Source organism: Urocitellus parryii, unplaced genomic scaffold (genome assembly GCF_045843805.1).
Source record: "Urocitellus parryii isolate mUroPar1 unplaced genomic scaffold, mUroPar1.hap1 Scaffold_37, whole genome shotgun sequence".
Classification (NCBI taxonomy): domain Eukaryota; kingdom Metazoa; phylum Chordata; class Mammalia; order Rodentia; family Sciuridae; genus Urocitellus; species Urocitellus parryii.
The window spans coordinates 12,275,638-12,347,726 of NW_027553327.1; the positions used below are offsets into that span (position 1 = coordinate 12,275,638).

The 72,089-nt window shown below is 46.0% G+C and overlaps 1 protein-coding gene across 1 annotated transcript; it reads right to left on the reverse strand.

The window, feature by feature from the left end:
* Positions 1 to 8,812: 8,812 nt before the first annotated feature.
* LOC144252174 (uncharacterized) lies at positions 8,813 to 29,379 on the reverse strand. The gene is made up of 4 exons (XM_077794679.1): positions 29,266 to 29,379; positions 27,460 to 27,509; positions 12,086 to 12,261; positions 8,813 to 8,847 (listed from the first exon to the last, which is right to left on the reverse strand). The coding sequence occupies exons 1-4, from the start codon at positions 29,352 to 29,354 to the stop codon at positions 8,833 to 8,835; spliced, it is 330 nt and encodes a 109-aa protein (XP_077650805.1). The 5' UTR covers positions 29,355 to 29,379; the 3' UTR covers positions 8,813 to 8,832.
* Positions 29,380 to 72,089: the final 42,710 nt, after the last annotated feature.

The window sequence follows — 72,089 nt, forward strand, 5'->3', positions numbered from 1 at the left end:
GTGCTTTGTGCTCTCATTATGGTTATGTGCCTTTTTAAATCTTGTTCATGGCATTGGATGTAATATCAGATTTTTTTTTTTTTTTGGTGGTGGTGCTGGGGATTGAACCCAGAGCCTTGTGCTTGTGAGGCAAGTACTCTTCCAACTAAGCTATATCCCCAACCCCAGTGAATTTCTTTTTTTTTTTTTTTTGGAGGGGAATCTCTTCTCAACACATTTTGTGCCAGATTGTACTTGAGAAAGGGAAGTGATATGTACAGCATGGAACGATATTAGTTTCTGATTTTCCCACTTTTTAAAATCTTTTTTAAAAATGTATTTTATTTATTTATTTATTTATTTATTTATTTTTAATTCTAATTTGTCAGCAGAATGCATTATAATTCATATTACACATATGGTACACAATTTTTCATCTCTCTGGTTGTATACATAGTCACATCAGTTGTGTCTTTTTTAAGAGAGAGAGAGGAGAGAGAGAGATTTTTAAATATTTGTTTTTTAGTTCTAGGCAGACACAACATCTTTTTTTGTATGTGGTGCTGAGCATCGAACCCAGGCTGCATGCCAGGCAAGCGCGCTACTGCTTGAGCCACATCCCCAGCCCCTAGTTGTGTCTTTATATGTGTACTTAGGGTAATGATGGTAATCTCATTCCACTGTCTTTTCTATCTACTATTTAGATGTGTTTGAGAAAGATCAGAAAAACTCTTCCCTATTTTCATGAGAGCATGAATTTTTAGCCATATAAAATCTGTCCTGATGGGTTTTGGTTATATTTTTATACCTCATGAAAAGAGAAGAAATGTTCGCCAGGACAAGCCTCTAAACTGGAAGCTAATAGCCATGTTGTGTGCTCTCTACCTCCACATCATCATTTAGGTTTGAGTGAGGCCAAGAACTAATGACACAAAGAATAGAAGGAACTTTTCTTGTGATTACTGTATATTGTTTAAATACAGCAAAGAATCAACTATTTGTAGCATTTTGAAAAATCCACATATAAATTTTTATTAGACTTTAAAATTTCTTCTTTGATACTCTGGTTATACTCAAATGGTTCACTCTCAGAGGGGAAATTCAGAGAATCCTGGGAGAGTCATTATTCGTGAAGTCATAGTTATGAACAAAATCCTTTCTTGCAAAGACTTTCAAGCTGCCTCCCTTTAGCTTTCACTCATTAGTGCTGGTTGATACCTGATGCTATTAAAAAAAATCTGATCCTTATCTCACACATCCCTCTCATAAATATTGTAGAAGTACATTGTGATCCCACGAATCCTTGTCCACGGCCATCTTTCCCAGGATTCCTCAACTGTCTCTCATTTCACAGGGTTTAATCAACCTCCTTCCATCCTATTTCATATAAAGTAATCAACATTCCTTATAAAAGCTGACAGCACTTGGGTCCCCAGAACAATCCTTGTTGAGAAGAAAAATAGAAATTCATGACCAAATAGTAGAGAAGGCAGCCGAGTCACTTAAAAGCTAAAATTGTAATAAAAGAGAAAAGAATGATCAAGGAACCAATTAAAAGACTATTCATGTATTTTTCTCCTACGAACCATCAGCCATGCTTCCGTTTGCACAGGGCGTCAGAAAGCGAAGCAAAATCCAAAGGACCACCAGGAAAAGTAACATCTTACTCCCCTAGTCCAGCCGCCGTCCCCTCTCCACAATCTCTATTTGCAATGGAAATCTTACACCTTCTGGATGGGACAGAATGATGTAAATCCCTGGCCAAACAAATGGGAAGGCAGCAGCCTATTGTTAGTTCCTGGTTCACTTCCGTTAACCAGTACTGGCCCAAGGGGCTGGCAACTCCATTTCCACCTTCAAAGGAGGAGTTGGGCGGGGATAGGTTTTGTGCATGCTCCCAAGGCAGGTTTTGGGGCATGCTCAGCTTACCATATAACTGTGCTTTTTAAAAAACTTGGCATTAAAGATAAAGCAACCTTACTTTATACTGAATCGTGAATGGGCTGCTCTAACTACTCCTCTTTCATATTCATTTGTTATTTTTAACCATGCTTTATGTCTTCACTCTCTTTGGAAGAGGCAGCTGGAGCCCACAGGTCTAGACCCTCATCTGGGTCCTGCCAGAGGAACCATCTACCACAAAGAGAATCAAGACAGTCATCAAAGACAACATTCCAAATTTTTATCCAAGTAGAGAATCCAACAGTTAAACTGTCTGCAAAAATGTAATTTTTTTTATAGGTAGACTGAGATATATAATTATCTTTCTGAAAACACTGCAATTTTATTTTGTTCTGGTAAATAAAGTCAATCTAGATGAGTACAGAAAAGGGTGGAAACGTGGTACTAAGGTAATCAAATACAACTTAAAAATATGACCACACACATCTATTTTTTCTCTCACCCGAAACAGCTAAAGGACAATACACAGATTTCTAAAAAGATATATGAGGCAATGGTAGATGAAACAGTGCACAAATTCTTTGGAAGATAAAAAGTGGATAAGAAGAGAACAACAGATTCAAAAGAGTTGTGGAACCAAAACACTGGTTTCTAGCTGGGGCTGACTGCAGGAACCGAAACCCTTTCAGTTCTCCAAAAACTCAGACACACAAGCACAGGCACCACAGTATGGAGGAACTGAGAGGATCCGCACACCAAACACCAGGAGTACCACGTGCCCTCAGCTCCCTGTCTTTCCAATTTAAACCACCAATTTCACTGTAATGGTATAGGACTTGTCTTAGGATACAATGAGTTGTCCAGTGAAATCTTCAAATCTGGCTGTCTGAACAGCTCCCCCAGTGCAAAAGCTGGCTTGCCAACCAGTGCTGTTGGCATGAGGCCCAAAGGCCACACACCTGTTCACAACAGAGCTGCCTGTCAGCTTTGGGGAATTTCACCAGCACCCTGATCAGACAGAGGACACCAGATGTTTCAGGTAAACTGCTAACAAGAACGAGACTCCAAAACAAATTTTTTAAAAAGAGGAGAGGAAGGAAAAGCAAATGGAGGAAAAAGAGATAATACAGTAGGCAGGGTAACACTTTCTGAAAAGATATAATAAATATCCTCCCTGAGATATATTTTAAAAAGCTATAATAAATGTCCTCGGGGAGGATATTATATCCTTGAAATGGGAATAGGATACGATTAAAACAACAAGCTGAGAAAAAGAAAGAGTTCTTGAAGAATATAAATGTGATACTATCATAACAAATTTTAAAGATGAAACACAAGAAAAGTCCAAGAACTGTGTTCTGTAAAATAATGCCAATTGCCCAGATTTTGAATTCTCCATATATTCCATAAAAACCATACCAGTCAACAAAGATAATCAAACCACCCCTAATCTAAGCCTACCACAAAATTAGGAGTTGAGAACTACTATAAACTTCCACTTGAAGGTAAACAGAGAATGAACATCCCAAACCAGCTGAGCTCTGAAGCCCTCAGTGGTCTGGGGAGGCAGACAGAGACTGCACAGGAGCAGGACAGTGGGGCTCTAGCAGTGCCAGACAGATGAAGTTCATCCTCCAGAATGAGGTCACCCCAGGAAGGGAGAGCAATGAGGACGTCTGAGATTGGTAGTTCAGAGCAGTGGCTGCTTAGGAATTCAAAGGAAGGGCTGGAAGGAGATGCAGTCAGACAGCTAGGGATGGGACGCTCTGCTCTCAGGGTGAGAAAGGAGTAATGCAGACAGCCTTCGACAGTCTATGGCAGGGAGAAAGAGAGAAGCGATGGGAGAAAATTCAGAAGGACAAAACCAAAAGCCTTGCCCAGCCCATTCCCTACCAGTAAAGGAAGCACCCTACTGAAGCTACTGTGCTTCTCTGTATTGATGAAAGAAAGAACTCTTTTTCTTGGGCGGGGTGGGGTGGGGTGGGGTGGGGAGGGAGTTACTGGGAATTGAACTCAGGGGCATGAACCACTGAGCCACATCCCCAGCCCTATTTTGTATTTAATAGAGACAGGTTCTCACTGAGTACCTCACTTTTGCTGAGGCTGGCTTTGAACTCATGATCCTCAGCTTCTGGAGTCACCGGGATTACAGGTGTGCACCACTGTGCCAGGCTAGAAGGAACTCTTGAATTAAGAAGCTCAGTAAGGGTGAAAGATCTATATAATGAAAATTACAGAACCTTAAAGAAAGAAATCAAAAAAAGACCTTAGAAGATACAAAGATCTACCTTGCTCTTGGATAGGCAGAATTAATATTATCAAAATGACCATATATCCAAAAGCGCTATACAGATTTAATGCAATTCCAATCAAAATCCCAATGACATTCCTCATAGAAATAGAAAAACAATCATGAAATTCATCTGGAAAAATAAGAGACCCAGAATAGCTAAAGTAATCCTTAGCAGGAAGAGTGAAGCAGGGGCATCACTATACCAGACCTTAAACTATACTACAGAGCAACAGTAACAAAAACAGCATGGTATTGGCACCACAACAGACTGGTAGACCAATGGTACAGAACAGAGGATACAGAGACTAACCCACAAAACTACAATTATCTTATATTGACAAAGGTACCAAAAACATGCACTAGAGAAAAGATAGCATCTTCAACAAATGGTGCTGGGAGAACTGGAAATCCATATGCAACAAAATGAAATTAAACCCCTATCTCTCACCATGCATAAAACTCAACTCAAAATGGATCAAGGACCTGGGAATAAAACCAGAGACTCTGCATTTAATAGAAGAAAAAGTAGACCCTAATCTCCATCATGTGGGATTAGGCTCCAACTTCCTTAATAAGACTCTTTTGGTGCCAGAATTAAAATCAAGAATCAATAAATGGGATGGACTCAAACTAAAAAGTTTCTTTCTTCTCAGCAAAAGAAACAAATCTGTGAGGTGAATAGAAAGCCTATATCTTGGGAGCAAATCTTTACCCCTCACACATCAGATATAGCACTAATCTCTAGGGTATATAAAGAACCTCAAAAGCTAAACACCAAAAAAAACCCCCAAATAACCCAATCAATAAATGGGTCAAGGACCTGAACAGACACTTCTCAGAAGATAATATACAATCAGTCAACAAATACATGAAAAAATATTCATCATTACTAGCTATTAGAGAAATGCAAATCAAAACCACTCTAAGATTTCATCTCACTCGTCAGAATGGCAGCTATTATGGATACAAACCACAATAAGTGTTGGCGAGGATGTGGGAGAAAAAGGCACACTCATACACTGCTGATAGGACTGCAAATTGGTGCAGCCAATATGGAAAGCAGTATGGATATTAATTGGAAAATTGAGAATGGAACCACCATCTGACCCAGCTGTCCCTCTCCTCAATCTATACCCAAAGGACTTAAAAACAGCATACTACAGGACACAGCTGCATCAATGTTTACAGCAGCACAATTCACAATAGCTAAACTGTGGGACCAACCTAGATGCCCTTCAATAGATGAATGGATTAAAAACTGTGGTGTGTGTGTGTGTGTGTGTGTGTGTGTGTGTGTGTGTGTGTATGCACACTCACAACGTATCTTTAAGGAACTACCCATTTTTTAAATGAAAACCACTTTATTATAGTAACTAAGAGCATGTAGTTGGAAGTTAAAGAGTGCTCGGATTAGAGTCATGAATCTGATGTTTGGAAAATTTCTTAAGATGGAGGTAAAGACAACGTCTATCTCATTTTTTTGTTATTCTTCTTCTGAAACAACTGGAAAAAGTGCACGTCACACAATGCTTAGCACACAGTAAGCATTCAATAAGTGTTCACCACATCTTTATCTGTTCTCTGTTTCTGCTGTGTTCTCCTTCTAAGACAAGGAACCTGCTTTCCTTTTTCAGGACTTCACTGCTCTATACTGCTTAGATTTATCAAACCAGAACCACGTCTTTTACTATTAGATTCTTTTAATAACTTAAACAAATGTCCTGCTGTATTTTGAGACAAGGCAGTGAGTTATCACCCTTGTTCCTGGCAATCATAAATAACTCACAGTCTGAGGGGAGGAAAGAATCAAGACAGAAACAGAGTGTGATTTCTTGCCATGGCTTGGGCAGAAGTCCCACCGAGGTCCTCTCTACCAGCCCATAGTTTGTACTGGCCCCAGGATCTGGTCCCATGGCAGAGTTTGTGCCTGTGCATTTCACAATGATGTGCTAGCAGCCAATGTCACAGGGAAACCCCTGACTGAATGCCTGGAGCTCCCTCCACTGGGGAAGTGTCTCCTCTAACTCCTGACGCCTGTGCCTTCACAACAGCCCATGATGAGCTCCTCTCCCAAGGTCCTGTGAAGAAGTGTATTTAGACACCTACAGTGTACACGCACCTCTCTCTCAAGCTTTCACCTTCCACTTGAAATTGCCTCTTCAATAGTGTGAAAATAAAATGCACAGCCTGCCCGGCCACCATGACAGATGAGCATGCAGAAGACTCAAAACAGAAAAGGCCAAGGACTCCACAGTTACTCTCTAAGATAAACAAAAGTCAAGCAAACAAACAAAACCTAGGGTTCTTCTTTCAGGTTCTAGTACCCCCCAAATCTGTGACCCTTTCCTGCAGGTCAGTGACTCCCTAAGAAAAACAACACCTTCCCTGTCTGCAATGCTGATGTGTAAAGATACAGATGTGAGAAAACTGCCATTTTTAAACTCATGCTTGGGCTAGTTGTAAATTTGATGATTCTGCTTGTAATACTGTGTAATTTTTTCCCTTTCATATACCTCTTGAATTTTTCGTTTGATAAGCTGATCCTTTTAAAGCCTGGTTTTTCTTGCAAACTTTTCTAATTCCTTTCTTTTCTGAGTCTCCCTCTAACAACAATGTATATTGATTTTTACTACAAACTCTGTTGACTAAAGTGTACATTATCTTCATCTTTCTAATTTCTATCCCTATCTTCCTACTTTCTACTCTCATCTTTCAGGCTTAAAGGCTTAAAGCCATCTTGGAACTTGCTCTCTCTCACTGCCTGCCTCAAAACAAGAGCCAACTCCTGTCATTATTCTGCAGTTTCCTACAGCAGACTTTCCCACAGCTACTACCTTTTCTCAGACATTTATTACTCTCTTCATGCCTGAATCATGCTAGATACTAGGGGTTGATCTCTCTGCATCTAATCCCTCAGAATGACCTGGGGTATATTATAATATAGGTTCAATTTTATCTCAAAGGCTGCTGCTAAGGAAAAACTCTAAACCTCCTACAAAAAGAGAGCTCTCTAGGATATTCTAAGACAGCATTTGACTCCCATCTAATATTTCCTTCTTCAAAAAATTAACTCTAGTGCTTCCATCCCTATATCCTATGGCATAATTTTGAATTCCTAATCTTGTTCACTCATCTCTAAATGAGTACTGTAAGTCACTACTCAAAGGGTCTGGGATTAAGGAGGAGGTATGGAACTAATCATCACTGATTTTAAAAAAAGGAAGAAAAAAAAAAGAACTTAAACAAATTCTCTCTGAGGTAACTCGTGGCACACTCATCTTTAGAAGCTATGAAGAGATTAGATCCATGATGTTCAGTTACATGCTCAACGTCATACATCCAATAAGGGATAAGATGTGAATTTCAATCCAAGTTAGATGGTTCAAAGCTCATTCTCTTTATTCTATTTTCTCCGCCTTTAAATGCCACCCTCATTTTTAGCTTGTATGGCACCTTGCATGTAGTTAGGTACTGAGAGGGTAAGAATTAGGCCAATGAAAAAATGTGTAATTTGCAACAATGGGTGGTTAATGCTGGTCCTTTTTATTTGCATTCTCATCCACAGAGAGTACTGGTTATAAATCATGAGACTCTAAAAAGAACACATTTTACCTGGAGGTCAGGATCAGCCAAAGGTTTCTGGGCTCCTAGAGTAAAATGGTCTCTTTCTATGATCGTGTTGGTGAGCTGCAGTTTGGAGGCTGCTTTCCTATAAACTATTTCTTCCACAGTGTCTTGGCCAATCAGCCGGATCACTTTCCCAGCCCTGTACGGGAGTCAAATGAGAGCAGTGTTAGGAGTCTGCAAAGCTGGGGGAAAAAGCATGCCAGGAAAATACACCCAAAAGGAAGCAGAACCAAATGCCACATTCAGGGAACAATGAAAAGGACACTGCTCATTGGGACCTGAGCATTTGTTAGAGAAATCTGGCCTCAACTTCTTCCTGAACTTTTCCCCAAAAGAGGAAGAGGAAGGAAGATGAAGTGACCACTATTGGGCCTTCATCTGTAGCCAGGATAACCCCTGGCAGGCATGTTACCTCAAGTCAAAGGGTAGCTGAACACAACTTTGTTTCCTCTTTGTGGTACTGGGAACCCAACCCAGGGGAGCTTTACCATGAAGTTATAATCCTAGCCTTAAAAAAAAAAAAAGTTTTGAGAGAGGGTTTAGGTAAGTTGCAAGGTTGGCTTTAAACTTGACCTTCCTGCTTGAGTCTCCCATGCTGATAATGATTACAGGCATGTGCACCCACTGGCTTTAACTTCATTTTAAAACTGAATTAGGATCTAACGTGAGAAACATGAACTAAATAAATTCTAAGTTTCTTCTAATCATTTTGGAATTTAACTGTTCTTTTCAACAAAGTGAGTCTGAACTGATCATGTGACCACTGATCCCCCAACATGACTCTACAAGCCAGCAGCACAACGGGGTTCAAACCCAGTGGTCTCTAACTCCAACGTGGCACTGTTGTCAGGACTACACGGTCCACCTTCCTCCCCAATCCACAGCTGCAAGCCAACAGAGCAGAAAGGTGCCAATGTCTAACTCACTCACTTGTTCTGGCCAATTTGGTGAGCTCTGGCAGCTGCCTGCAAGTCATTTTTAGGATTAAAATCACTGTCAAAAAAAAATAACAGTATCTACTGCTTTTAAGTTCATGCCAACTCCACCTGAAAACCATACAAAAAAGGAGCATGATCAGCAACACACAAATAAGGAACTATAAAACACACAAGGCAGAACTGGGTCCTACTGAAAATCTGAAATCAGTCCAACTGACTGGTTTCATCCTTCAAACTGACATTTCTGCCCCAAACTTCAGGTTTTGACCACCCTACAGTGGTCAAAAGTGCTACCTCACCTTTCATTGCGTGAACTGGGAAAATTTAATTATCAAATATAACAGAATGAGAGATACGCAGAAGAAAAGGATGCTTAAGTTAATTGTGTGAAGACATTTAATATTTGTTTGAAAACCTTGATTGGATTTTGCTTCAAGCAGTCTGTGAATAAGGACACAAGTTCTTTCAGAAAACAGCTCCAAACATGTCTCGGGGCTGCAGTTGTAGCTCAGTGATAGAACACAAGTGATAGAACACGTGAGGCCCTGGGTTCCTTCCTCATCACCACGTAAAAATAAATAAAATAAAGGTATCATCTGTTATGGTTTAGATGTGGTGTCCTCCAAAAGCTCACATGTGGGACAATGCAAGAAGGTTTGGAGGAGAAATGACTGGGATATGGCTTTAACCTAATCAGTGAATGAATCCCTAATGGGATTAACTGAGTGGTAACTGGGGCAGGTGGGTGTGGCTGGAGGAAGGGGTTCATCAGGCACATGGCTAAGGGGTATATATTTTGTATCTGGACAGTGGAGTCTCTCTCTCTCTCTGCTTTCTGATCACGATGTGAGCTGCTACCCTCAGTCACACACTCCTGCCATGATGCTGCCTCCCCTGGAGCTCCAAGGAATGGAGTCGGCCTTCTATGGACTAAGACCTCTGAAACCATGAGCCCTCCAATAAACATTCCTCCTCCACAGTTGGTTCTGGTCACAGAGGTGAAAAAGCTGACTAAAACAGTGCCCATCTACAACTAAAAATGTATCTTAAAACAACGAGAGGTCTGCAGTGGGCAGTAAGAAACACACATGACCACACTTGCAGCTTCAACAAGGTAGGAAGACCTGACGGCTAGCTATGATTAGAGCAGATGATACCTGCCTCTGAGTGGAGAAAACCTGAGTGTCTTCCTGTACTGGTTTCCACACTGATCAAAGAAGATGTCGTAAAATCAGTTCAAGACAAGAACACTCAATGCAACAACTCTCTGGTCTTTCTCCAATGGTGCAGGAAAAGGCCAAAAGAGCACTTTGGGTTCAGGAATTTAGAGTACTAAGAAGCAAACCACAGGCTTCTCTTTGATAAATGTGGAAACTGTACAGAACACACTGTAGCCAGGGTCGTTGGAGCTCATTGGTAAAACAGGCCTAAAAGGGCTTGTTCCAAGAACTGAATGAAGGGTTCCTTTCCACAAGGACTACTAACTCCCGGCTGGATGTAAGACAAGCCAGGCAGGAACATTCTCATTGAAGTCTTCCTATAAAATCAAAGTTGGAATAAAGAAATACTAATGACTGAACACGGAGAAAGGCTAAGTTATACCCAATAATAAGAGCTACACTTCTACTTTACTACTGCCAAGCACTGCTCATGGCAGTTTACATGCATTGACTCTTTTAACCCTCACAACAACCCTGTGTCCTTGCTAGCACTATCCTCATTTTGCAGATGCTGAAATGGAAACAGCTAGATTAAGGGATTTATTTGAAGTTGCACCACTAGAAGATAAAACAGTCAGGATTCCATCCCATATTCCAGAATCTGAGGTCATTACTCATGGGACAGAGACAGGGTCTCACAGTGTTGCCCAGGCCGGCCTTGAACTCCTGGGCTCAAGCCATCCTCCTGCTTCAGCCTCCTGAGTAGCTGGGACTGTAGGCATGCACTACTGTGCCAGGCTCCACAACCTTTTTATCCACTGTGTGCTAACTATCGAGGCAGTCATCTCATTTGAAAATGTGTTTGTGTTCCATAAGAATTATCTTTCTTGGGCTGGGGATGTGGCTCAAGCACAATTCACAATAACTGAACTATGAAGCCAATCTAGATGCTCTTCAGTGGATGAATGGATAAAAGAAATGTGTCACGTATACACAATGGAATTTTACTCATCAATAAAAGAGAATAAAATCATGGCATTTGCAGGTAAATGGATGGCGTTGGAGAACATAATGCTAAGTGAAGTTAGCAAATCCCAAAACAACAAATGCTGAATATTCTCTCTGATATAAGGAGGCTAACTGATAGAGGGGTAGGGAATGGAAACATGGGAGGAATAGATGAAATCTAGATAGGGCAGAGGGGTGGGAGGAAAAAGAAGGGTAAGGGGACTAGCAAGGATGTTGGAATGAGATAGACATTATCCAAAGTAAATATATGAAGACACGAATTGGTGTCAACATAATTTATATACAACCAGAGATATGAAAATATGTGCTGTATATGTGTCATAAAAATTGTAATGCATTCTGCTGTCATTAATTTTTTTTAAAATCAATTTAAAAAACACTGGCAAAAAAGAAACAGAAAATGCAAAAAATAAAAATGAAAGAAAGAAAAAAAGAAATGAGAGAGTATATGCTAAAAACCAAAACCAAAACTAACAATAAAACCCCAGAATGCTTCCAGTAATCATACTGTAGAAGTATTGCAATTTTATTCTTTGACTGATATGTATTATGGGACAAAAGAAATGAGCATTTATGAGACATGAAAATTAAATTATTCCCTCTATGCTTCCAAACCAGAGTTATCAATATGGAAGAAACAGTATGCAAAAAAATAAAGATGATAAATAGAAGCTCTACTCTCAATTAAGTATCAATATACACATGGAAGTATAAAGTTCATAAGCATGTATGTATATACACATATAAAATATATACACACATATAAAGACACGATAAATATGTAAAATATATACATATATACACACATATAAAGATATAATAAGTAAATACTTATATATACACATATTAAAGTATATCCTCAAATCCTCCCATCCCCCTGCTGTCCCTCCCAGGTCCAGTGGAACTGAGGGGTCCCTGAGTGCTGAAAGAAGGATGTAGTAGTCACTGTGACCCAGCATGCCTGGTGCAGTCAGCCAATAACAGCACCTCCTAGCACCCTGGTGAGTGGTGCTGGTAGGTGGGTGAGAGGCCATAGGTCAGAATGGCCACTCCCCCCTGTAGACCTATGCTCCACTTCCAGTGGCTGAGAAAGTGAGTGTTGCATTTGTTAAAAATAATGTGTCTCTGGGCATTGGTCCCTAGATCCTCCCTCTTACCATGGCAGGTGAACTGGTGCTTGTCTTGTATCTTCCTCTGATGTGGCTGGGACAGGAAGCTCCTTGCTTGCCTGCACAGGGTGAGTCAGAGTGCTGTCCGTCCACCCGTCTGTGACATGGGCAGATTACTGGAGAGTGACCAGGATGCAATATTTCTCTTTGTGTATTTATATAATCTAATATAGAAGAGTATTTTAAAGCCACAATTAAATATCAAACTTTTTTCACTAAAATATATTTCTTCTTATACACATCAAATTTTGTCTCTTGTTATTATTGTCCCATAGATTTCTTGTGTGCTATATAAGCATTATGAACCTTCGTAGATTATTTTCACTTATATATCTTTTGCTAGTATATGCAAACAATTCATGCTAAGGTTTTATTAACATTGAAGTGAATTATATCTGATCAATATATTAGTTTTCTTTGGGGATGCACTTAAGTAATTTTAAATGATACAGAAAATTAAACTCACACTACCCTTAACATAACACTTTCTCTTCTGCTATTTAGTAAAAATGGATCACAAAACTGTTAAATTTGTGCTGTTCTGCTGACAGTAAAACTTAATGAATGCCTGTATGCTATCAAGTGCAAGTTAAAAGAGTAGAGCTAAAGAAATTTTTTTATTGTATGTGAAATGTGAGTATTTTAGAAAGCGAATTGGCTAAAAGCAATTTAATGAGGTACCTTCTAAATTGAGGTGATAAGAAGGCTTTGTAGTGCCGCAGTCCGGCTGGGTAAAATAACCGGGAGGTGATAAGCAACTTGAAGGTTGAAGAGGGAACTGCTTTATTGAGGAGAAACTCAGAGGGAACTGAGCACGAACTCAAGGTAGTGGGTACCCAAGGTAGCAGGCACCACTTTATTGCGGAACAGCAGAGGTATATATACCTAACTGATTACACACAGCTTGACTCAATTAGCATTATCTAGATACAGCAGTCAGCCAATAAGGAATCCTTATCATCTTAATGGCTCAGTGGCCTTGCCTCACAAACCACTCCTCCTGGCAAACTGCCAGATGCCATCTTGACTTGATTTGTGGTCCCCAACATTGTAGAAGTTGTGAGAAAGCAATTTAGATGTTCCTGATGATGTCTAAGAGGCCTGGGTGCCTAGAATCAATCTAAATCTGAAACTACTTCAAGGATATTGAATAGGAACACTGTGTCCTGTAACATTTTTGTATTTATCTTTGCTTGTTGATCTGCAATCACTCTTAAGACATTAACTATTTATTGTACTGTTCCATTTAAAGAGTCAGAGAATGAAGACATAAATCTCCAAAGACCAAAGTGATGTTCCTGAACAGGAAGTTTCTCTATGTGTCCTATATCCATGACTAATTTTTAATTTTTCATTATATTTCAACTATAATTGGAAAAACTCTCATATTACTTTCAGGTCTATATTCATTAAGTTTTGACTTATCTTTTGAATGTCCCAACTTCAAGAGATAAGTCAAAACTAATAAAAATAATTTATTATTTACCAAAGACATATTTAGCCTAAACTTCTACGATAAATATGTATTTGGTAAATAATAAATTAAAACACCTCATTATGTATAAAGCCATAAATAACTTTCTGCATCATTTATTATTTACTACCAGCAAGACATCTGTTAAGAGTTTACACACATTATCTAATTTAACCCCTATGGTTCCTAATAGGCTCCATTTAAAGATGCTCAAAGATCCCTGACTTTTCCAAGTTTTGAAATATTAATGGAGAAAATGGGCATTTTAACCCAGTTCTTCTCAGGCTGAAAACCAAATATATTATTGTTTAAAATATTAAATACAAAATCATAACTGTGTGAAAAATTTAATGAGACAATTTTTAATTTTACATTGAATTGGCTTTATGTAGAAAAGGCTAACGTAAGAAAAGGCAATGAGAGATTTGACTGCAAAATTATTTTAAATGACTTCACAAAAGAAGAATCCATAAATTGCAGATAAAATTAGTATTATATCTATCAAATAGTAAAAATTTACATGAAAAAGTGATATTATCAATTGAAAAAAAAATAATGCTTGTACAATTAGGAAGAGACAGGGCACATACCTTACTAAATAAGAAATACAGAGGCAGCATTAACGTATAAGAAATGCTGAAATACATACTAAATAATATGTAAAATTTTTAAGGTGAAAAATCATTTTAGAATTTGGAGATGGGCAAGATTTTTCTAAAAAATCTAAAAATATTTGTAAAAAAAAAATTGCTTTGAAAGAAAGAAAAGGGAATTCCAGGTTTTAAATATGTTGAAAGGAAGAGAGAAAAAAAGGAAAAGGAAGAGTAATCAATATGAAAATCACTCAAATCAGTCAATGCAATGAAAAACCAAAAAAAAAAATAACCCCAAATAAAAAACACCAATGTGCAACAGAATGATCAAATTTACTGGATTTAAAGTCCACTACTTATGGTGAAAAAAGATAAATTTATTACCACCAAATATTACAAAGGTAATATATTACCTTAGATTAGAAAAATGAAGAACAGTGTTACTTTATTAGATAATTAACAACTTATGCAAATGCCTGGAATTTTATTGAGTTTGAAGAAGCTGAGAATTAAAGCAAGTGTCACAAAGATTTATAGATTATCTCTTAGTGATAACATTTTTTTAAAATTTTTTGCCTACTAAGAGTTGTTTCAGAGTAATGTCTTTATTGTTTCCACAATTAAATAGCTGAAAACAACTATGTTGTAAAAGATGGAGGACAATGGGAAAAGTTTAAGCTGCATTTGGACTAATCAAAGAGCAAATTAATGTATTTTCTGATTTTAAAAAATACTAAAAAATATGAACACCTTTTAGCTCATGAATATTCTTCCAAAATATAACAAGTATCATATATATATATATATATATATATATATATATATATATATATATATATATATATATAACTACTTATATATGAAGATTACTGTGACATTTTTTATAGCATCTGAAAATTGGGTGTAGATTCTACAAGTCTATATAAAAGAATGGATTTAATTTTAGCATATCCATTATGTGAAAAAAATTATTAACTTAAAATTATGATGCCAATTTATTTACTCTAATAATAGGTATAAAAAGGTTAAAGTTGAAAAAAAACATGTTTGATCCTGGTTTTGAAAAATGCTAATCCAGTAGTAATGATTCATAAGATTATACAGAAAATATTAGCCATAATCAAGAGGATAATTCTTTTTTATTTTACACTGAACTTTATGAACATAAAAAATTGACATCCTATTCCTAAAGTATTGTTAGATGTTTGACAATAGGTAGAAATAACACAAAATCAGAGAATGAGTACTAATGCTAAAATTTAAGCTACAACTTTATTTCCACCTATGTGAATAATGAAACACATTATTTTTAAGTGTTCCTCATTCTTTGGTCATTTGAAAATGTAAGGCTGTATATGAATATACTTTGAACATGAAATAATATTTATAAAATTACTTTTTTTCAGAATAAAGTTTTAGAACCCCTAAATTTTCTTATGCTTCATAAAAGCACTATTGTGGTTCTTACCAGGCCAATAATAATAACACTAATAATAAAAAATTTTTCAAGGCTGAGATTTCCCTTTCATGCTCAGAAGATAAACAGACAATTGGCACCAAATTATAGATTTGGGACAAACAAAACCTTGATCTGTCAGTACAAGTAGAGAAAGTGAAGCTCAAGTGCTGCAAAAGGATTTGATAGTACAACAGTTTGTTTCTTTGTTTGTTTTGGTACCAGTGATTGAACTCAGAGGCCCTGGACTACTGAGCCACATCCCAGCTCTATTTTGCATTTTTTAGATATTTTTTAGTTGTTGATGGGCCTTTATTTATTATTTATTTATATGTGGTGCTGAGAATAAAACACAGTGCCTCACACATGCTAGGCAAACACTATATTATGAGCCACAACCCCAGCCCTCATATTTTGTATTCTTATTTAGAGATGGTCTCACTGAGTTGCCTAGCGCCTTGCTGTTGCTAAGGCTGGCTTTGAACTCATGAGCCTCTAAGCCACTGGGATTACAGTTGTGCACCACCGTGCCTGGCTGATAGCACAACAATTTATTAAAGCAGAAGCATCTTCTGTGAATTTATTGGACAGCTTCTGCTAACACCCTTTCAAGTGCAATCATGGGTTTCTTTCATTCTAACTGATGACTGATTCCTTTCTCTTCTTCTGTCCAGATAACTTTAAGCTCCTTATCTTTATTGAATCTAACTTAGAAAACAAATGTGTTGTATTCTAACATCAAATATGAAACACATTTTTGTAATAGAATATTGTTGTCTTTGATTTTCCATATTATATCCCTAAAATCACAGACACTTCGAAAAGACATTACATTGTGTTTTATGAACATTCCAAATAATAAGTAGCTAAGATAAATATTTTCTGAACTCTGAATGTTAAAATCTGGTACTTCTTTATATTCTCATATTCTAAAATAGCTACTATTACTTCTTTGTATTTTTATATTCTAAAATAGCTAATATGATGGGCATAGGTGTTCAAACTGGAGAGATTGAGTAGGGGTTGAAAATTGTTCGCCTTGGTTTCTTCTACTTTAATTATCATTTTTAGTTGAGTTCCCCTTAATTTTATGTTGGAATACTATAATAATATCCTGACTCTCCTGTGTGTGTGTGTGTGTGTGTGTGTGTATTTTTCAATTTACTCTTTAAGCTCATATGTCTGATATCAGCACCTCCCTATATAAGCACCGTAACTGTTCCCAGTAAAAAGCAAAAGCAGACACACTTTAAATTTTGCATCTACAATTTACCCCTTTCCCTCAAATGTTACTTTCAATACATCATCATTTTGTTGTTAACAAGTTAAATATTCTCCAATTCTCCTTCTTCTATCCTCTTTGTTATTACCACAAATCAGTGTTCTGGGGTGGGAGACTCCCCTGAGAACATCTGAAAATGCCTAAAGATATTGAGATATTGTTATACTGGAGGTGAGGGAAATATTACTGACATCTAGTGAGTAGAAGCCTTGGTTACTGATAAACTACTACATTTTTACAGCAAAACCCCCAATAGCACAGAATTCTGCAATGCAGAACCATCATAATGCTGAGGTCCAGAAACTGCCTGAGATCAAGACATCATTAACTGGTAAGTAGATACCTGAAACAACAGGATGAATGAATGATCTCTCACTGTTGCTCTGGCTCCCATCCAAGACAAATTTCCACACTATAGCAGAGCCAGTCTGTCCAAAATGTAAAAAGAGCCTGTATTTTATACTTAAAACTTCAATTACTTAGTACAAGGGATGTAAGGCATTATAAAATTCTTCATAAATTATTTCCTCATTAACTCTTTAGTTTCTTCTCACCTCCCTTTTTCTTTCTTTACCAAACTTCAGCACTACTGAAGAGTTTTCTATTATTTAAACGTTCATCTTCTCTCTCTGTTGTCTGATTTCTGACATTTTGATATGCTGAAGCTTCTGCATGATTGCTATGACACTCAATTGATAGGACTTGTTCCCTTTGGACATAGGTCCCCCTCTGAGGAAAAAATAGAATATAATCAGGAAAATGCAAATAACCACTGCATCACTGTAATTTCTGAGAGAGATTATTAGACTATTTTGGAAAATTAACTTAGTACATTTTATAATTGAGTTGGATTCTAAAAAACAAACACCCACCTCAGTTTGTTATTTTTGCCATTTTAACACACAATAAAATACTTCTGAGACAAAGTTTTTCTCCTGATTTGTTTTGGCACTGGAACCTGGAGTCATCCCCCAGGACAGAGTGGCTAAGGAAGATGGACTTCCCTTCATTTTCAGATGCCCCAGTTGTGTGAGCATTAAATATTATTCCATCTACTTAATAGCCAGGAAGTCACAAAATAATTGAGAAAAAATAGCAGGTTTTGAGACAGTGAGGAATTTTTCCTGCTTATACTTTAAGAAAGGCAAATCAATATGAACAAAATTTATAGTGATGTTAATTGGCTTAGGTAAGGTAGGGGATAGCCATTTGAACAAGTCACTGACATATGAAATGTTACCTTTTGGAATTTTAAGCAATTTTATGACAAAGGAAACTGATTTTGCCAATCTGAGAGATAGTGGAGACTTTTCTCTTTGAATAAAATCATCCTATTGACTTAGATAGATCTCAAATTTTTGTATCATGCTGCTTGATTTTGCAAATGCCACTGTCCAATTTCCCTTAGATTTTTTAAAGTTCTCCTGTGTAATATGTTGGAGTAGTTTCTTGGCCTGATGCGCCCAATTTCCCCTTTGTGACACAGTGAAAAAAAGGATACTGGTAATAGACATCAATAAGTTCCATTCCAATTTTAAAGAATTAGCATTTACATATTTAGCTTTCAAAAAATAAAAATCAAACAAATGTTATTCCTCATAAAAGACTTGTGACACAAAATATTTAATTTTTATATTTTTGCTGTTTCCTTCACTTATCCACAATAACATACTCTTTTTTAGAATGGAAGAGATAAAAGCTTTTGTGTTGATGACATATTAAAGAGAGAAAGTGAAATGAGCTTAAGTTTGATTTAAAAAATGTATTTTTCAGAATATGCATAAGTTCAATTTTTATAAGCATTAAAACCAAGCATTTCTAAGTGATCAAACTTAACTCTTAAATTTATTCCATAGGTAATAGCAGGCAATTAAAAACTACTCCCCACATCCACAGAAGCATTATTTTACACTTGATAAACACAAGTACCTTTGTTTCATTATCTATTAGAGGATAGAGAAATAGTAGGCCTGACAAAAATATATGTATATATAATATATATGTATAATAGATGGGCATATTTAAGTATGTAAATTGTATCTCTGCCTGTCTTAAAAATTGCTAATTAATAAAGTGAATGCCATTCTAATTTTATTCTGTTTAAGAGGTAATTTATTCAAGAATATTCAGAAATCATCTATCTAATGGTAGGTTAGATTTTATTAGCATAATCCAAAAGTAGCATTTATTACTGGGGAAAGTAAGTGGTGTGGGTCTTTCATTTGGGCTTTAAACTTTATGTCCACCTGCACTATAGAATTATTACAAGAAGTTCCTTGTCACAAAATATAGAATTAATATTATAGCTCTGAATATTGGATATAATACACAGTAACTAGAAACTTTAGATATATTTTATATTTAGATTATTCTTTCATTCTTCCTTTTATATACTAGATGTTGATGATATAAAAAATGATACAATATAATACCAATCCTGAAAGAATTTGCATCATAATGGAGAAGATATCTATTTGTAAAAACAGACAAAGCACACTTAATGTTATGATTAAAGCTTTTGAAAAAGTATATGGAAATTAGATTAATAAGCTCTCATTTCTATTAGGATGGGAAAGTAATGATGGTGCAGCAGAAATTCTTTGGGGCATGAAAAAAAGAGAATTCAATGTGGAACTTAAAGAGCTAGAGGCAATGGAGGCTATGTTGGCAAATGTTAAGCATAAATAGAGACAGAGAAGCAATAAAAATCAGAAGAGGTAGGAATTGTGTGAAGCGAAGGAATGATATGAACAAGTATTAGTGGGGCTGAGTTTGTTCCTACAGGGAATTTGGAAGACTATTTGTGATCATGCTTGGAAGAGCTGGGGGACATATGAATAAATATTGAGTTTATTGCATAAATAATAGAATACTTTCTTACTTTTGTGGGTATGGCATGGTTAAATGTTTATTTTAGAAACTAATGCTTGTGAGAGGGGAGAATGGCACACTTGAGAGAGGCTCATGACAGGAAGAGTAACTAGGGGCAGGTCACTGTTCTCTAGGCTAGAGATAAGAGAAAGGAGGGTTGTAAGCACTGGCAATAATGACAAAATGAAAACTTATTTAGAAAGCAGAATAAACAAAACATAATAGTAAGGATTTGATTTTTATTTGGTTTGTTGTAGCTAAAATCACAAAATTTAGAGATTTAAAATTGCCTATAGTTATGTCTCAATTATGGTAAAAACTGCATTAAAATAATTGAATACTTGGTGTGTCACAGCAACTCATGTGGTGGGAACAGCAGCAGTGGCCAGGCAGCACAGTTTCAGAAGGTTCCTGAGAGCCACTGCCTGCAGCACCTGCATGAGCCTTGTGCTCTCAGCCAGGAAGCTCCAAAAGGAAGGTCAGCTCTGAAGAATGTGAGGCTAAGAAGAAGCCTAAGAGGAGGTCTTCCAGGCTGTCTTCTCCGACTGCTGCTGCCAAAGCAGATGCCAAAACCAGAAAGGTTTTCTTTCATAGTCAGCAAATGGAAATAGTGATGTGAATGAATAACTGTGATATGAAGTAATAAATGCAGTTTTGCAAATATTTCCAAAATAGAACTGACGGGAAGCAGCAAGTCATCAAGGAGACTGTATAAAGTGTATGTTCACAAAAGGGAGATTTTATAAGGATCCCAAAGAGGAGTTGGATATTTCCAGATGGAGCAGAGTGAGACTGAGAGGTCTGTGAAAAGAAAATAGGATTTCAGGAGGTGCATCATCATCTGCCTAACTAGAAATATATTACACAGTTAAGGGAACTGAAAGACTTTAATTTGATTGAAATGCACAATATAATTCTACAACGAAGGGAAAATAGGCAAAAGAGAAATTAGAGAGTACATTGCTTGGTCCTTTAATAAGCAAAGACAAGAATAACATGGGGACATTTATATTTTAGAATAATCTCATTGGCTTTATTGCTGACGATGGGATAACAGATGTAAGACCTATGAATGAGGGGCTCAGAGTAGAGTTTACTATATTTTAGCAGAGAGATGATACAAATTTTAATGTCATTATCAGTTACCAGACGATGTTATTTAGAGTCAACAAAATATGATTACATAGAGAAGTAAATTGAGAAGTAAAGTTGATATATGTTTGATTTGATATATTTTGACCTGGAATTTATATATTTTAAAAAACCTTTTATAATTTACACTAAGTGTTTACTGCGCTTCTATAGATGAAATATTTGAAGGATTTACTGAGTCTGACAATTTTAGTGTTTTAGCCTCCTGATTCATTAATATAAAATGTTACATTTTAAGTAAGGGAAGTATTTTTTGTTTGAATTACTGCTGTCTAAAAAAGATATTTAAATGATTATATCAAACAAGAATTTATTATGTCTGTTTTTATTATTTAATTTTCCTTTTAATGTGTTATGGAAAACAAAAGTTTAATAATGGAAAATTACATTTATTTTACATAATTTTGGAATAATTTTTAGCTAAGTTATCTAAGGCAAAAAATAAAAAGTAAAGTTTTACAAAGCCAGATATGTGGTAGGAGGTGGGAGAACTAGAGGTGTGCAAAATTTGTGGTTAGAGACTGATCCTTCCCATCTCTTCCAGATGCTTCCCTTATTCTTAACATTTCTCAAAATTTGATATTGATACTCTCTTCTCACATTTTTCCGAAGAGGCAATTACATTACTTTCTATGATTGCAGAAAGTTATGATTACATTATATTAGTTTTGACACTAAATTACACACTGGTGAGAAAGCCATGCTCTTCATTTGGTTTTTATTTTCATCACTAAGACAATACAAAGGTGACTCCCATTCCGTAGTCACAAGTTACTTCAATATTCCTAGTAAAACATAACAGAAACATATATATGTTTTATTTCATTAAGATCTCCTGAAGGGAGACAATTCTTTGTTGTATGCTAGAGCCTTTTTCCCCAAGTTTTGAAAAGCAAAATGTCTCCAGGTATTGTCAACTATCTCCTAGACTATGAATATGGGGAAGAGGCAAAAACTTCCGTGATCCAGATGCAAAAGAAACATTAAATGTTTAAAGATATTTCATCTTTTAAATTCTAATGAAATGCCCAAACAGAATTCTTTTTTTAAAATTTAATTTTTAGTTGTAGTTGGACACATACCTTTATTTTAGTTATTTATTTTTATGTGGTGCTTAGGATTGAACACAGGGTGTCGAACTATCTAAGCAAACACTGTATCACTGAGCCACAAGCCCAGCCGCTCCCAAATATAATTACTGTCTAAAGAAATATGGAAAGAAAAAAATCATCACTTTATATGCTTGTAGATATAATAGATCTACAAGTGGTTTTGTTATATCATATTTGTAGAAAAGAGGAGAATGGAAGATAAAGTTTTCCCATTCAGTTTTCTCAATCTGAATGCTCTTGTACTCTAAGCAAGACTTGTTGATTTTCCTCATAATTAAACATAATCTACATTTTGTTACAGCAACACATTCAAGGAGAGAATAAGGTACCAATCATTTACTTGCAGAAAGAAAATTAACAATTTGCTTCATGTTGCTATGAAGAAACCATTTAGGTTTTTAAAAAGTACCCAAGGTTTCCACCCACTTTCTCCTTACATTATCGTCATTGAACATAATAGACAGCTAATAAAAATGTGACCTTATGTGGGGGAGATATTATTTTCAATCAATCACTCCTTTGGATAAATGTTTTGAGTCATTCAATGGTAACTGAGTCCTTCTGGTCCACTGGCATATATGGGAGACACAATTAGAATTACTGTAATTATCAACTACTTCCTATAAGCAAATAGAAATGATAGCTAAATAATCTTTAAGTGAATAATATTAAATATCACAATTATGAAAAAAGTAAAGAATATGAGTTATTTAATATTTTCTTTCGAATTCCAACTCACTGTTTTGCCTGGAATTACACTACATTATGTTGAAGTAATTGGTAAACTATACTATTATGAGTGTAAATTTTACAAATATTGAAATTACTGCATTCTGAATAAAATCACAAACTCTTAAAATGGGATATTTAAAGAGGGGAAAATAGTAACTAATACAACTATCTAAAAAATTTATTATACTTTACTGGGCAGTCATAGTCATGGCATTCTTATAAATATTTTTTAAAACATTTTTTGTAGTTGTAGATGGACAGAATGCATATATTATATGTTTTTTTAATATGGTGCTCAGGATCAAACCCAGTGCCTCACACATGTTAGGCAAGCATTCTGCCAGTAGCTTCAGCCCCAATCCCAGGCATTCTTTTTAAGTATCATTAAGTTTACACATATTTTTTGGAAGGGATTGAGTATTTGTTCATCTATGATCAACACTTTTAGGCTAATTTTCTGTTTTAACTCAAGTTTTAAAAAAAAACCTGCTTTTATTCACATTAAAAACAAACTGCTTGATATGTACTCAATAATTAGATGATGAATTAAGATGTAATTTTTCCAATAAGTAGGATGTGGATGCACTGGAGCAAACACCAGCAAGAGTGAGGGCATGCTGCTAAACTGTCTCACCTACTTTTATCATGCTGTATCCACTTTAGGGATCCAATTTATGTGGTAAACAAAACTTTCAACAAATTCATTTCATCCTCACAATAATTATACAATGGGGAGATCAACTTAATCTTCATTTTACAACTTGGAAAACTGAAGAACAAAAATATCCCATAACTTATATAAAGTGGCATGCCAATAGTGGCACAGCATGGATCTGAACAGTTTGGCTTCAGTAGCAGGATTTTTCCAACCTCAATAGACACACAATTCAGTTAGCAATCTTATTAAATTCAGATTCGGACTCAGTACTTCTGGTTAGGGGAAAACAACATTCTGATTTTTAACAATCACACCTGTGATACAGATGTTGCTAGTCTGAAGATCACCCTTTAATTAGCAAAGTTCTAATCTACACTGGACAATAGTGAGAGATATGGCAACCATCAGAAACACAGTTTATACTCAGAAAATTACTCTTATGTGCAAATTGCCAACTTCTGATTTAGAACTTATGCTACTTCTTTTTCTTTCTTTTAAAAAGGGAAGTTAAGGGCTGGGGATGTGGCTCAAGTGGTAGTGCGCTCGCCTGGCATGCGTGCGGCCCGGGTTCGATCCTCAGCACCACATACAAACAAAGATGTTGTGTCCGCCGATAACTAAAAAATAAATATTAAAAAATTCTCTCTCTCTCTCTCTCTCTCTCTCTCTCTTTAAAAAAAGGGAAGTTAACAAAATTTGCAAGTATTATAGTAGCTAATTTCAGGTTTTGATAGTCAACATATGATTAATATAAACTTGAAACTGTAATATCTACCCCCCATAAGGCCTTCCATTCATCCAAAAAGGATTTACAATTACTCTTAAATATCTTCTTTAACATAGATTCAGTCCAAACCCATTAATATTTAGGAGTACATGTTTGTACCCCCTATACAGGAAAAGAAATTCAAGGTTAACTTAGAAATCCAGCACCTTTCCAAAATTTTGCTGTTTACACAAGTGCTGACTCTAAGTGGAAAAGGAAGCACATCCTTTGATAAACAGAACGTAAATGTCAACACATTACTAAACAACTCTCGTCCATAACTTTCTGTAAAACAAAGGGATGTTCATAATAATTTCCCTTCATGCTCACTGGTGAATTGATTTTTATACCGTAATCTAAAATATAGAATGTAAAAAGTATAAAAGTAAACCAAAAAACATATATTATTTCCCTGTGTTTAAAATGCATTGGCCCACAGGCCTTCAATACTTAAAACCTAAAATACCATCAAATCATTAGAAATTAAATCTTTATCAACCTTGTTTACTAAAAGAAAAATAAGTATTCCTATTGACATATAATCAAACACTTTTAAAGTCATGCATTTAATTTGACAATGATATCTTTCAAAGGCCCTCCTGGATGTGTATATTAGACCTAATTATGTAACTAAATAATAACTTATTAATTAAAACAAAAGATGGGATTTAAGACAAATCTCCCTAGTACAAGTAATTCTGGTTTTCCTATATCTCATTCAACATTTTCCTGAATGTACCCAGATACACTTAACATTTCTTCCCTGAGGGATAATTAACTGCCACATACTTTGACAAGTTTACACACACACACACACACACACACACACACACACCTTACCAAAAGCCATAATTAAATAATTGCACCTGGAAGTAGCAAGCATAAGGTTTCAAAGGTCTCATGCAATATTAACACACAAATTCTAAATATACTTATGATTGTGGAATCCCATTTTTAATTACAACATAAATTAACAAATCTAAATAATACAATTACCATAAAGCTAAAATTCTCATTTATGCAGCTATGAGTTAAAAGAAATATAATACCACAATCTATTGCATTTTCTGGCATGAAAGCAAAAACACAATACAAATGTAGGCTTTTCTATCAAAATTACAAGAACTAACCTTCTACCCAGAAGAATCCAAAGACACACAAAAGCATCTGCATTATTTTACATATGAGGTGTATGGAAAAAAGTCTCTCCCCAAAGTAGTAAGAAACAACTTCTAATTTCCTAAGAAACTTGTATTTTACATTTGTTTTTTTTTCCTGAATCACTTACACAGCCACAAAGAAACTCAGATATTAAAGAACTAGAGAAGTTAAAAGATGTCCTTTTCAATAGTCAACAGTCACCAAAGACTGTGACAAAAGAAAATAGATATAAGTATTCCATGTTACTGTGCACAAGCAAGCCCAAAGTTTTACTGCTTCAATAGTTAAATCACTAAATGTTAAGCATTATTTCATGAACCTAAATGAAATCTGGTATATAAAGAGAAAAAAATATGCGATAAGTGAAACTTACTTTCTATTTCACAGAAATATTATTATTATTTTAGATTATTTTACTTCATCTAAAATAATCCTGTGACCTTGTGGAAACAGTCCTGGGTTAAACACTTAAAGTACATTCCTTTACCAAATGTACTAGTATATTACTGCTCTGAAAGTATTCAATATGTCTACTATGTTCTCTAGATGTAAATTCATACACTGGTTTAAGCCATTTGCAGAAAATCAACAGAAATTATCAGAATATATTCTGAAAGTTAAGTGATTCTTCCACAGAGCAAATTTAACTTGACCTCCTAAATGGTACAGATTTGACACACCATTTAGAAGGGTAAAAGAAATACTGATTTACTTCTTCTCTAAAGCAATACTGTTCAACAAAATTATAATACAAGTTACACATGTAATTTTGAATTTTCTAATAACTATGCGAAGATGATAAAAATACAATTTTTAAAACACTTACTAAATATGCCAAATATTATTTCAAGATGTAAAAATCCAGTATGCATTTCACACTTACAGCATATCACATTTTCAACTAACCACAACAACCTGGTCCATAGTCAGAATGTGGCTAGTGGCTACACTATTGAGCAGTATACTTTTTAAGTAATATTTTGAGATCTGACATACCACTCTGTTTATAATTAGTTCACATTCATGTCTGCTTTTTAAACTGAAATGGCTGTGACTACAAATATAAGCAAAACTGTTAATTCACTGGATAAATCAGGATCAGATCCCCCTTATCTGGGAATCTGGTTAACACACACAATAAGTAGCAAATGGATTTTTCTTTATTATGTCTCAAGTAGACTTCAGAGATGGTGCTGATCAACATGAGCAAACACAATTTGTAGCAAAAACACAGGTTAAACACCAAAACATTTTTATATCAAATCATAACACTGCCTTAATTCTAGCATCCCTTCCCCTCTCATTCTTGAGCACATACTTCTATGCAATTTATTTATAATATTGCTCTCTAAATTTGATAAATTTTGTAAACCATACAGTCACCATTCAAAAATAAACAGAACACTATATAAGACACAAATGAAAAAAATCAACCAGCTACTTTTAATACAATTTGTCAACCAATCTTAAATTCTGAGTTCCACTGAATTTGATTCTTCTCACAATTCCAATTAATTTACTTCTAAGAATTTTCCCAAGTCATTAGGATATTTGTTTAAAATGTAAATAATTCCAACAATGTGTTTTCTAGAAAATAACAACTACAACCATAGCTTAGCACATAAAATTTGTCCTTAGGCAAGTTACTGAATAAATCAAACAAAAACAACTATACTCCTGTTTAATGCTTTCACATTTTGTAACACCATATTCAACAATTTCTAAATTTGGAAAATCAGTTCAGATTGCACACAAGCACTAACTTTAAAACTTAAAACCTTACAGGTTTCTACAAAATACTTGTGAATAAATGTATTCCACAGAAAAACAACAGAAAAATCAACACCACTCAAACAAATCTCAGCAAGAAGCACAAGATCAGTATATTCATAAGTACAGAATATATGATACATGCTAAACAGTATTTTTCCCCTAATTTAATTTAATTCACCTAGGAAATTTTTGTTTAAAGCACTTGCAAAGTTTTAAGGAAGCAAACATAGCTAGCTAGCCTCTTCTGCTGCACATACATACAAGGATAATACATTCATCTCCTGATATAATTCCACAATTTAGAAATCAAAATAACAAAATTTGTTTCTTACCTGTAGTTAGGAGAGGGTTAAGGGTTATTTCAGCTAGCTCCTTCTGAATTCTATTAGTGAAATGGGAACAGACAAAAAGGATTTGAGACAGTCTACAGAATAACCAGAAAAACAGAATGCCCTCTACCATCATGCAGGTAACTGCAAGGCTGGTTTTGCCTTCAGTAATGCTAACATGGCTGCTTCTTCTTTGTTCTCAGAGGCATAACCCAAACTCCTTAACAGAAAATTGCAGCTTTTTTCTCACTTGGTACTGTAAATAGGTAAGTCATTTACACCTGATTTGAGAAAGTCCTCCACTACTACTCAACAAAACGATGTAAAATCTATTTTAAAACTCGTTTTACCAAAGAAATTCTCTTTTCAAGCTTATATGCAAATGAGACAAAACAGAAGGAGGAAAAGCACTAGAATATTTTTGACAATGACTTCAATCCACTTTTACTGTGGTAAAAATTAGAAAGCTATTGCAAGAGCACATTAATAGTTTTGTCAATATTTTATCTGTTTAAAAAAAGTTTAAAATTTACAAATACCTTTACCAATGAAAAACTTCCAAGGACTATTTTAGCAATCTTACTTAACCATTTCTTTTCTCTGATCTTAGGTACAGCACGTAAATTTAAATTTCATACTCTTGGAGGAAAGAGGGCCTTAAGGTAAGGGGAAAAAGAGCATTTCTCTGATTTTCTTGAAATTTAAAATGTTTTCAAAAGTTGTTTAATGTTCTCTCCACAAGATTACAACATACTGAGAAGAATTTTAAATTATTTCAAAGACTGCTGCTATTCAATACAATATTCTCAAGTTCATTAGTGTTTGATTAATGGTGCAATGACTGTGAAAATGTATAGAAAAATAAGAACATGAATCACTATAAAATGCAATAATTGATCAGTTTTTATATTTCCTTTTTCTTTTAGTTGTGATCAATGAAAAACCACAAAACATCAACATTAGGTAATGCTATAGGTACACTTTATGTTTGATACAAGAGTTCTACTCAACACAACCACTATCACTGATGGAGTCCCATTGATGGATTTTTTTTGCCATAATAGAAAATAAAAGTCAGCAGGAAACAAATAATCTTTCACTTATAACCAACAAAATGTTTTTTTTTCCTGCTGTTGATTTTCACTACTATGTCAAGAACATCCAGGAGTTTTAAAGATGTGCAAAGTTTTAACAGCAAAGTGACACCTGAGATTGTTAATGGCTACTTTTCCATTTTATTTGTTCTCACAAGAACAAAGAGGGATAACTATAACTACAAAAAAAAAATTATACCTATTACGCAGGATTTAAAGACTTGTTTGTAAAACTAAGCAAATTTAAAATCTGCTTTCAAAAAACGCCAAGGCCTGACATTCAACATTTTTTAGCAAATATAAACTTTTTTGATCATTTCCTTTCATGAAAAGTGACATATTTCCTTTTATGAAGTTGCCACCACAGATGCCTGGACTGACACCCACATGGACACAAGCTAATTTCACTCAAGAGTATAACTCACAAAAGGAAACATCCCCAATGTACCATCTAATTCAGTTTCACAAATTTTCCTTGCCAACTCCTTAAACTCTCAGGATGAGAATTCAGTCTCTAGGACTCTTGCTGAAATTACCAAAGTACAGAATAAGTTTGCTTAGAAGCATAATTTTAGTGAGGATATTTTCATGCTCCCTAAAGGATGACAATTCATTCAAGTACAAATGAAATTGGTCATGAAGTATTTCTGGAGTATTGTTCTTGATGTAAAAATAAAAGCATCCAATTGCTTGAAAGACAACCTGACAATGTTACCTTTTAGCACTAGTGGATAACTTAGCAGTGGTTTTGCGAGAGAGTTTGGTGCTCTTCTTCCGCTGGGTGGCAGAAGGTTCTTTCTTCATGATCTTCAGGCTCTGGAGCAGCAGGGTCTTGCTGGTCGAATCTGAACTGCCACTGCTGGTGCTGGGGCTGTCATCATCGGACATTTGCTTATCACTGGCCATCTTCATGAAGTTATCACTTGGAAAACTTTTTAAAGAGGAAAGAGAAGAGGGAAGAAATGTTAATCTAAGAAATCAATCAACAGCTTTTCCTTATCTTAATATCATTCCCAAATTGTATCTATAAAAAGGCTTCAAAAGTGTTCACATTTATTGTATGAAAATGTTACTGGGGATAGGATGAATCTTACAATGCCAGCTCTCAAGGATTGTCCGAAATCACCCTCTCACATTTTTTTCCATTCCTTGGATAATCTATGAATTGTCTACTTTCTCAGAAGGCATGAAAAAGATTTGCCGGGGAACTTAAGGCAAGGAGTATTAACAACATAACTGTAAATAACAGATTTTTATGAAAAATGTTCAAAAGTCACTACACGTCTAAATATACACAGACTGACATGTGTCAGAGCTACCAAATTCCCTTCCCCAGAGTAAAACATTCCCTGTTAACCGCTCATATGCTTATTTAAGGTGAACATTCCTCTTCTATGCAGGTAAAACCTTTAAACACAACACTGGGAAATTTAAAACTCAACTAACAAGGTTCCCTAGCCTTTTCCACAGCCAGCAGTGAAGATTCATCCAGGCGCCACCATGGGAAAAGCAGAATCCAAACTGCACTTTCTGCAAAGCTCCCCACGTCACCAAGGTTCCTTGCTCAATCTTTACATCACGGGGGACATTTTATCCAAAATTAACGAAAAGAAGGGTAAAAGCCCAAGAAAAAACAAAAAAGCCCCAAGAACTGCAACAAATGTCTGCGCCCTCATAGGCGAGCCGCTGCCGCTGCTGCTGCCAACGTCCACGCAGCTCCGCGGCCCTTTGTGGGGAAGGCAGCCCCAGCGGGCAAGTAATAGGAGCAGCCAAAAGGCCCCGCAGCTCGGGGACACCGGTGGCGTGTACGCCTGGCGTGAACCTAGCTGCTGCAGCCGCCCTAACTGCCCAGCCCCCAGGACCCCAGCCCCGCCGCCCTACCTTGCACCCTGAAGGAAGCTGCCGCCGCCCCTACTGCCCCGATGCGGACCCCAGGACCCTGCCTTACCTCGCGGCTGGGAATGAAGCTGCCGCCGCCACCACCCCAGCCAAAGCCCACGGGGACACCATCCCCGCTGCCCTACTTCCTGGTGTCAACGTAACTGCCGCTGCCGCCCTAACTGCCCACCCCCCAGGACCCCAGCCCCGCCGCCCTACCTTGCTGCCTGAAGGAAGCTGCCTCCGCCCCTACTGCCCCCCACGTGGACCCCAGCCCCGCCGCCTTACCTGCAGTTGGAAAGAAGCTGCCGCCGCCACTGCCCTGGCTGAAGTTCACAAGGTTCCCATCCCCGCTGCCCTACTTCCCGGCGGGAAGGAAGCTGCCCCCAAAGCCGGTAGCGGTGGCAGGAACGGGAACGAGGCGTCGGCGGCGGCAGGAAGGCGAGGCCGCTGAAGTCGTCCCCTCCCCGCCCCCCTGGCTGCCACCCCCACGCTGACCCCCACGCCGACCCCCACCCTCCCTCTTCCTTACCTGCGGCAAGAAGGAAGCAGCCGCCGCCACCCAGGCGGACACCCACAGGAGCCCAGACCCGCTGCCTTACCTCAAGGCTGGAAGGAAGCTGCCCCTGCCCCTGCCCCTGCCCCCTCCCATGCAGACCCCAGCCTGGTGCCTTACCTCGCCGCCTGAAGGAAGCCAACGCGGCTCCCCTCCACTGCCCCCACACGGACTCCAGCCCGGCTTACACTGAGGTGGGAAGGAAGCTGCCTCCGCCACTCCCCGGCTGATCCCCACGCGGACCCCAGCCCCTACGCCTTACCTCGCGGCCAGAAAATGAAGCTGTAGCTGCCGCCCTGGCTGATGCCCTTGGGACCCAAGCCCCGCCAACTTACCTTGCTGTGGGAAGGAAGATTCCGCTGCCGCAGCCCTGGCTGACCACCAAGGGGACTCCAGGCTCCTCCCCGCCCCTTACCTCAGAGCAGGAAGGAAACTGCCACCGCCTGGTGCCGCCGGGCCCCCCTGCCTCTGGCTGCCCTCCACGCGGACCCCAGCCTTGCTACCTTACCTTTCCGCTTCAAGGAGGCTGCCTCTGCTGCCCAGGCTGCCCCTCACGCGGACCTCAGCCTTCCGCCTTACCTTGCCACGTGAACTATGCTGCCACTGCCACAGTCGCCTTCGCTGTCGCTGCTCCAGCTGCCCTCTACATGTACCCCAGCCCTGCTTCCTTACCTCGCCGCGTGAGTAGTTTTGCTTGTTTGTGTATAAGGACCCCACAATTGACTTTTGTTATTTAAGATAGTGGGGGCAGGGCGGGGATCGCGCGGGGGGGGGTCCGAGGGCGAGGACGGGAGCGGAGGGCGAGGACAGTGGAGGGGAGGAGGGCGAGGACGGCCCCGCCCCAGGGCGAGGACCGGGGTGGACCGCGAAGGCGAGGACCGAGGGGGGGGCGGAGGGCGAGGACCCCGCAGGGAGGGGAGGGGGCCGAGGGCGAGGACAGGGGGGGGCTGAGGGCGAGGACGGGGGGCAGAGGGCGAGGACGGGGGGTGGGCGAGGGCGAGGACCCAGCGGGAGGGGGGGGCCAAGTGCGAGGACCGCGCGGGGGGGGCCGAGGGCGAGGACCGAGGGGGGGGGCGAGGGCGAGGACCCCGCAGGGAGGGGAGGGGGCCGAGGGCGAGGACCGCGCGGGGGTGGGGGGGGGACACTCACCGCCAGGCCTAAGAAGTCCAAACCGAGCAGCCAGCAGAGGCCTGGCTGGGCAGCGGCTAACAGGATCCGGAGCCCAGGGCATGCGCACTGGAGCGGCCGGGCCTGGGTACTGGGGATAGCGGGGGCAGGGCGGGGATCGCGCGGGGGGGGGGCCGAGGGCGAGGACAGGGGGGGGCTGAGGGCGAGGACGGGGGGGTGGGCGAGGGCGAGGACCCAGCGGGAGGGGGGGGCCAAGGGCGAGGACGGGGGGGGCCGAGGGCGAGGACGGGGGGGCCGAGGGCGAGGACGGGGACCCCGAGGGCGAGGAGGGGGGGGAGGAGAGCGAGGAGGGGGGGCGGAGGGCGAGGACGGGGCTGGACCGCGAAGGCGAGGACGGGCGCAAGGCGAGGACGGGGGGCGAGGGCGAGGACCCAGCGGGAGGGGCGGGCCGAGGACGAGGGTGAGGACTGCGCATGGGGGGTGGGGGCCGAGGGCGAGGACCGTGCAGGGGGGGGGGGACACTCACCGCAGGGCCTTAGAAGTCCAAGCCGAGCAGCCAGCAGAGGCCGGGCTGGGCAGCGGCTAACAGGATCCGGAGCCCAGGGCATGCGCACTGGAGCGGCCGGGCCTGCGTACTGGGGATAGCGGGGGCAGGGCGGGGATCGCGCGGGGGGGGGCCGAGGGCGAGGACGGGGGGGGGCCGAGGGCGAGGACTGGGGGCCGAGGGCGAGGAGGGGGGGGTGGGCGAGGGCGAGGACCCAGCGGGAGGGGGGGGCCGAGGACGAGGGTGAGGACTGCGCATGAGGGGTGGGGGCCGAGGGCGAGGACCGCGCAGGGGGGGGGGGACACTCACCGCAGGGCCTTAGAAATCCAAGCCGAGCAGCCAGCAGAGGCCGGGCTGGGCAGCGGCTAACAGGATCCGGAGCCCAGGGCCTGGTACTGGGGATAGCGGGGGCAGGGCAGGGATCGCGTGGGGGGTGGGGGGGCCGAGGGCGGGGGGGGGGTGGGCCGAGGGCGAGGGGGGGGTGGGCCGAGGGCGAGGACCGAGGGCGATGACGGGGGTGGACCGCTTAGGCGAGGAATGGGGGGGCGGGGGGGGGCCGAGGGCGAGGACCCAGGGGGAGGGGGGCCAAGGGCGAGGACGGGGCCCCCCGAGGGCGAGGAGGGGGGGGAGGAGAGCGAGGAGGGGGGGCGGAGGGCGAGGACGGGGGTGGACCGCGAAGGCGAGGACGGGCGCAAGGCGAGGACGGGGGGCGAGGGCGAGGACCCAGCGGGAGGGGGGGGCCGAGGACGAGGGTGAGGACTGCGCATGGGGGGTGGGGGCCGAGGGCGAGGACCGCGCAGGGGGGGGGGACACTCACCGCAGGGCCTTAGAAATCCAAGCCGAGCAGCCAGCAGAGGCCGGGCTGGGCAGCGGCTAACAGGATCCGGAGCCCAGGGCATGCGCACTGGAGCGGCCGGGCCTGCGTACTGGGGATAGCGGGGGCAGGGCGGGGATCGCGCGGGGGGGGGGGCCGAGGGCGAGGACAGGGGGGGCTGAGGGCGAGGACGGGGGGCCGAGGGCGAGGAGGGGGGGGGTGGGCGAGGGCGAGGACCCAGCGGGAGGGGGGGGCCGAGGACGAGGGTGAGGACTGCGCATGGGGGGTGGGGGCCGAGGGCGAGGACCGCGCAGGGGGGGGGGACACTCACCGCAGGGCCTTAGAAGTCCAAGCCGAGCAGCCAGCAGAGGCCGGGCTGGGCAGCGGCTAACAGGATCCGGAGCCCAGGGCCTGCGTACTGGGGATAGCGGGGGCAGGGCGGGGATCGCGCGGGGGGTGGGGGGGGGCCGAGGGCGGGGGGGGGGGGTGGGCCGAGGGCGAGGGGGGGTGGGCCGAGGGCGAGGACGGGGGGGGGCCGAGGGCGAGGACGGGGGTGGACCGCGAAGGCGAGGAATGGGGGGGCGGGGGGGGGCCGAGGGCGAGGACCCAGGGGGAGGGGTGGCCAAGGGCGAGGAGGGGGGGGGGCGAGGGCGAGGACGGCCCCCCCGAGGGCGAGGACAGGGGGGGGAGGAGAGCGAGAACGGGGGGGCGTGGGGGGGCAGAGGGCGAGGACGGGGGTGGGGCGAGGACGGGGGGGGGCCGAGGGCGAGGACGGCCCCCCCGCGAGGGCGAGGGCGGAGGGCGAGGACGGGGGGGTCGAGGGCGAGGGGGGGGCGAGGGCGAGGACGGGGGGGGGGCGAGGACCGCGCAGGGGGGGGCAGGGGGCCGAGGGCGAGGACCGCGCGGGGGGGGGGCGAGGGCGAGGACCGCGCGGGGGGGGGTGCCAGCGCGAGAACCCAGCAGGGGGGGCGAGGGCGAGGACTGAGGGTGGGGGCGAAGGCGAGGACTGAGGGGGGGTGGGCGAGGGCGAGGACTGAGGGGGGGGCGGGGGCGAGAGCGAGGACGGGGGGGGGGTGAGGGCGAGAAGGAGGACCGTGCTGGGGGAGGGGGCGAGGACCGCGCGGGGGTGGGGGGGCGAGGTCCGCGCGGGGGCTGCCCTCCAGAGCGCCCCGCCGGGCGCCCTGGACCCTCCTCGCTCACCTTGCGTCTTCCTTTGACACTTGCTCCTAGACCCGCCGGAGGAGCCTCAAGGCGTTTCCCCCAGGAGACCCTTGGGGTTGGAGGAGGAGGCTCTGGGCAGGGACGCCGCGGGGCGCTCAGGCCTGGGCTTGACCAGGCGCCGCCGAGGGAGCTGGCATCAGGTCGCGCGAGGCCCTGCAGCGCTCCTGCAAACTTTTCCGCATGTAGCACCACCGCGCGAGGCTGAGCCTCCCCGCGCCAGAGGCCTCCAGTACGGCCAGGGGCGCGGGAGGCCGCAAACTTGACCCATGGGAGCCGCTGCCGCTGCGGGCTTTCACTGCCTCCTTGTGTAGGAAAGCAGCTCGTGCTTGTGGAGAGTTGTCCTGAGGAGCCCAGGGATGCAGGGCCACCACCTTCCAATGGGTTGGGATCCCGCGGGCCATCACCAGCCCCTTGGCACCTCATTGTCCGTGGGAGCAGAACCCAACCGCCTGTCACCCTATCGCCCTGGAGAGCCCACTCGGGGAGGAAGGGAAGGGAAGTGACCAGGTCCACAGGCCCTGTATCTTCAGGTATAATAATAGGAAAAATATGCCTCCTACATTACATGAGGGTAATTCTTTGCATTATTCAAAAAATTTAGCAAAAATGGTTTTAATCAAAGGTCAGAATAAACACACACACACACACACACACACACACACGCACCCACACACATACACACACGGAGAGAGAGAGAGATTTGAATTTGGACCCAACAAATTAACAGCAAAATAATCCCCAATTATTTCTATTACACCTTATATAGCCTATAATTTTGCTTTCCAGATACAATAAATTGAGTTAAAATACTACTTTGAAAATTGTATCAAAATAAAACATTGTTGGGAAAGGTAATATATTCCTTGTAGCTTTAAAATTCCTTACAGTCTCTATTGTTCATCTTTGCATTGCTCAACAGAGCATGGGACAACCCAGTATGAACCATTAAATTAAAAATAGCTAAAAATGCACAAGAGAGCACTGTTTGGGAAAAAACAAAAAGATTTAGAAGTAGTTAATCATTTCTTTAGATTTATTTGATTTTGGAAATTTCATCTGACTTTCCTAAACCTTAGATTTTAATTTGTAAAAACAGCCATCATAATGTGAGGCTCATGCCTTTGTTCCAAATATGGAGGGAAAAGTGGCACAGAACTATTAATTGAGGCAATATTCTGTCATTAATTTTGCAACATGAATGGAACATCATTAGCAGTATGCCAAGTGACTGGTAACAGAGATAAAATGCATGAGATAAAGCTACACTGAGAGACACCATCCAAACAAAATTTGCCTGCCACATAATAATACCTAAGTTAATGTAAACTAAGGTGGCATTTAGTACTGTCCCATTCAGTCAAAATTAATATTTTGATGCAGTTTAACCCTTATAAGAACTGGATGAGTTTATCCAGGGTAAGCAGGCAAGGATTTTTTCCAGAGGAATTTATATATTAGTTTACTGATTAAGAAGCAATGACGAAGCTTCAGCCTAGAATCTCACAATGATCTTCCTCAGCGTGAAACTGATACATTAGAACAATTATCCTCAATTTTATTGGCCATTTTTCAGGAACCACCTGTCTCTAGAGACTTCCATCTCACATGTGTCAGTTATTTTTTCTTGGTCACTACCAGAATTTTTTGAATTTGAAGACCACCATTAAATTAATCACATTAAGAATGGCTAGTATTTAAAATATCTTATAATTGCAATATGCACATAAAGCTTTATTTGAAGTTTGTTTCTGTCAGGGAAATAAGGTATTTCAAATAAAAATATTTGCATTTCAAATAGATGCTCATAATGCTTGAACTACATTTAGTCATTTATAATTTAATCATTTTGATATGAAATGCTGATGATGAAATGCAGAAGGAGAAATTTATCATTCTCTCAGCTTCAAAAATATCTAAATTAAATCTGGCCCTGGTCAGTTATGGATGTACCAACACTCAGAATTCTGCCCTGAATTAAAGGAAAGTTTTTAAAAATGGTTTGAAGCTTAAAACAAAACTCCTTTCCACTAAAACAAAAGGAAACAACCTCACTTCTGAAATATCATGTAGTGGGTTTACAATTAATTCACAGTGAAGATAATGAAGGGTAGGGAGAAAGAGAATGTAAATAATATGGCCACCATAATGTGTATAGCATAGCATATGAAGAGTGAGGTGGCAGCCACTGTTTGTGCCCTGCAATTAAATACTAAGTTCATTTAGAAGTGTATGCATTATATGTGATGTTCCCATCTTTATATATCATGATATTTAATAGCTCTGTGCTATTTAGTGCTATAATATATGCATATATAAATATATATATATATATATATATATATGTTATATATTATACACACATATAGACACAAGTTTTTTTTTTGAAAAAAAAAAACAGGATTAAATCTTTCTTCTGAACTGGATTAACTCTTTCACTTCTAAGAGTGATTTTTTTCTATTCTCTTCAATTCCTATAATTTATTTGTTTAATAATCATTGTGTATTTCATAAGTATTTATTGAATAAATGCTCCTTACTGTTTTAAGTGGTTCTAAAATAATAGGGCAATTATCTTTTCTGATAGGTGGTGTGGTATTCCTATTCACTGATACTTGTAATTTGGAGTAGATGACAAAAGAAAGAGAAATGGAATGGTGCACAGAGGTAAAAATAACTTGACTGCATTTAAAAAATAAACCAAAAGAACAAATGTAACACTTAGATAATGAACAGCATCTTAGGGCCTTTTTTCTTCATGTTAATCATAAAAAATAAATAAACAAAAATTAAAAAAAAAGAAGAAGAAGAAAGTGATATATTTGGGAGAAATCAGGCAGAACAAATTCTGTGAGAAATGTCATCAGTTCTGCAAGATAAAACGAGCCAATAAAACTAATCTATGAGGGGCTTTTAGATTTTTATTAGATTGTAGATTGCAAGCATTTTGTGAAGTTTTTGTAAAAATAGCAATTGATTTCCCCTCTAACCAAGCAATTTAATCTACTATACAAGTCGCAAAACCAGCTGTGGGATAGTGGGTTTCCCTGTAGGATCAGTGAGCTAGAAGCAGTACACCTGCCTCTAGGCTTCTAAAATAATCATTTGGCAAAGATAATTTTATTGGGCAGAAATAAAGGTTAACAACCTTTGTAAAGCTCTTTAGAGCCAGAATGATTCAAGTGGTACATTCATCTCCACATTCCTTCTTCTTTCAGTCTTGTTCCTTTCTGTAGTAAGCAGAAATTGAGACTCGTAGGTTTCAGTTATGCAGTTCAGCATACTGGCAGAAATGAATATATTCATACAAAATATATTAAATGTATGGCATGCTCTGAGCACTATGCAAAAGAATGGAAGGTAAATGTGAAAGGAAAGAATTTCATACTAGAGGCTATGCAAGAATTGAGGGGCAGAAAAACCACACTGAATTTGATTACATGGCTAGACTACCTGAAGGAGCATTGATTTACAGATTTTCCCTTTTACCTGGGAAAGTGAAAATATTGAATGCTTAGGAAGTACACTGAGCTAGTCTTCAAAGATGTTCATTTTAGTGAGAAATTTTCCTAATCATTACTATGAAGATATTTCCTTCCTAGGACTGGATTCTTGGCAGAGGGACATTTAGTAATAGGTCCTAGAGACTGTTCAGGAGGGAGGAAAAAATGGAGTGGGGAAGAATTACTGGTCTAATTATTAGAGGAGGAGAAAGATGTGGCATCCAATATGAACAGTTAATAGGACAGTTTGGTCCACAGTAGCCATAACACCCATGGATGACTTCTACCATTGCTTCTTCAGAAGATGTATAAACCCACATTCCTGGATTCTTTCTGGTTACCTGCACTACTTTATGACAAAAAAGGTTCCATGTGGTTCATCAAAGCCATAGCTACTGGATGAACTACTATTAATGTCATGAGCTTTTTTTTTTTTTTTTGTAAATTTGGAAATGTAGAATGAATGGAGTATTCCTGCTCAGAATGTTTTATGGATGTTACTTTATGGTGATTATTTTAAAATAATAGAGAAATCAGTATCATTATTATGCAAATATATCCCTTATTGAATACTTAAAATGTTTTAGACATTGTTTTAATCATTTTATCTTAATGTATCATAACCCCAAAAAATTCCTGCATTGCAGAAAATAAAAAAGAAGTCTGTTATGAAAATCAATCAAAATCTCTCTCTCTCTCCCTCCATCAAGTTTTCTCTATTATTAAACAAAGAAAATACTCACTATAAACTTGAAAAATATAAGTATTAAAAGAAAAGTAGCTCATCTTCCCACCATCCCAACATATTGTTTTATGTTTAGTTATCCAAATATGCACAGCTATTCCAATTCTTTGTGCCCTGAGTTCAGGTAATATATTTGAGAGGTAAATTCAAATATTGAGATATAGTATATTATTCAGATATTGAGTATTTGATATTAGTGAATGAGATAGTAAGAAATTAACATGAATGTTGTCTAAAGTTTTTAGATTCCTAAATTCTGATATGGAGAAGTTGTAGTGTTTGTGTTCTCTTATTTGTACTTTTTTATTATTTTGAAATATGAACATAAAGGTATAAAAATATGATTCTACTATGTAATTATAAATCTACATGCATTATAGTATTTTAAAGTATATATTGGTTTCCCACTTTATAAAGTTATTATACAATAATTACATGCCCAACTGAATCATGTAAAAAATTCCATAGCAAATAATTTTTATAGTTTACTTGGATATTTGCTATTGATAATAGTGTTATGATTTCTGCAAAAACTAATCTATAATGTTGCAATAAATATTTGTTTCAGATTTTTGTTTTCTTTATATCTTTTGCATTATTTTAAGAATAGATCCCAGACATGGAACCATAAAATCAAGTAATGCCAACTGTGTTTTATTCCCTTTAAAATTTGCTAAAGAAGTTCTTGAATGATGGACTGATTTACATTCACATGTTCAGTTAGGATAGTGATTTCTTTCAGCATAGCCAGGTCTTTGTAATAGTTCAAACTCTCTTTTATAAGGCACACATGCTTCCTTATATTCATTTACTTTGATTTCTGATCAGGTAGGTTTTTACCATCCTCCCACATATACTTGTCAACCATACATTCTTACCTTTTATCTTTTTAAGTGATGTCTGATGTTTCCCATACTCATTATTATGGCAGTCATCAACTTCAAAGTTGTTTAGCAAGGATTATTAAAAAATTTAAAGTCAGAATCAATGAGCAGAATTCCTTCTGTTCTTGAGTTTTAATGAAGCTTAGATATTTGTCATTGAGTAGTATGGATTATTGTCTTTCTTAAATTATTTACCTAATACCCATGTCTTTTTGCACAACTGAAGATTTTTTTTTTTTACTTTGTATAACCTTTTATATAACTCGGTGATATAGTATCCTGTACACTCAAATAATTTTAGTGGATCCATTATTTTATAGCTTACATAAAAAGTACAGGGTATAGCAAGACAGAAGAAGTTATTTTGTTGTGTTAAAAAGAGCAATGCCCAGAGTAAATCTCATTTCTTTTATTCATGTGTGTTTATTAATAACATACCTCATTATTTTATGTCTCACTGGAATTTTAAGTATTTTCAAAGATTCTTGATAAAATAAGTTTAGTTTATAGTCTAGTGAAAATACATTTCTAGAACTCTATAAGTTATTTCTTAAAATACCATATGAAATTTCAATATTATGAATTATATAACACTGATTTTAATTACAGATGAATGACCAAAAGTAATTTCAGATATTACGTTATTATTAAGATAATATATATTATCTTGAGTTTTGCTTTATCATTGAGAGACATTCATTCTCTATAAAATTCTCAGTTATGTTTCTTGAATAAATTACTTTATTAACATTTATATCCCAAAAGTTTAATATTTTATGAAATAGTCCAAGTTTTCCCAAACACACTTAAAAATATATGTTTATTTCCCTGTATTACTCAGATTTGATTTACTTTAATAAAGACCTTGGTGCTTCTTTTAATTATGGCTCAAATTATCACTTGACAATACATCTTTCAAACCATCTTTCCTTGACACTGATTGGTGAACAATGTTGGATTTATAAGCCATTAAGAAGTCATTCCATGACATGCTCTGTAATTAATTAGAAGCCAAGTAATAATAAAATGCAATTAACTCCATGTCTAAAAGTTTAAAAAAATTAGTTCATGAAGAAGAAAAAAAATGCATATAGTTCAATAGAGAAATAATTTCACTTTAGAAAGGAATGTTACCAAAAAAGCAATTCTCTGCCTCCTTCAGTCCATCAATTCTTATCTTCTTCAGCTATTTTGGCCCCGGTCTTGCCAGCACACAGCAGCCAGAGGGTCAGCTCACGCCCTTCCTCAGCCCAGGCCCTTGCAGCACAGTCTGCCGTCACCTTCCCAGCACCTTCACCTGTTGTTCTGCTGCAGCCATACTCCTTCCGGAAGGTCCCTCCCCAGGCCTGGGGACTGGCTGTGGCCTCCACGGAGCACAGCTTCCCAGTCCTCCTGCCCTGCCACCCCTGCCTCTCCATCTGTGGAGAAGGGCAGTGCTGACCCCCACCCGCACTGTCCTGGCCGCGGTCTTCCTGGGCATATCCCCCTCCCCCTGCTGTCTGCCCCCTCACCTGCTCATCATCCGTCTCTCCCCCTGCGGTGGAAGCTTTGAGGCACTGCACGGCCAAAAGGAAGCTTGGGCTTGAGGATGGAGGCCCCCGCTTTGGCCTGGGCCCCCGCACCCCACCAACAGAGCAGACCTCGGTTTTCAAGTCACTGTTGCTTTGGGTTCCTGACAGGGCAGCCAGCGATGACCCCCAGCCATGACCGTCTCCGTTCTACACAGGGGAAACCGAAGTCATGCACTCAAGGCCACAAAACTCCTAAAGGTATGGCCAGGTGTTGAGCAGGTCACAGGTCACTGTGACTTCAACACCACTGGGCCACTTTCACCTAACCCCCACACTTAGGGGAGGGTGGGATCGACGAGGGTTGGCCCTTCGGCGGAGTCGATCCTACACTGCCCTGTGGAGGCCAGGGCTTTAGGACACACTGAACACACTGCTGAGCCCCAGTGTGCTAAACTGAAGCCTCGAGGCCAAGCCTCTGCAGACCTCCAAGAGAAAGGGCAGCTGGGCCCCACGCCAGGGCTCCCTTTGCGCAGGTCTCAGGATGTGAGCCCTTGCCGGGCCCAGCAGGGGTGGGCAAGGGGGGTGCAGTGGTCCCGCAGCAAATGTGTGTCCCCAGGCCCTCCAGGGTGGGGTCTGAGGGTGGTGGGCCCCACCTGGCCCCAGACAGCAGCACGGGGAGCGGGGCTGGCCAGACAGTATGACCTTCACAGATGTCTGCTGCTCAGATAAGAGCTGCAGGTTATCATGTCGGCCACCTGGAGGGGACTTCCCATGAGCCTTCAGTCAAGAATTCCACAAGATGAGAACCTGCTTTCCTCCATAATTTTGTCCCTTTTCTCAAATTTCTGTGCCTGGACACAGGTGGAGGGCATACAAGGAGACACACACACAGCGGCCAGCCAGGACGCACAGGCCTCTACCGGGCTCTGGCAGGTTCCCCTGCAGGCCCCTGGGAAATTCACACATGGTCACCCTACATGTTTGGGCAGGAGGCAGGTCATGGAGGCACAAGAACAGAAGCGGTCATTTCTGAGCACGTTCTCCATGTCATTTCCTTCTCCTGGTGTCCTCGCACCAGAGCCCAGCTGACCCCACCCAGGCTGGCGCTGACCACCAAGGGCCACAGGGTCTCTGTAGGGTACAGCCCTCAGTCTTCTCTGGGCCAGGCAGCACCATGGCCACCTTCTGCCCAGCCTCAGCCTTGGGCAGATCCAGGCTGAGACCAGCACACACTCAGCCTGCCCTGCCCTGTCCAGGGATCCTGTGTCCAGGAAGGCCAGTGAGGGGAGCACAAGGCCTCACCCAGGACAAGAGCTGAGACCTCAGGCTGCTCAGGCCACATCACAGGCAGAGGGTAGAGGGTAGGATATGTGCACCCCGGCTGGCCAGCATGAGACACCCCAAAGACTTTCAATTTCTCACTGCGAAAGGGAGAGGCAGCAATGACCCCAACCGCGCACTTGCCCACACCCTGGCCTCGCTCGGGAAGCCTGTGGTGTGGGTGGGGAGGGCCTGGGGTCCTCACCTGTGTCCTCCGCAGGCAGACTCGGGAGTTGCTGATACTAAAGACAGGGAGACCACTCTAGGGCTGGCTACTCCCAGCAGCAGATCAAGAGGAATGTTACCGGTCTCCCCAAAAAGGTGCACCCAAGTGGGGCTTAACTCCAGGAAAGACTGTGACCCACGAGGTCAGAAGTGACTGGACCTCAGAGAGCCCTGCCTTGCGTGGGGATTCTCGGGCCTCTTTGCTGATTAGAACTCAGCTCCTTCAAGGGCCTGGATCCTGGAGACAGAAATCCCTGTTTTCCCTCTGTGAGGCTGTGGGATAAGCTATAATGGGGAGGGGGTAGAGAATCAAAGGGACACAGCTGGGAGTCCTGGGGCACAGTTGGGCTGTGTCCAGATCCTCCTTCCAGCAGCTGCAGCCCCCCACCCCGTCCCTGTGCCCTTGGCTACCCTGCAGCTGGGCAGGACAGTGGCCCCAAGGAGATATGCAGGTATGCAGCATGCCTGGGCTCCAGAGAGCCTTCCCAGCTGTGCAGAGGCCCAGGCAGATCAGATGCTGCCTGGTGATGAAGGCCCCTGACAGCTGAGGAGTGATGGGGCAGTGAGCAGGGGGAGGGAGGCAGGCAGGTTCTCCCTGGGGGCAGAGTGGAGCCGGCAGGGAGAGAAGGCTGAGGCGGTGGGTGCCCAGTGGGCAAGAGAGACTGGTTCTAGGACCAGGCCGGGCCAGGACCTCCAGGTCACAACCGCAGGCCACGGCTGGGACACCCGGTGCGTAGGCTTTGCACTCCGAGGAAGACAGACAGGCCTGGGGAACAGGAAGTTTGCAGCCAAAGGCTGGGGAGCGCCGGTGCCGACTGCCTTCATCCCAGAGGCCAGGCCAGGGCGGCCCTGGGCCCAGGCTCTGCCGCCTGCCCAGTGTGAGCCCCCAGGCCTGCTGCCCTTGATGCTGCCAGCTGGGGTGCTGCCCCAGAGAGATGGCCTTCTCCGCCTCCATGCTGGGTAGGGAGAGGCTTAGGAGTCAGAGATCATCCTGCCCTGGTCCGCCTCTTTGTCCAGCCCCAGTGCCAGGCCCCCTTCTCTTCCTTCCCTATGGCCCTGCAGACAAATGTCCTGTGCTTAGCAGCAGCAGAGGCCGAGGAAAGGTGGGAATGCCTGTCGGCATTGGCATCCCCAACTCCTGGGGAAGGACAGAGCCTCAGGAGCTGCCCCCAGCAGGAGGTCTTGAAAGGGACTTCTGGCCCTGGGAACCGAGCCATAAGGTCACTATCAACTGACAGAGTCCTAAACTGGCCATTTCAAGGCCATGTGGTGGGAGTTGCCCCAAGAGGTGATTCCCAAGAGGTACCAGGCCTGGCTTTCCTAGCTCGGCACTGCAAACCCCCGGAAGGAGGAGTCTGCTCGGCCACCTGCCGGGCCTGCTGTGTCGTCTGTAGGGCCAGTGCAAGATGAGAATTTGGGGTGCCTTGTTCAAAAGGCAGAAAAAAATGCCATCAAAAGTGTTTAAGTCTAAAGCTTTTCCCTTCTTTCCACCGTCTCTCCACTTGCCTGTTTTGTTTTTTGTATTGGGGGTTGGACCCAGGGCTACTCTACCACTGAGCCGCTTCCCCAGCTCCCCACCGCCTCTTATTTACTTTTTTAAAATTTGAGACAGGGCTTCGTAAGTTACTGAGGCTGGCCTTGAAATTGCAATCCTGCATCAGCCTCCTGAGTCGCTGTGGTAACAGGCGTCCACCACCAGGACGGCCCCACAGTTCTTTTTATTTGCCAAATACATCATTATAAAATGAAGAAGGGCTGGGGGCAGCTCAGTGGCAGAGCACTTGCCCAGCACGCACAAGGGTGTGGGTTCCGTCTCCAGCACCACAAAAAAAAAAAAGAAAGAAACATTTAAATGATCAGCATGACTTTCGCTGTTCATCTCTGTGTTGTACAACGCCCGCTCAGAACGCAAACAGGGGCCAAACCTGGGACAACACCCACCAGCATTTTGTAGTCAGCGTAAGCACAGCGTCCTCATTACCAACACGGTACATGAACTGCACCAGAGGAACCGACTCCTTTGCTTCTTTGTCTCTGATGGGACCAAGGGTGTGCTCCCCTAGCCCCCGGCCACCCCCTCCCAGAGCCGACTGTTTTTACTTGGCTTCTCCATGTGTGTGCATTCCACAGAGCTGCTCTTCCCTGCTTCCCAGTGAGGACAGCAGGACATGAAAGGAGCCTGGGGCTGCCCTCTCCTCCCCTCCTATCCTCTCACCCCAGGGCAGGGGGCAGGTGGTCAGTCGGCTGACCCAGGAAGGGACACGGGCACCTGCCGGCCTCTGTGCTTCCATTAGGGCAATTTCCATTTCCAACAGGAAGTGTGGCCCCTGGGGCCCTTGATGACCCAACCTCGCATGGTGACCACCTTGCAGCTGGTTCCTGAGGTCCAGGCACTGAGGACTCTGCAGGCAGACGTGGCCTCGAGGGACCCTGTGAGGCGCATGGCAGCTCTGAAGGGCCTGCTCCAGCACCCCCCAGACCTCTCTGACAAAGCAAGTGCAGAGATGAATCTGTTAAGAATTCCACAGCAGCATTCACGCCAAGGGCACTTTCTCAGTCTGCACCTTCTGCAACTGTCATGGGCACCACCCAGGAAGCCAGACTTGTTTCTTGGCCAGGAGTCGGCCTACAAATGTCAGATACGGCTCAGGGGTGAGGAGAGCGGCTGGGAGAAGGCAGGGTCATGGAGGGACACGTGCAGGGCTGGGAAGCTCCCTTAGGGCCCGGGATTAGGGGTGCCACACTGGTGGCCCTGCCCTCTTCATCACAAACCTCCTCCCAACCCTCCTGCCCTGGTGAAGCAGCAACAGCCCCACAAGGAGCCCCGCCACCCCTCTCCCTTCTTGCCACCTAGGAGTGAGCTCCAGCTGCCGCCCACTGCCCCGCCCAGTTCCTGCCAGGCTCCAGGCCCAGGCTGTCCTCTGGCCCTCTGGAGCCCGGCACCTTGAAGAAACCAGGGCCCGCTTCCCTCTAACCCTAACCTGACCCTCCACCTAACGGGCTCTTCACTCTTATCCCTCTCTAAACACCTCCTGGAAGACTCCCTGGACGGCTCGTCCCCCGCCTGGGTCACAGGTGCCCTGCCCAGGTGCCCAGAGTTCTGGCAGTTATAGGACATCTGTCTCTTCCACCATGACAGACAGGAGGTCAGTGAGCTCAGGACAGAACGTGTCAGTACTCCAAAAAGAAGGTGGGCAGGTGGTAGGGAGGTGGTGGACAGAAAGGGGAACGGACGGGTAGGTGAATGGGTGAGTGAACAGGTGAGTGAATGGACAGGAGGGTGAATAAAGAATGGATGGGTGTATGGAGAGGTAGAATTATGGAAGAGAGGATGGATGGGTGTGTGGGTGGGTGGATGGATGCATGACTAGAGAGCAGGATGGATAGGTAAGTGGGTGATGGATAGGTAGGTAAATAAATGAAGGAATGGATGGATAGATGGGTGGATGGAAGGGGGCAGCGGTGGGTAGGGTACAGATGGGTGTGTTGGTGGGTAAGTGTGCAACTATGTAGATGTATGTATGGGTGGGTGGATGCGTGCACAGATGTTATGTAGACAGGTGGATGGAGGCACGGGTGAATACAGGGGTTGGTGGGTGGAAGGATGGAGGGATAGATAAATGGGTGAATTGGTGGGTGTGATCATGACTGAATTCTTTTCTAGGTAGAACCCCGAGTTCAACCCTGTCAACTTCATTCTGCTGGAACTTACATCAACCACAGCTTCCAGCCAGTCTTTGACAACAGAAAGCAATCCTGCTCTCTTCATCAAAAAGATTGAAGCCTGCACAGGGCCCTGGGTTCAATTGCCAGCACCACCACAAAAATAAAAAGTGGGTTGGGCAAGGTGGCCCATGCCTGTGATGCAGCAGCTTGGGAAGCTGAGGCAGGAGGATCACAAATTCAAAGTCAGCCTCAGTAATTTAGGGAGTCCCTGTCTCAAAAAAGTTGAGGAGTGGGCTGGGGCTGTGACTCAGTGGTTAAGTGTCCCTGGGTTCAGTCCCAGTACCAAAAAATAAATAAATAAATAAAAAATAAAACAAACCCTGAGATTGGGTCCTGGGGCGTAGTTCATTGGTAGAGAACTTGCCTAGCATGCAAGGGCCTGGGGTCCCAGGGTCCCACCCCCAGCTCCTTGAGGGAAAGAAGAAAGAGAGGAAATGAAAAGGTTGAGATTAAAAGAGGGTCGAGGCCACGCCTGTCATCCCGGCAGCTCCAGGGGCTGAGTTCAAAGCCAGCCTCAGCAAGAGGGAGGCGCTAAGCAACTCGGAGAGACCCTGTCTCTAAATAAAATATGAAACAGGGCTGGGGATGTGGCTCAGGGGTCGAGTGCCCCCGAGTTCAATCCTGGTACCAAAAAAACAAAAGACCCTTATTTCTCGAGCTGAGAAGCAGCTGAAGGTGGAGCTCAGGAAAAGAACCTTCTGAAGGGGCAGAGCATCAGCCATCTTTTGGCGGCACAGCCTGGCCAGTGCTCCCAGAGCCACACCACCAGGACTCTGCCAACCCCTCACCCGGGGACCTGGTGTCTGCCAGCCAAGGTCTGGGTCACACAGCATCCTGGCTGCAGGAGAGCAGAGCCCAGCTTCTGGGCAGCAGGGGCTACAGAGCTGAGGGGTCCTCCTCCAGCCAAGATCAGGTTGTGGCTCCTGCCAGGCTCCAGGGCAGAGCCCAGTGCCCCAGCGTGGGGTCTCTCCTGGCAGGCAGACTTCCCCACGTGGCCCCACACACGTTGCGGGGATCCTTGCTGGGGCCAGGACTCGGCCTCTCTCAGGGTGGCTCCCAGCCCCTGGGCTGTGGTACATTTGCTCCAGTGGGAACCCAGGCTCCAGGGAAAGGGTGCTGCAGTGAGTGTCACCTGTCTGGTGGCTGCAGTATGACCCTGGTTAGCACCTGAGTCTGTGACAGCGCCCACCGCCTGCTGGGGGAGGTCCAGGGGACCGCCGCCCAGGTTCCCAGAATCCTGAAAGGGGTTGGGGGCAGCACCTGGCAGAAGAGGGACAGAGCTGGGGCTGTGCGGAGCCCAGCTGTCGCACTAGGACGGTCTGTGGGAAGTTTTCTGAACATGCTCTTTGCCACTCCCCAAAAGCTTAGAGCCACCAGCTACAAAGAAGAGGGTCCTCTCTGGGGAGGTAGCCCCAGGAAGTGGAGGCTAGGGCCTCTAGCCATTCCTTCCTCCAGACGAAAGGGGGTGCAAGTGTCTCCCCGTGACCCCTCCACCCCTGTCCGCAGAGGTAATAAAAGGACTTGGTACAACATCAGACAAGAACTCTGAGCTCAAAAGGAAAAGTCGTCCTGGGCAATCAGTTCCTTCCTCAGGCAAGGCTGGTTCCTGGGCCCCGGGCCTCAGCCTCAGGTGGGGCCTTTGTAGCCAGGAACCCCTACCAGCCTGGGCACCCCCACCTGCCTGGGCACCTCCACCAGCCTGAGCAACCCCACCAGCCTGGGCACCCCCACCTGCCTGGGCACCCCCACCAGCCTGGGCACCCCCACCTGCCTGGGCACCCCCACCAGCCAGGGACCCCCACCTGCCTGGGCACCCCCACCAGCCAGGGACCCCCACCAGCCAGGGACCCCCACCAGCCTGGGCACCCCCACCAGCCTGGGTACCCCCACCAGCCTGGGCACCCCCACCAGCCTGGGCACCCCCACCTGCCTGGGCACCCCCACCAGCCAGGGACCCCCACCTGCCTGGGCACCCCCACCTGCCTGAGCACCCCCACCAGCCTGGGCACCCCCACCTGCCTGGGCACCCCCACCAGCCTGAGCACCCCCACCTGCCTGGGCACCCCTACCAGCCAGGGACCCCCACCAGCCTGGGCACCCCCACCAGCCTGGGCACCCCCACCTGCCTGGGCACCCCCACCTGCCTGAGCACACCCACCAGCCTGGGCACCCTTCATACAAAACACGGGGATGATGCCTTCAAGGATGTCCCCATCTCCGAGGGGCCAGCTCGAGTTCTGGTGGTCAGCGGTTGCTGGAGGAGGCGTGAGGTGGGACTCCCCTCAGGAGATGTCCTCTGGCCCTGCAGCAGTGTGGGGGGCTGGAGCAAAGGCTGGTGAACAAAGACCAGGTGAGGACATAAATCAGCTGCCCGATCACTTTTCCTGCCCTGAAAGCTCCTGTAAAACACGAGAGAAAATTGACCTGTCAGGGGGATAGATGGGCAGCGATAGTGGCCGCCCGCGGGGGCAGCTCCCCCTCCACCCGGGGGTCTCACCTGCACTGAGCACCCGCCCTGCGTGAGGCTGGGCTCCTGCTGCCTGGGCAGCCCCTGGGGAAGCCGGGGAGAGGTCCTGATGGCCGGGCCGCCCGGGGGCTTGGCTCCTCGAGCCGCCCTCCGCACACAGACAGACGGGGCCCAGCTGCCCGATCCCGTCAGGCTGTAAAACGGATGGAGACCAGGGATGGTGTCAGCTGACAGCTAGAGTACCTTTTAAAAAATGTAATCTCTTTTTATTTCCCCTCCTCTGCCTCCCTCCTCCCTCAGACATAACGGCCCAGCCACCCTCCCCCTTCCTGGGCAGCACCCCAGCTGGCGGTGACATTGGTGCCCAGACCTGGGTGTGGGGCGGCTGGAGCCTTCAAGGACACCCTCCCCACCTTGAGGAGCTTGCTGAGCCAGCCCGTGGGGCAGGAGCAGGCGGGAAGCAGAGTCCACTGGGCAGGCTGTGGCTCCCTGGCCAAGAGCCACCTCCTCCAAGGTGACCCTGCATCTCCCCAGTACTAGGAGGCCCTGGAAACCCCCGAGGGCCCCCTGAGGCTGCCCACTGTGGACAAGAGACAGGAGGCCTCCTGCAGTCCACTCCTCAGGACAGTGGAGGGGAAGTGGGGCCTGTGTCTTCCTGTCTCCCACCCGAGCCCAACTGTTCTCTTGTCAGTCCATGTTACGGCCAAGAAAAGGAGGACTGGAGATCCAGAGATGGCCCAGTGTCATGATGGTGGACGGCCAAGCTGGTGGCACCTCTCCTCTGTCTGCTCACCCCACCCAGGCCATGCCCAGAGGCCTAGGCCATGTTCTCTGGGGCCTTGGAAAGGCCCAGAGCTCCTGGTCTCCTGGCCTCTCCTGCCTCCCCCTGGCAACTCCCTCTCCTGGGATGGCCCAGCCTTTCCTGCGGGCCCAGCCACTTGGCTCCTGCTCTGCTGCCCCAGCACTCTCCCCCGAGGCTGTCCACACCCGTGCTGGCAGCCACAGCCTACAGGGGGTGATGGCCATTCCCAGAAGCCTCATGGTCCACCTGAGGCTCCCGAGGGGCTGAGTGGGCCGCGGGAGGTTCTGTGCATCCTGGTCTCGAACCCTGTGGTCTTCTTCGTCCACCCCACCCGTCCCCTGCCCCAAGCTCCCAATCCAGGGCTGGGCCAGATCTCGTCCTGCAGCTGCCTGGGCTCAGCAAGCTCAGGTACTCGTGGGGCCACGGGACTGGGAGGGCGAAGCTCACAGGCAGCCCAAGAGGCCATTATCTGGGTGCCGGGCAGAGGGGATTCCTCTTGGCATCTCTTTTTTAATATTTGTTTTTAGTTGTGGTTGGACACAATACCTTTATTTCATTTTTTTAATGTGGAGCTGAGGATGGAACCCAGGGCCTCGCAGGTGCTGGGCAAGCGCTCTACCGCTGAGCCACAGTCTCAGCTTTTTTCTTGGCATTTCTTCTCTCCCACAGCCTCTGGCCAGTGGAGGGACCCTCTGGACGCTGAGGGGACCTCCCAGAACGCATCGGCACCCCCACCAGGTCAGCCTGTCTGAGTGGGTCCTTTTGCTGCCTCTGTGATGCCTTTCCACCTTTCCCGTCCTCTGTCTTGTGGTTTGACCCTGCAGCCTGCCAGTCCTGGTTCTCCACGCCTGAGCCCTTGGGGGGGCTCTGGCTGGTGCCCCGGGTCACCTCCAACCCACTGCCTGCCCAGGTCTCCACTCCTCCATTTGTCCACCACTAGCAGACCTGCGTCCCCTGACTGACCACCCAGTGCTCTTTGTCTGCCCATCCCCCTCTCCCCACTTCCTCCACTCCGCCTGGGCTCTGTGACATTAAGCACTGGCTCCCCTGTGACCCGGGGCGCAGGCTTATGTAGGGCAGGCCTCTGGCTCCCAGGGAACAGCTGACCTGGAAAGCAGGTCCCAGCCGCCCCCCGCAGGCCAGGCACACCACACAAGACAGTCGGGACAGTTCAGGGCCTGCCCTGCGCGTAGAGAGGGCTGAAGGGCCGTCATGTCCAATGTGTACAGGATCCTGCAGGAAGAAAGGCATGAAGCGTGTCCCCGTTTGGTCCCCAATTTTGGTGTCTCTTATTTTAAATATGTTTATTTTCTTGTTTCTCAGAAAACTGAGCTTTCTAACTCCAATGAGACAAAGAAAGACCTCAGGACACCAGCAAGATCAGGGACTCCAGTGTGGGCCAGCATTTGCAGGGCCGTGGGCATGGGGGGTTGGGGAGAGAAGGACTGGCCCACAGCAGCTTGCAGTCCCTAGCGCCCTGGGACCCTCAGGACTGGACGAGAGAGCCTGTCCCCGGGACCACACCACGGGCCAGGCCCTCCTGCCTGCACCTGCCTTGTTCCCTGGGGGGCTGGACAAGGATGCCTGGAGCGTTCTCTTCCCAAACATACCTCTCTCTCCCACAAAATAATTTAATGCAACTTAATGGCTTGAAGTTGATGTAAAAATTACAGGCGTGTGCGGGTGGGGTGGGGTGGGGGCCTCGTAAGAAATCCTTTTGAAAATATAATTAAGTTAATGGAGCCATAACTGCGTCTCGTTTTGGGGGTAATTGGTCCGCTTTTTGTCACCCCGTCCATTTACATACTCCTGTTTTCTTTTTGCCATTGATTTTTTCTTTATAAACTGGGCCACTTTACTGCAATTTTTAAAGCCCCAGTGATGAATAAAACCTCATCTTCCCGCTCATTAAGACACTGGAATTAGCTGGGCTCAGGGCCCCACCAGTCAATTTGCTTAACAATCCCAGGCTGCCAGGGATTGGGTAGAGGCGCTGCCTGCAGCAAGAGGGGCCAGCGTCCTCCCGAAAGTGGGTCCTGGACAAGGTCTGCCTCCCGGGGAGGAAAGCCCGAGTGGAGGCCGCCAGAAATCCCCTACCTCCACCTGCCCCAGCATCGGGGTCCCCAGGCCCTTGAGCGTGGGACCCCTTCCCCTCCCAGCCTTCCCTTGCTGGAGGCTGGACTGTGCCCCCCCACCCCCCCGCCTGCCTGACCGGGGCTGCGATTTAGAGGCCGCACCCACCTGCCTTTGACTGAAGATCAAGGTCACACCTCCTTCAGAAAATATTTTTATAATTATAAAATCCAAGGTCACACAGAGGCAACCAGTCCAAGAGCACAGAGGGACGGGAGCGAGAGCAGCTCTGCAGGGCGCTGGCCACCCCCCAGGCACTCCAGAGCCCTGGAAACCCACTAACCCAGCTCTGCCTGCTCCTCCCAGCTTGGCTCTCTTCTGCTTCCTTGTACCTGGCATCACCTGCCCGTCTTCCACAGTGATACAGTGACACATGGAGCCCAGGGCCTCCCTGGTTTGTGCTAGGCAGGTGCTCTTTCACTGAGAGCTTTTTTTTTTTTTTTTTTTTTTTGGTACCAGGGATTGAACTCAGGGGCTCTTGACTACTGGGCCACCTCCCCAGCCCTATTTTGTATTTTATTAGAGACAGGGTCTCCCTGAGCTGCTTAGCGCCTCACCATTGCTGAGGCTGACTTTGAGCTCACCATCCTCCTGTCTCAGCCTCCTGAGCTGCTGGGATTACAGGTGTGGGCCACTGCGCCTGGCCCCAGTCCTTTTTATTTCTTATTTCGACACAGGGTCTTCCTAAGTAGTCCAGGCTATCTGTAAACTTTCCATCCTCCTGCCTCAGCCTCCGGAGCTGCTGGGATCACAGGTGTGTGCCGCTGTGCCTGGCTGAGCTTTTTGTTTTTATTTTGAGGCAGGATTTTGCCTGTGTAGGCTGGCCTTGAACTTCCATCTTCCTGCTTCTGCCTCCAGAGGTGCTGGGATCTGGGCATGTGCCACCCACACTGGCCCATGGTAGGCACGGAGGTTCCTGGGGCACCTTTCTGACTTACGGGTGCTCCCTGGCACGTCTGTGCCATGCTGTGTTCCGTAGGCAGCAGCCTAGCATTGAGGACAGGGGGCGTCCCAGAACCAGGTTCTCAGGGCTGCAGTCCCCAGCAACCTGGGACAAGGCCTGGGCTCTAGGTTGGGTCCAAACGTCCACCGTCCCGTGAAGACCATGCTGTGGAGCTACTGGGAGGTGGTGGATCTGTGGGTGGTGGGGCCTAGTGGGAGGGATTTAGGTCAGGACCCCGGTTCTTTCCTGTCTCTCCCTTTCACTCCCCAGCTGCCATAAGGTGAGTATCCTCCTCCACCATGCACTCCTGCTATGATGGACTGCGGTGCCACAGGCCCAGAGCAAAGCAGAGACCATGAACTGAGCCAAAATAAAACTTTCCTCTTTGTAAGTCCATTATCTCAGGGATTTTGTCACAGAGACAGGGGGCTGACCAACATGGTTGGCTTATGCATACTTAGCCAGTGTCTTACTGTTGGACATTGAGTTGCTTCTGATTTTTAAAAAATATTTCTTTATTTGTTGATAGACCTTATTTTTATTTTATTTATATGCAGTGCTGAGAATCGAACCCAGTGCCTCACACACGCCAGGCAAGTGTGCTACCACTGAGCCCCAACCCCGCCTGGAGCTTCTGATTTTTCAACAAAGCAAATACTGTTGCAAAGAATGTTTCCATATCACTTCTTCAATTGAGGTGCAGGGGGTGGAACCCAGGGTCTTGCACACACTAGTTCATCTCTGTGCTTTTACACACATGTCTGGAAGATAAAATCCCTAGGAGAGGAAGCACCGGTTAAAAGGTATGCTGGCTTGGAAGGCAGGGCAGAGAGAGCTGCGGACCCAGGGTAGGGACAGCAGCTGACCAGGGGACCCTGAACCAGGGGACAGCAAGCAGGTCTCCAGGAAGAGTCCAAGCACTGGAGGCATCCAGTGCCCAGGAAGCACCAGGGACGGGCAGCTCTAAGGAGCACCCAGAGTCAGGCCAGAGACCCAGGCGCTGGGGCCTTGCCCCGGGGGTCCTCCAGGGGGTCCTCCAGGGCGTCTTCCAGGGCATCCTCCAGGCACCGCGTTCCCCAGGCCCGGCCCGGCCTCCCCTGGCAGGCCCGAGGGGTCCTGGGTGCCTGGGGAAGGGGTCTGGCTGGCGAGGGGAGCCGGCCCTCAGGGACGCCCCTGAGGGGGACTAAGAAGTAGAGCCCAGAGCAGCCGGGACCCCAGGGGGCCTGCCTGCAGGAGCCTGGCCCTCACCCCACCAGGGCCTGTCCCAGAAAGGCCAGGCCAGGGCTGGTGGCCTTCCGTGACCTGAGCTCTGGGAAGGAAGGGCAGGGTGTGAGTCCCTGAGCCCCCTGCCCCTCATGCTGTGCCCTGCCCCACACTAGGCCATAGGCTCAGAGTGGGCTCGTGGGACTCCTGTCCAGGCTGCTGCAGGGCCCTGAGGACAGTCCCGGGTTCCACTCTGCCCTGTGCTCAGGTGCCCTGAGCTACCCACTCCCAGCACATTCCTCCCCGAGCCAGGCCTGGCTCCAGGGCCTCCTCCCTCAGGGGACAGATGGACTCTGTGCCCCAACCTCTCCTACAGGGGTGGGGAAGCGGGTCACTCTCCAGGCCTCTCTGCCATGGCATGTGCTGGGCTCAGGGAGTGGACCCGGCCTTCCCTGCCCTCTCAGGTCCCGGGGTGCAGACGCCTAGCGGAGGCAGTGGAGTGAAGGGGCTGCTGCTGGGGAGGGGGCTCAGGGACTCTTCTGGGAGTGGACAGGAGACAAGCTGGAGGACGCTGGGGCTGACCTCCGAGCCCGGAGCCCGTGGGAGCCGCAGGCCCTCCCCACCTGCCCTGGGAACTCTCCCTGCAGCTGCCTTCCACAGCAACTGGAGGCTCGGGTCAGCAGGAGGCCAGGAAGGGGCTGGGGGTGTGAGGATGGGGCCCTGGGGTGGGGTGGCCGGGCCAGCCAGGAGCCGCAGAGGGCAGGGGGAGTGCAGGGAGCGGCCAGCCGCCAGCAGGCCGCCAGCAATGTGGTTTCAATCTGATTGTCCCAAAATATTGTTACAACACAAACCACGTGGCATCCACTCACCTGCAACTAATCAGCACAAAGCTACCGAATAAATCGGTTCCACACCCCGGGCCAGGCAGCCCTGCACGAACCGGGCGCCCCGGCCGGCCGAGGCCAGGCTGCCGCCGCCAGGGCCTGTTTCCTGTTGGGGCAAGAACTGCAGGATTAAGAGGAGGGACAGAGGAAGGGCAACCCTCTCTGGACCCCCTACCCCACTCTGGGGACAGAGCAGGAAGGGACAGCCCTCATGTCACAGCAGGCCCAGGCCTGGGAGAGTTCGCCAGGAGTGGAGCTGCACAGGCTGAGGTGCCTCTGTCCTCTCCCCGCAGTTCCACCCCATCCCAACATGGTGTGTTGGTCTGCAGCCCTCCCTGGGATATTGTCATGTCCACCATGGCCACAGCCAAACGGGCCTCTTGGTAGAGTGATTCCTCTAATACTCCAGTGAGCTAAGGATGTTCCCCACTCAGCCAAAGAGGAAACCAAGGCTCACAGAGGACCCCAGATGCTGTAGGTCCACTGCAAGTCTCGGCCTGTACCTGCACATGGAAGGCCTGTTGTGCTGGACACGGGCCCGCACAGTGCTGGCCACAGGCACAGGGACAGCAGGACACAGCTGTGGACTGCTGGAGCAGCTGGTGGCCCTGACCCCTCCCCTTGGAGTGAGGGAGGCCCTGCAGTGACCCAGGAACTTGGCCTGGAAGTCCAGTGGTGTGTCCAGGGGCCGGAAGGGGGCCAACCATCAGTACTACCTCTGTAGGCCTCGTGTGCGGTCGGCAGCCCCTCACTGGGTTTTAGGGATGGCCTAGCATCGCGCCATGACTGGGGCAGCTGAGGTGGCCAGGCTGTCCAAGAGCCCAGCACCTAGCCACCCAGGGTGGGCAGCACTCCCACCAGCTATGGAAGGAAGCCGGAGCCCCAGACCTCGGGGGTGCATGGCCTCCACCACAGCCCCCCAGTGGCACCGAGTCCCTGATCTGAGCTGTGGTCGGGGCTGGTGCCGACAGTGATGGCCGTGCAAGGGACCCGGCCATAGCACCTGACCACAGAGTTGGTGGCTTAAAATGCAGACGTTCATTCTCTCACAGTTGTGGGGACGGGAGATTAGCCCCACGGTGTGGCAAGGCTGGTTCTCCTGGGCTCCTAGGAGGGTCAAGTCCTGCCTATCCCACTCCTGTGGTTGCTGGCCACTCTTGGTGCTCACAGTTTCTGGCATTGTGACTCCGATCCTTGCCCCCTCTCCCATGGCCTTCCTCCCTGCAGGCGCCTCCTCCTTTGTCTTCTATAAGGACACCTGTGGTTGGATTAGGGCCCTTGCTAATCCAGGATGATCTCAAGACCCTTAAGTGAGTCTCAGCGATGTTAGCTGTCTGTCCCAAGGCAGCACAGCGGGGGGACGGCTGGTCCCTGGAGGAGGTCTGTGCTCTGCTGTAGAATAAAGCCGGTGGGGTAACGACCGATCGCCAGTGCTGGATCCACAGGCACGTGGCGCGTGGCAGGGAGAAGAACCAGGTCTCCGGGCGCCTTGCGAGTCGGTGGGCCTCACCTCCACATCTGGAGATTGGTTCCTCGCACAGACTCTGGGGAAACTCAGGCAGACTCAGGGCCCAGGAAGATGGCAGCAGCGCTACAACAGGCAGAGACTGAGGAGAAGACGCCCTTCCAGGGCAGGAGGAGCCTTCAGGCTTGGCCACGGTGGAGGTCCTCATCAGCCTGGAGAAGACCCCAGCTCCTCCAGGGGGCCCAGGAGGCCCTGCTCGCCCCGGGGGTCTGCCTGTTCAGTTGGCTTTTCGATTAAATGACAGAGACCTTCACCAGAAAGTGACATGGCCTCATGGGGGGCAGGGTCCACGTCCAGCTCCAGACCTGGACCTCCAGTCTTCTGTGCGGCCTTGGCCTGCCCTGAGTTCCAGCCAATCCACCTGATCCCTCTCTGCCAGAGTCAAAGCAGGTGGGGCACCTGCTCCTCAGGGCCCCAGGCTGGGGCTGCCCCAGGGCCTGCTGGCCTCCCCTCCGGGGCCTCTCCTGGTCCACTCCTGGGCACATCCACCCACAGCATGGGGCCCTGGGCAGTCCCCAAGTCCACAAGCACCCCTCCATCTGTGTGTCCATGAGCAGTGGCCATGGGCCCAGGGCAAGGGCTGGTGTTCCTCTGGAAACAATGGCTGAGCTGGAGTCGGGAGCACTTCCCCTGCCAGACCAGAAGAGCCACAGGATGGCCGTGCTGAACCCTGGCCGGGCGGGCTCCGAGTGCACCTGCTGGCGGGACCTGGGCAGGCTTTCTGGGCCCCGTGGGGTGGAAATGTCTAACTCCACTCCCTGTCAGCTGGACCTCGCCTTCCTCCCATCAGGGACGATGACCCCTGGTCACCATGTGCCCAGAGAACAGGAGCTGGGCTCCTGGAGGGAGCAGGCCAGCACCCTTGGCCCTGGACACTAGCCGGCTGACACCCCTGACCTGTTGGCTGTGGTGGCCTTGTTCCCGGGGCTGGGAGACTTTGCTCTTTTCTCTGCTGGAACATGCTCCTGTCCTCCTCCTCTCCCTGCAGGCCCGCTGGCCCCCAGGATGCTGGCTGTCCTCCTGCGGGGTGCTCCTGGGCAGGTCCTCCCCACTGCTGCCAGGACCCTGACCTCACCTCCCCAAGGTTATCCTGAAAAGGTAGACTGTGGGGGTGGCAGTGGCCACCAGGCACTGCCCCACACTGGACTCCAGAGGAGGGTCCCCAAGGACAAGGGGGACCTCCCCCTCCCGCTGGCCCCTCCACCAGGGAGGCCAAGAGAGAACTGCTCAGGTGATCCAGGTAGGCAGGAGGAGGGAGCCGGGTCTTGGGAGCCCACAGTGGCTTGTGGGGGTGTGGATGAACCGTCTAGAGGTAAGAACCTGAGACTCAGAGAGCTGCTGCCAGGGCCGGAAGCCACGCAGCCAACAGGCAGCAGAGGCAGGTGGCAATGTTGAGCCTCAGCCACTCAGGTGCGCCAGTGTGAGGTGGAGCCCAAAAAGAGCACCTGAATTCCAGGTTCCCCCCGGGAGAGGTGGTTGCTGCTTCAGAGCCAGGGAGAGCACCCAAGGGCCCAGACACTGGGCCTGGAGGCCTGTGTGGGTGTGGGAGGAGGGCTGCCACCAGACACCTGCCCGCCCCAGGCCTGGGCGGGGCTTCCCATCCCGGGTCTCACTTCTCCTGGGGCCCAACCAGGTGAGTCACCCAGCCTGCCACCTGACAGACAGGAATTACCAGTGGGAAGGACCAAGTAGGATCTCCAGGGCCTAGAGGGCTCCTTCCCCTGAGCCGGGCCAGACCCCTCGCCCCCATCCCTCTCCCTGCTCCAGCCAGGTACCTGCATGGTGGGAAATGGGGGACACCCCAAGCCCTCCCTGTCCAGGCCTGATTTCTGCAAACCCACCTAGTACCCACCCGACAGCCCCCGGTGACCTCACGGGCTTTTTAACCTGCTCTCGTTCAGACTGGTCGCCGGAGCCGCAGGCTGGTGCCGGAGTTTGGGTCTCCTGCTGCACCCGGCAGCGTGAATCACGGGTTCTGGGGTTTCTTGGGGCTGTGTGAGGATCATGTCAGGCACATCCAGCCTGGAGAACGTCTTTCAGGAACTGCGGACCTCAGAGAGGGCCTCGGGTCCCCCGGGAATACTGGGGATGCGACTGCCCCAAGGTCAGCCCCAGAGCAGGAGGCCAGGACCTGGCATAGCGCCCAGAGCCCCCCACCCGGGGACAGGCAGGGTCCTGAAGGAGCCAGACAGCAGGGTCCCGCTGCCCCGTGGCAGTGAGCAGGGCAGGCACAGCCCCCCACCGTCATCAGACACTCTCCCCATCTCCAAGCCCCTCCTGCATTGAGACCCCTCCTCCTCTGAGACCCCTCCCAGCCCAGGTGGCCTGGGGTGACCTGGAACAGCCTTTGGCCTGTGCCTTGGTCTGCCCCTTTGGGTGCCTTCCAGCTGCGGAGCTCCTCCTGACCTCTCCTGGCTCCCAGGCCTCTTCAGGACCCCAGGTGGAGAGCCCTGTCCCTTGTCCCCAGCTCTACAAACCTCGGGGGATGCACATCTTGGCTAGGAGCCCGGTGTCCATCAGGAAAGGTGACTGCAGCCCAGCAGGGTAATGCAGACCCAGCCAAGGCTGCTGACCAGCTGCCCGCCCTGTCCGTCTGCCATGCCTGGGCACAGGGAGTAGGCCTTCCCCCTGCCCTCCTGTCCTCTCTCACCCAAGCCCTCCTTCGGGTGGCTGCTTCCTTCGCCCCCCAGGGCCATGCTCTCTCCCTGGGCTCTGCCTCTGCCCCGAGACACCAGGGTCCTTAACAAGGAGGGGACCCCCGGAGCAGTGTGCTGAGCTCGGCCGGGTCAGGTGAGTGGGCTTGGGTCTGCTCCTGGCCTTGAGCAGGGCTGCGGGTGGCGAGGATGGACGGTTACCCAGGGCTCCTCAGTGCTGGACCTCGCCTGGCCCCTTGCTCACCCTCCTGATAGGTGGATGCTGTTCCGTCCCCAGTGGACAGTTGAGGGACGGAGGCTCAGAGTGAGGGCCTGTCTGCCCAGGCCCTGCAGCCGCGGAGGGTGGAGCTGAGACTCGGGGGTCGGGGGCAGCCCTGCCACAGCGTCTGGGTGGAGCAGGGGACAGATCAGTCTTTTTCTTTGCGAAATGGTGGCCCAGGCATGCCACTCCTGAGCGCGCTCAGAAGGTTGTCAACCGGGGCCTCGATGGCTGCACACCAGCGTCCAGTGCTGCACTGTCCACAAGAGCCCGACGGTGGCAGCACCGAGTGCCCCCCGAGGTGACTGCGTGATGAAGCGGCTATGGCCAGATGACGGAGGGTAGCCTCAAAAGGGAAGACATTTGACGCGGGTCACAACGTGGTGCTCTCTGAGATCTGGACTGAGCAGGACAGGTGTCGAGAGACTCTGCTTACACGAGTGTCCAGAGCAGGCAGATTCCCCCATCAGCAAGTGGGTCAGTGGGTACCAGGACTGGGCCAGGGGAGCCATTGCTCAATGGGGCCTCGGCTGGGAAGCCTGGGTGGACAGGGTGTTGGCCGAGCAGCATGGCACGTGCAGCATGGGTGCTCCGTGCTCGACCTGTGCACTCCAGAATGCTCCGAGGGGCCGGGCGCGGTGGTGCACCCCTGTGATCCCGGCAGCGGGAGACTGAGGCAGGAGGATCACAGGTTCAAGGCCAGCCTCAGCAACTTTGCAAGACCCTGTCTCAAAATTTAATAAAAATTGTAAAAAGGGCCGGGGATGTGGCTCCATGGTGAGGCGCCCTGGGCTCAATGCCTGGCACCAAAAATAAAAGTTTCGAACGGCTAGTTTGACGTGGCATATATTTTACTACCATAAAAAAGGAGGAGCAGCATGGAGGACAACCAGCCCCCAGGCCCATGCTCGGCCTCACAGGACAGTGCTGCTTCGGCAGACCCACTGCCCACCCCACCTCTCGCTCACATTGGACGGGCGAAGGGCAGCCTCGGTGCAACCAGCTGTTCACGGTTCTCCCCACGCCCCGTCCAGGGCAGGGGTGACCGCCTCACCTCTGCCTGCTTCCAAGGGCCACCCCCGGCTGCCAAGGAGGCCCTGGGCCCCGGGAAGATGCTGGTGGGAGCGACCGTCAGCGTGGCACCACAAAACACACAACCAGACATACACATCTGCTGGCTGTGGGGCCTGGGGCTTGAATCCAGGGGTGCTCTGCGACAGAGCCACACCCAAGCCCTTTTCTTTCTTTTTTTTTTAATATTTATTTTTAGTTCTCGGCGGACACAACATCTTTGTTGGTATGTGGTGCTGAGGATCGAACCCAGGCCGCACGCATGCCAGGCGAGCGCGCTACCGCTTGAGCCACATCCCCAGCCCCCCAAGCCCTTTTCTTTCTTTACAGACAGGTATTGCTACGTTGCTTAGGGCTTCACTAAGCTGCCGAAGCCGACCTTGAACTTGCAATTCTCCTGCCTCAGCCTCCCAAGCCACTGGGATGACAGGCGTGGCCACTGCACCTGGCCATTGTCAACGCTTGTGAGTGGCTGGCACCATGGGACTTCACACCTAGGTGCAGTGGCATCTCCTCTAAGCACAGGGCCTTCACGTCGGGCCCAGGAAACGTCTGGACAGTCCTGCGGAGGGCCACACCAGCTGTGTACAAAACTCCGTTTTACTGGCCCTGTCCCACCCCAGGCCTGTGCGGCCGGGCTCCCACGCCAGAGGCACATCAGACCCTCTCTGGGACCCTCTCGGGGACTTGGCCCCTGCAGGGAGCACCTGAGCTAGCTGGGGGCAGGCAGGGAGAAGAGGGGACCCGAGCTGGCCTGGAGGTGGGGTGGGTCCAGGCCAGGACACGCCTGTGCCCTGCAGCTCCTCCTGGGATCTGATCCCCAGCAACCCTCAGACCCAGGCCTGGGTGCTCAGCCTGGGGCTCCTGAGAGGACCTGCCAGGAACCAGCACCAAGGAAAATGGGAGGGGTCCCTGCTGAGCCCCCCCCACACACACACACACGGGGTGGCCCTGAGGTCCAGGTGGGTACTGGAAGAAGGTGGGACCAGCGCAGCGTGGGGAGGCCCTGCTGGGCCGTGGCGGGCAGAGAGAGGCAGAGCGCTCTGTGGAGAGGGGGCTGCACACCCTGGCCCTCGCCTGCCCCAGAGCCACCTGGGACCTGCTGCCTTCAGAGCCGGAGCAGGTGGGAGCTCGTCCCAGTCCAGCCGCACAGTCAGTGAGCAAGCACAGGCCCAGATTCCACGTCAGGGAAAACCTCCCAGGAGCTGATTCCCGAGCCCCATGGAGTCCACGGCCGACTCTGGAGAAGCCCGGCCGCTGGGGCTGGCTCGGGTACCTGTTGGCATCGTGCCTTCCTGGCCCTGCTCACCTCAGCTCTCGGGTGTCCCCGCAGGCCAGTGGCACCTTTTCAATGTGCCCAGCGATGTGGCCTGGGAAAGCCATCCCCCGGCCTGGGCGGGGCAGGATGGCGCCCGAGGACAGCTCAGGCCCCATTCAGGGCGGCTCAGGGCTCTCTGGGCTCTCTGCAGTGTGGACCTGAAATGGATGAAACCCGGTGGAGGGCAGTGAGCCCGGAGGCAGGGACCAGGTGGCCTTGAGACATGTGAGCAGGACCGGAGCTGGGCTGGGAGGAGGCCGGGGTCCCCAACCCAGGAGACAGGGTGTCCTCAGACCCCGGGGTCTCACTGGGGTGACTGCCACCTGCAAAATGTCCGTGTAGTCCAGAAGCATCCTCTGGAGCTCTCCTGAGGTTGGCACAGCTCTCAGACCTGCGCAGAGGCCTGTGAACACCCATGGCCCAGCGGGAGAAGGGGGCAGCCCGAAGTCCCCCAGGTCCCCAGCTTGTGCTACAGGGGAACTATCAGGAGGTAGGTCTAACCAGGCAGGAGGGGAAGTGGTCAGGACACGCTTCTTCCTAGGGACATCTGAGCAGAGCCACCCCAGTACCCTGGCCCGATCCAGACCCCACATCTGTGGGGTGAGGTAGGAGCTCCTGGCCCCCAGAAGCTGCCTCTCCAGCCTGTCTAACCTAGCAAGCCAGGTCAGCTGCCCAACCAAGAGCCACAGGCACTGTCCTGGGCAGGAGGAGGGCCCTGTCAGATGGGATGATGACTTATAATTAATCCACAAAACATTAACTTAGACAAGGGTGTGTCTCAGATAGACAGATCTGGTTCAAATCCTGCTGTGTAGCCTTGGGCAAATTACTGACCCTCTCTGGGCTTCATATTTTCATTTGTAACATTATTTCTCTTTTTCACATAAGGAAACATTTATTTGAGGTTTAACATGAAATCATACAAATAAAATTTGTGTAAACACAAATCCACACTGTGTAATGTCATTTCCATGGCATCCTAGCTGTGGGGCCCCAGAGTGCTATTGTTATAAACATCCCGAGTTCAGGTACTAGCCAGTGACAGTCTTCCCTTCCACCCTACCCTATGTCCCGGTGGCTGAGGGACAAAGCAGTTCCACAGCCGCCAGGCCCTGGGAGGGGTCAGCACTGCTCAGGTGGACAGGGCCTGGCCAAGAGTCTGAGGTGGTACCTGCTGGCTGTGGTGCTGACCTGGAGCCCACAGAGGCCATGCCCTCCCCAGCCCCGTGCCATCCTGGCCCTGCCCCTGAGCGTGCCCTAGCGCCTCCAGGGACACTGTCACGTTGCCAGTGTGGAACGGGGTGGCTGCCTGAGCTGTCACCCAGGGCAGCAGGAATCCCCCTTGCCTCCTTGGCCCGTGGGTCCCCCTGTCAGTCCCCCTTTGGGTTTGCTCTCATCTCTGGCCCCTGGGAAGCTTCCGGGGAGTTAGTTTTGCTGAAGTGGGCAGTGAGCCTCACGGACAGGGACAGATGACCGACTCAGCCACCTCCACCGGCTCACCCCGCCTGCAGAGCCGCCCCCAGGCAGCCGGAAGCCCAGCCGGGGTGTGGGACAGATGGGGCCCACCTGGTGGGAACCACCTGGGGTTCTTGGTGGTCACACCCATTTCCCATGCTGGACTCCGGGAGGCCGCGGCCTCCGAGGACCCATCTCAAAGGTTCCAAAGGCCAGGAGCTGATAAGGCAGCCGAGTGTGGCACGGGCCTGTCGGGGACCCAGCTGTCACTCCCAGGGCCACAGAGGCCAGTACCCTTGGCCTCCACCCCCACCCATCTCCTGCCAGGCACAGAGAAAGGCCTGTGACCAGGCCAGAGCTTCAGAATGGGGACCTGGGGCTGAGTGAGGCCACCAACACCATGTACCTCTGAGCCTGAGCCGGGAGGACCAGCAGGACGGAGGGGCTCCTCCTGCCTCTCCTCCCAGGCTCCTCCCTGGCCTCCCTCCCCCTCCCAGTGAGTGACAGGTTCTGGCTGGAAGCACCTCAGAGGACCTGCTGCCTGGCCTGGTGATGAGGGGTGTGAGCATGGCTCAGACCCTTCCCTGGTGGCCCACCCTGATGTCCCTGTCTCCAGCACTGGGGCTGCAGAGCTGCTAAATGGGGGGGGGGGCTAGACCCTGGCAGATCTCGTTGGTGCTGATGGCTTTTCTGGGGTCCTTTGTGCACCCAGCCTCCTCCTCCCAGCTGGCCTGATTAGAAGGAGTGCAACACCAGGAAAATTATTAATTTCCATCCTCAAGTTTACTTCTGGGAAAGTTTGCCAATTAACTCAGCAGTAGGAGGCTCCCAGAATAAGAGGGGAGGGAGGCAAGGCCCAGGGTGGACGGGGGAGGGTGGCAGCAGAGAATCCCCCTCAGGAGCTCCAGGGTCAGACAGGCCAAGGCCACTAGCTGGCAGTGACCTCAAGAGGGGTTCAGAGGTGGCCCTGCAGAGTGGCACAAAGGGCCAGGCGCCTTGGTACCAGTTCTCCAGGGCTCCACTGCGTCTGCGGGCAGGGGGATGTGGGGAGCTCTGGCTCTGATGGCGTGCGTGCAGGTGTGCGTGTGTACGTGTGTGTGCATGTGTGCGTGCAGGTGTGCATGTATACGTGTGTGTGCATGTGTGCGTGCGTGCAGGTGTGCGTGTGTACATGTGTGCATGTGTGCGTGCGTGCAGGTGTGTGTGTACGTGTGCGTGCATGTGTGCGTGCAGGTGTGCGTGTGTACGTGTGTGTGCATGTGTGTGTGCAGGTGTGCATGTGTACGTGTGCGTGTGCACACACACTGAAGACAAGCTCCAGCTGGGTCTGAAGCCAGGGTGACTGCAGATGCTGTGGTGGCCATGGCCGGGCCGTTTCCAGGGTCTTCAGGAAGTTCCACGAGGCAGTGCCTCACGGGCTCTGCTCTCCGGTGCCTGATCGGGATGGAGCCCGGCACCGGATGGAGCCCAGGCTAGGCCAGCACCCTACCCTGAGCTCCACCCCATCCTCCACCACCCTGTTCTGAGGTGCGAAGCCGATCCCTCCTGGTGCGACTGGACTCTCCCCGGAGGCTTTTCCCCTCTGTATCCTGCAGTGGGCTTCTTTCTGCTCCGGCAGGCCGGGGTTGCTTCTTGCTGTACCCCGAGTCTGTGTGTAGCTGGGAAGGGGCAGAGGGTGTTGCTCCCTCCCTGCCAAGGCATCCGGGGAGTGGCCTGGGCACGGTGCTCAGTTGGTGGACTCAGAGAGGCAGACACCAGGAGCAGGAGGAGACCCAGGGGGCACCCACAGCGGCTGTCTGGGCCCTTGGGCCTTGGTGTTACATATGGCACCCAGTACTCTCTGGAGGCTGAAAAGACCCAGAATCTATCCATGGAAGAGGGGAGTCGCAAGGCCAGGCACGAGGGGCTGCCTGCCCTGGGGCCAGATCTAATGGAGAGCTCCTGAGGGTGGGGGGCATCCAGCTGCTTCCTGACCTAAGGAACCTGCCCAGAAGCCCACAATGGGAGGCAACCCACTGTGCCCAAGGTCCCTAGGGGACAGTCCTGCCCAGCTGGCTTCCGGATGTGTGGTTCAGGAATGCTTCCGTCAGCTCCCACAGTAGCAATCAGGCCTAGAGGACAAGGCCACTGAGGGGTCTTTCTCTGCTGCTTTTAAATGCAGCCCATGACAGTCATCTCCTGCCAGCCGTAGGCCAGGGCTGCTGGTCCCTGCTACCCAGGTTCATCTCTCTGGTCCCTCCAAAGGAAGGGGCTTTGGGCCTACCCCCCAGCCATGCCGTAACCGTCCCCATCAAGCTCCAGGAGAAAGCCATATGCTTCTGGAAAAATCTTCCACTGGATATCTGCCAACAGCCATGAGCTTTCTCTCATTGCCAAAGTAATAATGGCTTCTCCTTCTGTTTTGGTTTCCAAATTTCAAGTGCCTGATTCTCATTGGTAAAATATGACCGAGAGGCTTGATTGAAATGAAGTTAGAGAATATTGTTATCAAGCTTCCCAGTGTTTTGATAAGGAAGGAAGATACAAGCAGGTGCAACCAGAAGAGAGACTGCAAGAGACAATCCAGTGCATTTCCTCCACCAATCTTCCCTGAAGCAAGTCATAGACTTGTGAACTCTGTTTTAAGTGAAAAAGTGTACTTACAGATTAGGCCCCAAATTCCTTAATGAGACTCCTATAGCTCAAAAATTAAAAACAAGAATCAATAAATGAGAGGGAATCAAACTAAAAAGTTTCTTCTCAGCAAAAGAAACAATCTGTGAGGTGAACAGACAGCCTACATCCTGGGAGCAAATTTTTACCCCTCACACATCAGATAGAGCACTAATCTCTAGGGTATATAAAGAACTCAAAAAGCTAAATACCGAAAAAACAAGTAACCCAATCAACAAATGGGCCAAGGACCTGAACAGACACTTCTTGGAAGAGGATATACAATCAATCAACAAATACATGAAAAAAAAATGCTCAGCATCTTTAGCAATCAGAGAATTGCAAATCAAAACTATTCTAAGATATTATCTCACTCCAATAAGAATGGCAGCCATTATGAAGTCAAACAACAATAAGTGTTGGCGAGGATGTGGGGAAAAAGGTACACTCAAACATTGCTGGTGGGACTGCAAATTGGTACAGCCAATATGGAAAGCAGTATGGAGATTCCATGGAAATCTGGAAATGGAACCACCATTTGACCCAGCTATCCCTCTCCTCCATCTATACCCAAAGGACTTAAAAACAGCAAACTACAGGGACACAGCCACATCAATGTTTACAGCAGCACAATTCACAACAGTTAAACTGTGGAGCCAACCTAGATGTCCTTCAGTGGATGAATGTATAAAAAAAATGTGGCATATGTACACAATGGAATTTTACTCAGCATTAAAATATAAAATCATGGCATTTGCAGGTAAATGGATGACGTTGGAGAAGATAATGCTAAGTGAAGTTAGCCAATCTCAAAAAACCAAATGTCAAATGTTTTCTCTGATATAAGGAGGCTGACACATAGTGTGGTAGGGAGGGAGAGCATTGGAGGATTAGATGAATTCTAGATAGGGAATAGGGGTGAGAGAAAAAGGGAGGGGTCAGGGGATTAGCAAGAATGGGGGAAGGTGATGGTCATCATTATACAAAGTCCATGTATAAAGATTCGAATTGGGTGCCAACATATTTTATATAAAACCAGAGATATGAAAAATTGTAGTATAAATGTGTTTTAAGAATGTAATGCAAAAAGAAAAAATCAAAGTACATGTATAAAGTCATGAATTGGCATGAACATACTTTATATAGAGATATGAAAAATTGTTCCCTATATGTGTAATAAGAATTGTAATGAGTACCACTGCTGTCATGTATTTTAAAAAAATAAAATCAATAAAAGATAAAAAAAGAAGCGTACTTACATAATGACTTCTACAAAACAAAAGCACAAAGAGAAACTCTATAAATTTATAGAAATATCAGAAAATAAATGGACAATAAACTGTGAACTCTCAAGAAAGAAATGAACCAAAGGTTAAAAAAGAACTTTATAGAAATAGGTAAATATGAAAGCAGGACAAAATAATATAACACTTTTAATGTAATAAGGAATAAAAAAAGGCACAATTGAGAATAGTGAGAAGAAGGAAAAGTAATGCAATCTTAAATTCTGAGTGAAATAGTAAATAGAATTCTGGAATGGAGACCCAATTTCGGCCTTTGCTTTACTTTAGAAAATAATTAAAACAAAAAAAACAACAATAACAAAAAAAGAATATTGTTATATAATGTAATTCCAGAAAAAAGAAATTTATACATGCTTATTGAAAAATAGTACCTTCTACTAGGAGATAAGCGAGATTTTGACATTGAAAAATCAACATATGGATACATCTTGTTAAAAGTACTGAAAATCTAATACTAGAGACAAATAGTTAAAATCATATATAACAGGAAATGGCAGGCTTATATCTTTCTTCTGATTACTACATTCAATAACAAAAATGATATATTTGTTTAAAAAATTCTGAAGGCAAAAAAGGATTCCTCAAGAAGCAAAGTAGCAAAAGGCTTATTGCTGCTTATAAGGATTAGTTACCCATAGCCCTTCTTTTAGAAAATAATAAATATTGATCTTCCACCAGGCAGGAAATTAATCAAGGAATTTGCCAAACAAGCACATGGATAATCATCAGATCTATTGCTATAGATATAATGTCAAAATAAATGTGGCCACAAACAAGAGCATTAATGATATAAAACCTACATATGTAAAAAAAAGGAACTATATTCAGAAAACGACAAAATAATGCAGAAAAAAAATCTGAGAAGGTCTAAGTGAAGAAATCCAGAATATGAATCAATAGCTTAAATATTAGGATATTAATTCTTCCCAATTTATCAATAGATTGAGCAAAATCAAATTCAAAATCTCAAAATCTGCATTTTAGATATCAACAATGTATTCTAAATTTTATGTAAGTATTTATGTAACCGAGATTATATAACACAACACTGAAGAATAAAGGACGTGCACTATCTCATTTCAAGCATTACTATAGAGCTATAATGATTAAGGTGATGTAGCACTGACCAAAATAATAATAATAATAATAATAATAATAATAATAATAATAATAATAATAATACAAACACAAAGATTAATGGAAACTGCATGGAGAACACAGACATAGACATTTAAAAAGCACAGTCAAATGAAAGCTGGCATGGTGGTATCCACAGTAACACCAGTGATTTGGGAGGCTGAAGGAGGAGGGATGCAAGCTGAGGCCAACTTCAGTAATTTAGTGAGTTCTTAAGCAAATTAGCTAGACTCTGTTCCAAAAAGGATTAGGGATGTGGCTTCATAGAAACCCTGGGTTCAATTCTCAGAAATCCCTACCACAAACAAAATGTAAAATTATATTTGACAGAGAACAAATTAAACAATTTCATTTAAAATAAGTTAAAAGTATTTAATTGGCCTACAGAAATCAGTAAGCATATAAATCTACAATCATGGGAAACATATATAATATATATTATATACTATATATATATATAATTTTAAACCCCTTTTAAAATGTCTAAAAGTGATAAAAATCTCTGGAAATATTATAATACAGTGTGATAGATGTGAAAAATATATAAAGTATTACTAAAATACATGAAGGTGACATAAATGAATACAATGTGTATCATATTCTGCATAGTGAGATTCAAAATAGTAAAAGTGCCATTTAGCCCTAGGTTAATCCATAAATGTAATATAGTATAAATATATATAAATTCATAAATGTGACCTACTAATAATATGATCCTAATACAAATTTTAAGCATTTGGTAGAAAACAGAAGAAACAGAGAAACTGGGTTTTAGGGATTCTACTGAAAATAAATGAGATTGACTGACCAAGAAAATTCTTAGAAAGTCGAAAAACAGTAGATGGACAGAGAAGATAAAGCCTCTCCAATATTAATGAAAACATAAAGATGTATATGTCAGCAGAACAAAGTCAACATTCAAAAAAGACATGATTCTAAGGTGTAATATGGGAATAATGGTACATGTACTTCAGTGTGAAGAGCAGACAGATTGCTTCACAATTTATCACGGGAAAATTGAAATGTTATGTGGGTAGAGGCATTTAGTATAGACAATTTTTAACTTTTTGGAAAAATATTCATTGTGCATATTTTATATAAGTTTAAAGGGTGATTGGACAGTCACTTTAAAATGACACTACAATATTGTTGCCCCATAAACTTGAAATAACTTAAAGTTTGCCCAGAACTCTATCTAGCCCAATATTGCAATACTGAAAATTGGGAAAATTCTTCCATATTATCAATTTCAAATTATTTCTCTCAATTTCCACTTAATGAATTCCTTCAACAGTTTGCATAATTCCAATTTTATTTGGAGATGATTCAGTAAAGGAAGGGTGATAACTTCTCTTTGCAAGATCTTCTTAAAAATAAGAATTTGATAAAGTAGAAAGCTTTTTCTGTGGTATTATTAAATTGAATGTTTCACAAACTATAATTCCTCAGTTTTATTTTTATTTTCAAAATTTTTGACATTTCTCGTGTGCTAAATAAATATATTGATCAGTCAAATGGAAATTCTGTATATTAAAATGCCAAGACAATCTATGGAATAATGTAAGAGTGGTTTTTCCTCATTAACATCAATTTCAACATTAGTGTCACTTTTGATTTATTTTGGTTTTATGTATACATAAATTTTAGACACAGCAAATATGTAATTAAAATACATGTATCAATTTTATAATTAAATTTTCAATGATAAAATTAAGAGAAAATAAATGTTTAATATACTGAGAGAATTCAACAAGTGGCTGAGTGAAAAAAATATATAGAAATCAATGATCATGTCATTCCCAAACAGAGATAATTTGATGTCTTCCTTTCTGATTTTTAGGCCTTTTCTTTCTCTTCTCTATTTATTATTGCTCGGATTTCCAGTACTATGTTGAATAGAAATACCAGGGGTAGTAGTAGGCATATTAGTCTTATTCCTGATCTTACAGAAAAAGGTTTAAGTCTCTCACCATTAAGTATGATGTTAGCTGTGTGCTTGTCATATATGACCTTTACTATTTTGACATACTTTTCTTCTATCCTTAGTTTAATTGTTGTCATAGTACTTGTTGTTTAGTCATGAAAAAATGTGAAATTTGCCAAGTGATTTTTGTACATCTACTTACTGATAGGATCATGCAATTTTTATCTTGTGTTCAGTTAATGTAGTACATCACATTAATTGATTTTTGTGTGTTGATTTATCCTTGCTTCTCAGGGATAAGTTCCAGTTGGTCATGGTGCATGATTCTTTTAATGTGCAAGTGAATTTTATTTGCTAATGTTATATTGAAGATGTTTGCATCTATGTTTTCCAGGATATTGACCTAGATATTTCTTATATCCCTTTCTGGATTTAGTGTTAGAGTAATATTGGTCTCATAAAAATAACTTAGGGAATTTTCTCCTCTCTTTAATTTTTTTCTGGAAGAGTTTGGGAAGTATTAGCTTTAATTCTTCATTAAATGCCCAATAGAATTCATCAGCCAAGCCAGCAGGTTCATGGCATTTCTTGGTTGAGAGATTTTTTATGACTGATTCTATTGTCTTGCTAGTTATAGTTAGATTAAGACTTTCTGATTCTTTATAATTCAGTCTTGATAGTTGGATGTTTATAGAAATGTATCCATACCCTCTGGGTCACTTAATTTTTTGGCATAGAGTTATACATAATAGCCTCTTTGCAACCTTTCTATATCAGAGGTATCAGTTGTAATGTCTCCTTTTTATTTTTGATTTTAATGGTGCCTTTTCTCTTTTTTCTTAGTTTAGCTAATTATTTGTCAATATATCTGTCTACAAATAGCATGCTCTTCTATTAAAACCCAGAAGATAGAAATAAAGCTATAACTAATAAAAAATTCGGTAAAGTTGTAGGATGTAAGATATCAGTCACAATTTAATATCTGATAATGATCTATTCCAAAAGGAATTTCAGAAAATAATTTCAATTGCAATAGCATCAATATAATAAAATGCTTAGTAGTAATTTTAACTACAGAGGTGAAATTTGAATATACTGATAACAATTAAACATTAATGAAAGAAATTAGACACAAATAAAGGGAATAGTGTCTCATGTACATGCTCTAGAATAAGTAACGTTGTTAAAATGACCATATTATACCTAAATAGATATATGGATTCAATATAAATCCTATCAAAATTACAATGTCATTTAATCTGAAATTTTTTTAAAAAATCATAAATACATATGCAATTACAAAGAACCCTCAAAAGCCAGTCACATGGGCTGGGGATGTGGCTCAAGCCGTAATGCATTCGCCTGGCATGTGTGGGGCGCTGGGTTCCATCCTCAGCACCACATCAAATAAAATAAAGATGTGTTGAACACTGAAAACTGAAAAATAAATAGTTACTGTATTGTACACTTAAAATTTAAGAAGGTAGTTCTCATATTACCTGCCCCATCACAATTAAAAAAAAGAAAAGAAAATTACTGATCTTGCATAGAAATAAATTCTTCTTATATATAAATTCTTCTGTATATATCAAAGTATTGATTCATGAAGTTCATCTGATCCTGACTTGTTTTTACATTGACTTACTATGTACATGCTTAGAGGGTCTCAACTGTCTTCATTTTGAAGGACATTTGTAAATTAATTAGCCTATCACCAAAAGAATATAAATTTTAAACCTAGGCCACTTTTGCCTTT

Bases quoted from the DNA above. Each gene is read 5' to 3' on its own strand.
- LOC144252174 (XM_077794679.1), bottom strand. From the start codon at position 29,354: ATGAAGAAAGAACCTTCTGCCACCCAGCGGAAGAAGAGCACCAAACTC. The intron at 27,510-29,265 runs GTAACATTGTCA...TTTCACTAATAG, and splicing joins TTATCCACTAGTGCTAAAAG to AATTCAGAAGGAGCTAGCTG. The intron at 12,262-27,459 runs GTAAGAAACAAA...CTTCTATATTAG, and splicing joins TAACCCTCTCCTAACTACAG to ATTATATAAATACACAAAGA.